The following is a 72,089-nucleotide window of genomic DNA, read 5'->3' as shown; positions in this document are numbered from 1 at the left end:
GGGACTAAAGTATCTATAACATACTATAGTCCTTCTGTAGGGTAAGACCTCTGGGATTAAAGTATCTACAACATACTATAGTCCTCTAGGTTAAGACCTCTGGGACTAAAGTATCTATAACATACTATAGTCCTCTAGGTTAAGACCTCTGAGAACTAAACATACTATAGTCCTTCCGTAGGTTAAGACTTCTGGGACTAAACATACTATAGTCCTGTATGTTAAGACCTCTGGGAACTAAAGTATCTATAACATACTATAGTCCTCTAGGTTAAGACCTCTGGGGACTAAAGTATCTATAACATACTATAGTCATTCTGTAGGTTAAGACCTCTGGGGACTAAAGTATCTATAACATACTATAGTCATTCTGTAGGTTAAGACCTCTGGGAACTAAATTATCTACAACATACTATAGTCCTCTAGGTTAAGACCTCTGGGGACTAAAGTATCTATAACATACTATAGTCCTTCTGTAGGTTAAGACCTCTGGGGACTAAAGTATCTATAACATACTATAGTCCTCTAGGTTAAGACCTCTGGGACTAAACATACTATAGTCCTCTAGGTTAAGACCTCTGGGAACTAAATTATCTACAACATACTATAGTCCTCTAGGTTAAGACCTCTGGGGACTAAAGTATCTATAACATACTGTAATCCTTCTGAAGGTTAAGACCTCTGGGACTAAAGTATCTATAACATACTATAGTCCTCTAGGTTAAGACCTCTGGGGACTAAAGTATCTATATCATAATATAGTCCTTCTGTATGTTAAGACTTCTGGGGACTAAAGTATTTAAAATATACTCAAATCAAATCAAATAATTAAAGAGCAGCAGTAAAATAACAATAGTGAGGCTATATACAGAGAGTAGCAGAAGCGTGGGGGGGGGGGGGGGGGGGGGCAATGCAAATAGTCTGGGTAGCCATTTGAATAGATGTTCAGGAGTCTTATGGTTTGGGAGTAGAAGCTGTTTAGAATCCTCTTGGACCTAGACTTGGCGCTCCGGTATCGCTTGCCGTGCGGTAGCAGAGAGAACAGTCTATGACTGGGTGGCTGGAGTCTGACCATTTTTATTGTCTTCCTCTGACACCGCCTGGTATAAAGGTCCTGGTTGACAGGAAGCTTGGCCCCGGTAATGTACTGGGTCGTACGCACTACCCTTCGTAGTACCTTGCGGTCAGAGGCCGAGCAGTTGCCATACAGTGATGCAACCCGTCAGGATGCTCTCGATGGTGCAGCTGTTGAACCTTTTGAATCTTTTCAGTTTCCTGAGGGGGAATAGATTTTGTCATGCCCTCTTAACGACTTGGACCTTGTGTGCTTGGACCATGTTAGTTTGTTGGTGATGTGGACGCCAAGGAACTTGAAGCTCTCAAACTGCTCCACTACAGCCCAGTCGATGAGAATGGGGGCGTGCTCGGTCCTCCTTTTCCTGTAGTCCATAGTCCTTCAGTAGGTTAAGGCCTCTAGGGACTAAAGTATCCCAAATAAAATGAGGAGGCATCTGCATAGCATTTTGGCAGATTAACTCATGCTTACTTCTGAATAATAACTCAGGTTTTCGCCCAGCGGCAAATGAGTTGGAGCTGTGGCAGGCGTTGGACCTGTGGCCGAAAAGTGTCCTGTTTGAATTCCGGGCTGGGCGCTGGAAAAAATGATCTGACGACAGGAGGGCTGCTGGGTTCACATCCTCAATACATTCCCCTTTTATTGGGCCTTAACCCCACAACATGCTCTCCATCCAGGGGAGCTGCACTGCAGCTTGAACCTGTTTTCGTCTCAACTGTATGTGTGAAGTCTGCTGTTTGGGGGCTTGAGAACGGAGCAGAACACACGTTGCTGTTTGCTGTAACTAATGGACAAAGTTGTATTGTATTTCATTGTAATGTACTCTATTGTATTGTACTGTATTGTATTGTATTGTATTGTATTGTATTGTACTGTATTGTATTGTACTGTACTGTATTGTAAAGAAGTCAGCCAGAGTTGATGTGTTCCATCGTTCAAACAAAGAGATGCCTCCCTGGACACCAGTGTGTTTGTATATAATGAAGATCAATTCTACCCCCGTCCATACAATACTTTTATACACAGTAATTAAACATGTTAAATATAACAATAATAATAATAAAAATAATAGTAATAATTTATTAATTAGTTACACACATTACATTGTGGATAGATAGTACTCTGACATCTGTAGTGTTTACAGTAATGACTATTACCCCCCCCCATTACATTGTGGATAGACAGTACTCTGACATCTATAGTGTTTACAGTAATGACTATTACCCCCCCCATTACATTGTGGATAGATAGCACTCTGACATCTATAGTGTTTACAGTAATGACTATTACCCCCCCCATTACATTGTGGATAGATAGCACTCTGACATCTATAGTGTTTACAGTAATGACATCTATAATGTTTACAGTAATGACATCTATAGTGTTTACAGTAATGACATCTATAATGTTTACAGTAATGACATCTATAGTGTTTACAGTAATGACATCTATAATGTTTACAGTAATGACATCTATAGTGTTTACAGTAATGACATCTATAGTGTTTACAGTAATGACATCTATAGTGTTTACAGTAATGACATCTATAATGTTTACAGTAATGACATCTATAGTGTTTACAGTAATGACATCTATAATGTTTACAGTAATGACATCTATAGTGTTTACAGTAATGACATCTATAGTGTTTACAGTAATGACATCTATAGTGTTTACAGTAATGACTATTACCCATCATGATATTTTTTAACCCCTCTGCTCCTCTCAGCCCAGCCCACCTATCTCTATAAAACATCCTCTTTTGATTTCCACCTGACATATATTTTTCAACTGTGTTGTGAGTCTTAATGGGCGGCAGGGTAGCCTAGTGGTTAGAGTGTTGGACTAGTAACCGAAAGGTTGCAAGTTCAAATCCCCGAGCTGACAAGGTACAAATCTGTCGTTCTGCCCCTGAACAAGGCAGTTCACCCACAGTTCCCAGGCCGTCATTGAAAATAAGAATTTGTTCTTAACTGACTTGCCTAGTTAAATAAAGGTAAAATAAAATGAATGTGTAAGCTTTCTAGTCTCATAGTATCCACAGACTGGAAGTTAAAGATACAGATTGTTCATTAGAGTATTATTCTATTGTTAATTGACTGACTATGGCTTTCCAAATCCCCCAGCACTGCTATTTCTAAACATCATTTAAATATAATATTGTGATTTTTTCCTCCATTCTTATTTTCCTATAAATTCATAAATGGCACCATGCAAGGTTCTATATAGAACCATTTTGGTTCAGTGAAGAAGAACCTACCCTATAAAGGGTTCTATATAGAACTTTTAGTGGTTCCATATGTTAAGCAAGATAGAACCCTTTTTGGTTTAAACAGGAGTGAAGAGTGTGTTGATATAACGGTTCTGCTTGTAACAACCATCAGAATTAGTAAAAACAATAAGGTTATGCATGCCAACATATTAGGAAATAATTAAGAGAAGGAAAAATTATTGGGTCATGCAAAAATTCTATAGATGTGAGTGTGTGTGTATGCTGGGAAAGATAAATATATACAGGACACAAACATTTAATTCCAGCGTTTTGCAGAACAAAAATTCATAAACAAACATCTATAAATTAAAATCTGAGAGCAACAATATTTTACAGACACATAAAGGTACCCATAAGCAATCATTTCTGAAGAAAAACAACACGTGAATTTTTGGGGGATTTAACGATTTAGAAATAAAGTTCTTAAACGACATTGTCATCTCACCTCTTAGCTTTGGTGTCATGTTCCCCAGAGAGACTCCTTGTAGAGGCAGGGCCCCCCTCCTCTCTCTTCCCAGAGAGACTCATTTTAGAGGCAGGGCCCCCCTCCTCTCTCTCCCCAGAGAGACTCATTTTAGAGGCAGGGCCCCCCTCCTCTCTCTCCCCAGAGAGACTCATTTTAGAGGCAGGGCCCCCCTCCTCTCTCTCCCCAGAGAGACTCATTTTAGAGGCAGGGCCCCCCTCCTCTCTCTTCCCAGAGAGACTCATTTTAGAGGCAGGGCCCCCCTCCTCTCTCTCCCCAGAGAGACTCAATTTAGAGGCAGGGCCCCCCTCCTCTCTCTCCCCAGAGAGACTCATCTTCGAGCACTGACCCCTAAACAGAGATCCAGCATGTTGGTTGTGGTTAACACAGTGACAACTAATTATGGAATTTCAATTGTTCTCTTTTATTCATTATCTCTTAGAAATAAAACATTTACTAACAGACACATCCAAACAGTCAGGTGATTTAATGCATCACATGAACATGTAGTCATGACTGACAGGTTTCACCTCTTCTCCATGTAGTGGAATTATTGATAATAATATCTCACTTTGTCTTTTAATCATTTCACTCATTCTAGTGTGTTGCTTTGTTCAACACGTATGCTATTATTATGCTATTATTGAATTTAATTCATAATAGCAATGTTAAGAAAAGTATTTTCAGTGGTTTCATACCAAATTACACAGGAAGCAGGAGCTCATTGGAATTTTGAAAACACATGTTCTGATATTCTGTCAGATGATTTAGAACTATGATACATCAACATTTTTACAAATTGTAAAATAACCACGATATACGAATCATATAATACGATATATAAACAATATGTTTTTGAATTTGAATTGCCTACGCCCAGTTAGCGCCATTTTGTATGATTGAACTGTCACGTACCTGTCCCAGGTGAAATGGACTGTTAGATCTGCCTGTTTTACTGTCATTCACTATACTAAAATAACACCATACATTTAATGTCCCTACACACTTCACAATAATCCCTGGGAAGAGTCTTACCTTGTAGCCTGAATTCACAACCAGAACATGTCAAGTCATTGAGATATTTTCCGTTCTGCTGAGGGAGCACCTTCCTGATGACAAGTGTCTCTGTATCTATGATACAGATACAGTTGATCTTTGGATGCAATAATATCTGGTCAAAGTTTAGTGACACAACACCATATTATATCATAAACATAACAGCAGTTTAACCTTCGGCCAGTAAAGGCCATGGCATACTATAACATGTAGAATCATTAGGATGGATCCAGTGTCAACATATCTCTAACTTTGAAGTATACAGTGGAGTTACATTTACATTTACATTTAAGTCATTTAGCAGACGCTCTTATCCAGAGCGACTTACAAGTTGGTGCATTCACCTTATGATGTCCAGTGGAGCAACCACTTTACAATAGTGCATCTAACTCTAAGGGGGGGGGGGGGGGGTTAGAAGGATTACTTTATCCTATCCTAGGTATTGCTTAAAGAGGTGGGGTTTCAGGTGTCTCCGGAAGGTGGTGATTGATTCCGCTGACCTGGCGTCGTGGGGGAGTTTGTTCCACCATTGGGGTGCCAGAGCAGCGAACAGTTTTGACTGGGCTGAGCGGGAGCTGTACTTCCTCAGAGGTAGGGAGGCGAGCAGGCCAGAGGTGGATGAACGCAGTGCCCTTGTTTGGGTGTAGGGCCTGATCAGAGCCTGAAGGTACGGAGGTGCCGTTCCCCTCACAGCTCCGTAGGCAAGCACCATGGTCTTGTAGCGGATGCGAGCTTCAACTGGAAGCCAGTGGAGAGAGCGGAGGAGCGGGGTGACGTGAGAGAACTTGGGAAGGTTGAACACCAGACGGGCTGCGGCGTTCTGGATGAGTTGTAGGGGTTTAATCGCACAGGCAGGGAGCCCAGCCAACAGCGAGTTGCAGTAATCCAGACGGGAGATGACAAGTGCCTGGATTAGGACCTGCGCCGCTTCCTGTGTGAGGCAGGGTCGTACTCTGTGAATGTTGTAGAGCATGAACCTACAGGAACGGGTCACCGCCTTGATGTTGGTTGAGAACGACAGGGTGTTGTCCAGTTACAAATTATTGACACTCTTGACAACCTCAAACCAACTCTTAGTGTCCTGATTCAGATCTGTTCAAACCAACTCTTAGTTTCCTGATTCAGATCTGTTCAAACCAACTCTTAGTTTCCTGATTCAGATCTGTTCAAACCAACTCTTAGTTTCCTGATTCAGATCTGTTCAAACCAACTCTTAGTGTCCTGATTCAGATCTGTTCAAACCAACTCTTAGTTTCCTGATTCAGATCTGTTCAAACCAACTCTTAGTTTCCTGATTCAGATCTGTTCAAACCAACTCTTAGTTTCCTGATTCAGATCTGTTCAAACCAACTCTTAGTGTCCTGATTCAGATCTGTTTAAACCAACTCTTAGTTTCCTGATTCAGATCTGTTCAAACCAACTCTTAGTTTCCTGATTCAGATCTGTTCAAACCAACTCTTAGTGTCCTGATTCAGATCTGTTTAAACCAACTCTTAGTGTCCTGATTCAGATCTGTTTAAACCAACTCTTAGTTTCCTGATTCAGATCTGTTTAAACCAACTCTTAGTTTCCTGATTCAGATCTGTTTTAACCAACTCTTAGTTTCCTGACTCAGATCTGTTTAAACCAACTCTTAGTTTCCTGATTCAGATCTGTTCAAACCAACTCTTAGTTTCCTGATTCAGATCTGTTCAAACCAACTCTTAGTTTCCTGATTCAGATCTGTTCAAACCAACTCTTAGTTTCCTGATTCAGATCTGTTCAAACCAACTCTTAGTTTCCTGATTCAGATCTGTTTAAACCAACTCTTAGTTTCCTGATTCAGATCTGTTTAAACCAACTCTTAGTTTCCTGATTCAGATCTGTTTAAACCAACTCTTAGTTTCCTGATTCAGATCTATCTAAACCAACTCTTAGTTTCCTGATTCAGATCTGTCTAAACCAACTCTTAGTTTCCTGATTCAGATCTGTCTAAACCAACTCTTAGTTTCCTGATTCAGATCTGTTTAAACCAACTCTTAGTTTCCTGATTCAGATCTGTCTAAACCAACTCTTAGTTTCCTGATTCAGATCTGTCTAAACCAACTCTTAGTTTCCTGATTCAGATCTGTTTAAACCAACTTGTCACGTTCTTTCAAAATCGAACCCAGAAGCAGACCAGGACAAGGAGCGTAGGAAGAAGGTGAGTATTTATTTACAAGTGAAAGTGAATGGGTAGATATATCCAGGTGGCGTAGCGGGCAGCGGTGGTGAGTTGATGGGAGTAAATAGGTGAGTCCACCTCAACAACAAACTGACGGGAATTGTCAGGTTGAGAGAGAATCGGGGCGTTGGTGAATCGGCTCTTCAAGTCCAGAAATGCTCGGTCTGCCTCAGGAGTCCAACAGAAATTTCTGGTGCAAGACGTCAGGGCAGTTAAAGGGGCGGCCACCCAACTGTAATCACGGATAAACCTCCGATAGAAGTTCGCAAACCCCAGGAATCTCTGGAGCTGCAATCTCGTACCGGGCTGGACCCAATCCCGAACCGCCCGAACCTTCTCTTGGTCCATCTTGATCTCTCCCCTGGAGATGATGTACCCGAGGAAGGACGTCGTGTGGGCGTGAAAATCACACTTCTCAGCCTTGACGAACAGACGGTTCTCCAATAACCGCTGCAGGACCTGCTTGACATGCTGAACGTGGCTAGAAAACTCCTTCGAGAAGATAAGGATATCATCCAGGTAAACGAACACAAAAATACCAATCATATCTCTCAGAACGTCATTCACCATACTTTGGAACACAGCAGGAGCGTTGGTCAGTCCAAACGGCATCACCTGGTACTCAAAATGTCCCATCGGAGTATTGAACCCAGTCAACCACTCGTCCCCCTCTTTGATCCGAACCAAATGATAAGCATTACGTAAATCAAGCTTCGTAAAAACCGTAGCACCCTGTAAGGAATCGAAAGCCGAGCTCATCAAGGGCAGGGGATACTTGTTCTTGACCGTAATATCATTCAAACCCCGATAATCAATACACGGTCGAAGAGAGCCATCCTTCTTGCTCACCAAAAAAAATCCTGCTCCCAGAGGTGATGACGAGGGCCGAATGAGACCTGCAGCTGGAGACTCCTTGATGTAGGTCTCCAAGGCCTCACGTTCAGGTCGAGAGATACTGTATAACCGTCCCTTGGGAAAGGCAGCTCCAGGAAACAGATTAATCGCACAGTCATAAGGTCGGTGGGGAGGAAGGGACAGAGCCTTCTGTTAACTGAATACTTCACCCAACTCGTGACAAATCAGGAGGAGCAGAGTCACTGACCTGACTGGAAACAGCAGGAGAACAGGCAGTCCTAAGGCAGTTAGCATGACACTCACTAGTTACCTTACCCGTCACCCAATCAAACGAGGGATTGTGTTCCTTCAGCCAGGGGTAACCAAGAACCAGAGGAACATGGGGCGAGGACAGAATGAAGAAGGAGATAAACTCTGAATGATTCCCCGACACCAACATCTTAACCGGTTCAGTCCTCATAGTGATCCGTGCCAGACTACTGCCGTTCAGAGTGGTTGCTTCAATGGCTTCCGGCAATTGCTCCTTGGAAAGCCCCAGCTGTTCCACCAAGTCGGCATCAATAAAGCTGCCATCGGCACCTGAATCGATAAAAGCGTTCATCTCTAAGCTCTGATCCTTATTCATAAGGGTCGCAGGAAAACGGGGTCTGACAGGATCTTTGAGAGGTTGAAACTGGCTCGCTAACATTCCTCCCGAAACTAGCGAGCCGGGCAGTTTAACGGGCGCTGTGGACAAGCGGAGATGTAATGTCCCGAGCTACCACAGTAGAAACAGCTGTTGGTCTCACGTCTACGTTGGCGCTCCTCCTTAGTTAGCCCGTGTCGCCCCACTTGCATTGGTTCAGAATCTGGTGGCAAGACCCCTCCACTAATCCCGTGTGGGGAATAACGATCAATACGTTCTGGTTCACTTCCTGAACCGAATGGTAACCGAGTTGCTGATTGATTGGATGGACGACCCCACTGCTTCTCCCTCCTTCTCTCTCGGACTCTATTATCTACCCGAATAGATAAAGTGACCAAGCTGTCTAGGTCACTAGGCTCTGGAATGGATATCAGCTCGTCCTTGAGTTGCTCCGACAACCCCTTGTAAAAAGCCGCTTGTAGTGACTCCTCATTCCAACCACTCTCCACAGCCAATGTCCTGAACTCAATCATAAAGTCTGCCACACTGCGAGCTCCTTGGCGAAGAGTGAACAAACGTTTAGCTGCGTCCTTACCTCGGACTGGATGGTCAAAAAGCTTTCTCATCTCTCCCGTGAACTCCTGATATGAAGCCATGCAGGTCCCCTGTCGTTCCCAAACGGCTGAAGCCCATTCCAGAGCTCTTCCACGCAGCAGTTCAATAACAAAGGCTATCCTAGCCTTGTCAGTGGCGTAAGAATGGGGCTGCAGATCAAACACTAACCCACACTGCATAAGAAACGAACGGCATCTTCCCAAATCCCCTTCATATTTATCAGGCGTCGGTACTTTGGGTTCACGGAAGGAAACCGCTCCAGACTCGACAGGTGAGATGGGTGAAACAGGTGGTGAATGAATCGCCGGCAAACTGAGCTGATCCTGGATTTGTGTCAAGCTAGCAGATAAGTTCTGGATTGAACCCGCTATCTCCTGTAGCGCCGTCTTGTGTTGTCCCAATGTCTTCCCCTGCTGGGTAATGGCATGGCAAACGGAGTCCAGGTCCGCTGGGTTCATCCTTGGCCGGATCGTTCTGTCACATTCTTTCAAAATCGAACCCAGAAGCAGACCAGGACAAGGAGCGTAGGAAGAAGGTGCGTATTTATTTACAAGTGAAAGTGAATGGGTAGATATATCCAGGTGGCGTAGCGGGCAGCGGTGGTGAGTTGATGGGAGTAAATAGGTGAATCCAATGGGGTAGCGGAATCCTCCGACGACCAGGCGGGAATGGGGTAAATGATCCGGGTGAGTAACTGAAGACAAAACAAACGGAGGTAAGTTTAAGGCAAGCAATACGTTAAAAAAAAAAAATAATAATTCTATCCAACTTGAGGCTGATACTATGGCACAACATACTGTTCATGGCTAACGATCCGGCAGGGAATGGATGTCAGGTCCGGGCTTATGAAGAGGAGAGATGATGATCAGGACCAGGTGTGCAGATAGCTGATGGGATACAGGTGCGGGTAATCAGAACTCCCAACTGGCTACATTGCCCGGCAACCAGACAGGGTGCGTTCCAGGACGCCGGAAAAACACTCCAGGACAGAACACAGGCAAAAAACCCGACTCAGGAAACGGGATTCGTGACACAACTACTAGTTTCCTGATTCAGATCTGTTTCAACCAACTTTTCTGATTGTCATTGTCATTCAATGTATATCTAAAGTTGGCTAAAGCACGTACAGATCTGGGACCAGACTAATGTATCTGTGATTTGCCAGTTAGACTGTTTGTCTGGTTTCTGGTCAGTGGTCAGCAGTGGTGGCTGGTGGCATGGAGGACAGGCTCATAATAATGGCTGGAATAAAGTGAATAGAATTGTATCAAACGCATCAAACACATACAGTATGTACAATTCCATTCACTTCATTCCAGACCTTATTTTGAGCCGTTCATCCTCCCCTTACCAGCCTCCTCTGGTGGTCAGTGGGCACAGCATGGTTGGGGTCAATTCCATTTCAATCAATTCACAAGGTTAACCTCATTAAGAAGCATTGAAGAGAACTGGAATGTTAGTGTATTTCCTGAATTGACTGGAATTCTAACAGAATTGACCCGAACCCTGGGGCACAGTGCTGTGTTCTGCTACTGGTGGTGGTGTGAGGTCTTAACATCAGCCTCCCTCCCTCTCTCATTCCCTCTTCCTCAGTACGATGTAGATGAGACCACTGACCAGACACAGAGGGAAGGACACCCAGGCCAGGACGTAGGCATAGCCGAACTCTGCATCCCCCACCCTATCCGGACTCATTACCGTGTAGATTATAGCTCCACACATCACAAACAGACCTAGAGAGGGGGAGGAAGAGGATGGCAGGTAAGAAGAGAGAGAGAAGAGAAAACTGCATGGTTAGTTTTAGACAGCTGTTGAGGATCATTCATTTTTCCCAAATTGACACACCTAAACTTTTTTGACAGACTTGGTTATGTTCTGTATATGGGGAGGGGCTGAATCTGCTAGTTTCCACAAGTTAACCCCCTTTATCCAGCCTCCAGGATCAAATTGAGTTAGCTAAGCATGAGATTTGGTTGGGTTCCAACTCAGAGATTATGACACACCTAACATTGAGACATTAAACCAAGCCTTGTATTAAGGGAGCTAACATTGAGACATTAAACCAAACCTTGTCTTAAGGGACCTACCATTGAGGCAGTGAACCAACTGTCGTAGTAAGTGACCCCGTGGCACGTGCCCTGATTGCCTGTTTGGTAAAATATACATAAACATTTCCGGACCCATTCTGAGAAATCATATGAAACTTCTCTGAATCATACTAGACACCTTCATAATGCAGAATATATTACTTACAGTTGAAGACGGAAGATTACATACACCTTAGCCAAATTTACATTTACATTTAAGTCATTTAGCAGACGCTCTTATCCAGAGCGACTTACAAATTGGTGCATTCACCTTATGAAATCCAGTGGAACAACCACTTTACAATAGTGCATCTAACTCTTTTAAGGGGGAGGGGTGGGGTTAGGAGGATTACTTTATCCTAGGTATTCCTTAAAGAGGTGGGGTTTCAGGTGTCTCCGGATTTGTGTCAAATACATTTAAACTCAGTTTTTCACAATTCCTGACATTTAATCCAAGTACAAATTCTCTGTCTTAGGTCAGTGAGGATCACCACTTTATTTTAAGAATGTGAAATATCAGAATAATAGTAGAGAATGATTTATTTTAGCTTTTATTTCTTTCATCACATTCCCAGTGGGTCAGAAGTTTACATACATTCAATTAGTATTTGGTAGCATTGACTTTAAATTGTAAAGTTTAGGTCATACGTTTCGGGTAGCCTTCCACAAGCTTCCCACAATAAGTTGGGTGAATTTTGGCCCATTCCTCCTGACAGAGCTGGTGTAACTGAGTCAGGTTTGTAGGCCTCCTTGCTCGCACACGCTTTTTCAGTTCTGCCCACAAATCTTCTATGGGACTGAGTTCAGGGCTTTGTGATGGCCACTCCAATACCTTGACTTTGTTGTCCTTAAGCCATTTTTCCACAACTTTGGAAGTATGCTTGGGGTCATTGTCCATTTGGAAGACCCATTTGCGACCAAGCTTTAACGTCCTGACTGATGTCTTGAGATGTTGCTTCAATATATCCACATAATTTCCCTCCCTCATGATGCCATCTATTTTGTGAAGTGCACCAGTCCCTCCTGCAGCAAAGCACCCCCACAACATGATGCTGCCACCCACGTCTTCACGGTTGGGATGGTGTTCTTCGGCTTGCAAGCGGTTTTGGAGCAGTGGCTTCTTCCTTGCTGAGCGGCCTTTCAGGTTATGTGGATATAGATACTTTTGTATCTGTTTCCTCCAGCATCTTCACAAGGTCCTTTGCTGTTGTTCTGGGATTAATTTGCACTTTTCGCACAAAAGTACGTTCATCTCTAGGAAACAGAGCGCGTCGCCTGCCTGAGGGGTATGACGTGGTCCCATGGTGTCTATACTTGCGTATTATTGTTTGTGCAGATGAACGTGGTACCTTCAGGCTTTTGCAAATTGCTCCCAAGGATGAACCAGACTTGTGGAGATCTACAATTTTTTTTCTGAGGTCTTGGCTGATTTCTTTTGATTTTCCTATGATGTTAAGCAAAGAGGCACTGAGTTTGAAGGTAGGCCTTGAAATACATCCACAGGTACACCTCCAATTGACTCAAATGATGTCAATTAGCCTATCAGAAGCTTCTAAAGCCATGACATAATTTTCTAGAATTTTCCAAGCTGTTTAAAGGCACAGTCAACTTAGTGTATGTAAACTTCTGACCCACTGGAATTGTGATACAGTGAATTATAAGTGAAATAATCTGTCCGTAAACAATTGTTGGAAAAATGACTTGTGTCATGAACAAAGTAGATGTCCTGACCGACTTGCCAAAACTATAGTTTGTTAACAAGAAATTTGTGGAGTGGTTGAAAAAACTAGTTTTAATGACTCCAACCTAAGTGCATATAAACTTCCGACTTGAAATGTATAGCTGTTACATTGAACACATTGAACACATTGAACGGAATATGAATGACAGTCATCCAATATGCTGTAATAGAAATAAGGCCAAGCTCATGAAACAAAAATGTGTCCTCCCAAATCTTAAATGGCACTGACCACCACTGATTGAAATACATGGAGTAACCCACACCACTTTGGGCCAGTCTATTCCTGTAAATAGCTACCATGTTAAAATATATACACTGAGTGTTCAAAACATTAAGAACACCTTCCTAATATTGAGTAGCGCCCTTTGCCCTCAGAACAGCCTCAATTCATCAGGCCATGGACTCTACATGGTGTTGAAAGCGTTCCACAGGGATGCTAACTCATGTTGACTCCAATGCTTCCTATAGTTGTGTCAAGTTGGCTGGATGTCCTTTGGGTGGGGGACCATACCTGTTACACACAGGAAACTGTTGATTGTGGAAAAACCCAGCAGCGTTGCAGTTCTTCACACACTCAAACTGGTGCGCCTGGCACCTACTACATATCCCCTGCAAAGGCACTTCAATATGTTGTCTTGCCAATGTGTCACTTATCTCAAGGCTTAAAAATCCTTCTTTAACCAGGGCTCCTCCCCTTCATCTACACTGATTGAAGTGGATTTAACAGGTCACATCAATAAGGGATCATAGCATATGTTACATGTGTACACTACTCAACCATTTAAACATGTTTAGTGATGGAGTGACAGTTTAAACTGGACCACATGACTACAATGATGTCACCTGTAGTTGTTGTTGGACCACATGACTACAATGATGTCACCTGTAGTTGTTGTTGGACCACATGACCCCTTACTTAAAACGTTCATCATGACATCACATTAATTGAGAAATAGCAGTGAAGGATCACAATGTCTTTATGTTTTAATAATGTTCTTTCAGCTCTCTGCCAGAGGATCAGTCCAGGTGTGCAGTGTGTCACCAGGTGCTGAGGGATCCAGTCTCTATCACCTGTGGACACAGGTTCTGCAGACAGTGCATCACCAGATACTGGGAGAAACCTGCTCCTTCAGGAGACTATGACTGTCCTCAGCGTAGAAAGAGATCCAGAACATGTCCTGTACTACAGCACCTGAGTGAACCTAATGATGCCAGATCTAAACCCTAAACCATATGTGTTGATATGACATGGCAGGTGGGCAGGGAATCCCCTATAGAACTCTGTGAGGATACCACTAGGTGGACCCCTATAGAACTCTGTGAGGATACCACTAGGTGGACCCCTATAGAACTCTGTGAGGATACCACTAGGTGGACCCCTATAGAACTCTGTGTGGATACCACTAGGTGGACCCCTATAGAACTCTGTGAGGATACCACTAGGTGGACCCCTATAGAACTCTGTGAGGATACCACTAGGTGGACCCCTATAGAACTCTGTGAGGATACCACTAGGTGGACCCCTATAGAACTCTGTGTGGATACCACTAGGTGGACCCCTATAGAACTCTGTGAGGATACCACTAGGTGGACCCCTATAGAACTCTGTGAGGATACCACTAGGTGGACCCCTATAGAACTCTGTGTGGATACCACTAGGTGGACCCCTATAGAACTCTGTGAGGATACCACTAGGTGGACCCCTATAGAACTCTGTGAGGATACCACTAGGTGGACCCCTATAGAACTCTGTGTGGATACCACTAGGTGGACCCCTATAGAACTCTGTGAGGATACCACTAGGTGGACCCCTATAGAACTCTGTGAGGATACCACTAGGTGGACCCCTATAGAACTCTGTGAGGATACCACTAGGTGGACCCCTATAGAACTCTGTGAGGATACCACTAGGTGGACCCCTATAGAACTCTGTGAGGATACCACTAGGTGGACCCCTATAGAACTCTGTGAGGATACCACTAGGTGGACCCCTATAGAACTCTGTGAGGATACCACTAGGTGGACCCCTATAGAACTCTGTGAGGATACCACTAGGTGGACCCCTATAGAACTCTGTGAGGATACCACTAGGTGGACCCCTATAGAACTCTGTGAGGATACCACTAGGTGGAGGCAGAGTGTCACTGTCACACCAAGATGTATTACCACAACTTCAAGTTGTTGTTGACATGGAATGGAATAGTCCCAAAGGTTTAATGATCAGTGGAAATAAAGTTCACCTCAAATAAATGACGAGACCTTCAAGTCTGGTATGAGGCTATGATTTCAGGGCATTCAGAACATTCAATTAGATTTTCAGAGAGTAAGGTAGAGCTAACCTGAAACAGGATACTGTTATCCTCATTGAAATGGGCATTGTGTTTTTCCCCTTTTGTGTAAAATGTTAAATCCCTACTGTAACTATGGCAACTAGGACCAGGCATAATTAATTACTGTGTTGTTGTGTCTCTACAGCTGAACAACATGATGGAGGACCAGACATACTGAATTACTGTGTTGTGTCTCTATAGCTGAACAACACGATGGAGGACCAGACATACTGAATTACTGTGTTGTTGTGTCTCTACAGCTGAACAACATGATGGAGGACCAGACATACTGAATTACTGTGTTGTTGTGTCTCTACAGCTGAACAATATGATGGAGGACCAGACATACTGAATTACTGTGTTGTTGTGTCTCTACAGCTGAACAACATGATGGAGGACCAGACATACTGAATTACTGTGTTGTTGTGTCTCTACAGCTGAACAACATGATGGAGGACCAGACATACTGAATTACTGTGTTGTTGTGTCTCTACAGCTGAACAACACGATGGAGGACCAGACATACTGAATTACTGTGTTGTTGTGTCTCTACAGCTGAACAACACGATGGAGGACCAGACATACTGAATTACTGTGTTGTGTCTCTACAGCTGAACAACATGATGGAGGACCAGACATACTGAATTACTGTGTTGTCTCTACAGCTGAACAACATAATGGAGGACCAGACATACTGAATTACTGTGTTGTCTCTACAGCTGAACAACACAATGGAGGACCAGACATACTGAATTACTGTGTTGTGTCTCTACAGCTGAACATCATGATGGAGGACCAGACGTACTGAATTACTGTGTTGTGTCTCTACAGCTGAACAACACGATGGAGGACCAGACATACTGAATTACTGTGTTGTGTCTCTACAGCTGAACAACACGATGGAGGACCAGACATACTGAATTACTGTGTTGTGTCTCTACAGCTGAACAACATGATGGAGGACCAGACATACTGAATTACTGTGTTGTTGTGTCTCTACAGCTGAACAACATGATGGAGGACCAGACATACTGAATTACTGTGTTGTTGTGTGTCTCTACAGCTGAACAACATGATGGAGGACCAGACATACTGAATTACTGTGTTGTTGTGTCTCTACAGCTGAACAACATGATGGAGGACCAGACATACTGAATTACTGTGTTGTTGTGTGTCTCTACAGCTGAACAACATGATGGAGGACCAGACATACTGAATTACTGTGTTGTTGTGTCTCTACAGCTGAACATCATGATGGAGGACCAGACATACTGAATTACTGTGTTGTTGTGTCTCTACAGCTGAACAACATGATGGAGGACCAGACATACTGAATTACTGTGTTGTGTCTCTACAGCTGAACATCATGATGGAGGACCAGACATACTGAATTACTGTGTTGTTGTGTCTCTACAGCTGAACAACATGATGGAGGACCAGACATACTGAATTACTGTGTTGTCTCTACAGCTGAACAACATGATGGAGGACCAGACATACTGAATTACTGTGTTGTGTCTCTACAGCTGAACAACATGATGGAGGACCAGACATACTGAATTACTGTGTTGTGTCTCTACAGCTGAACAACATGATGGAGGACCAGACATACTGAATTACTGTGTTGTGTCTCTATAGCTGAACAACACGATGGAGGACCAGACATACTGAATTACTGTGTTGTTGTGTCTCTACAGCTGAACAACATGATGGAGGACCAGACATACTGAATTACTGTGTTGTTGTGTCTCTACAGCTGAACAACATGATGGAGGACCAGACATACTGAATTACTGTGTTGTTGTGTCTCTACAGCTGAACAACATGATGGAGGACCAGACATACTGAATTACTGTGTTGTTGTGTCTCTACAGCTGAACAACATGATGGAGGACCAGACATACTGAATTACTGTGTTGTTGTGTCTCTACAGCTGAACAACATGATGGAGGACCAGACATACTGAATTACTGTGTTGTTGTGTCTCTACAGCTGAACAACACGATGGAGGACCAGACATACTGAATTACTGTGTTGTTGTGTCTCTACAGCTGAACAACACGATGGAGGACCAGACATACTGAATTACTGTGTTGTGTCTCTACAGCTGAACAACATGATGGAGGACCAGACATACTGAATTACTGTGTTGTCTCTACAGCTGAACAACATAATGGAGGACCAGACATACTGAATTACTGTGTTGTCTCTACAGCTGAACAACACAATGGAGGACCAGACATACTGAATTACTGTGTTGTGTCTCTACAGCTGAACATCATGATGGAGGACCAGACGTACTGAATTACTGTGTTGTGTCTCTACAGCTGAACAACACGATGGAGGACCAGACATACTGAATTACTGTGTTGTGTCTCTACAGCTGAACAACACGATGGAGGACCAGACATACTGAATTACTGTGTTGTGTCTCTACAGCTGAACAACATGATGGAGGACCAGACATACTGAATTACTGTGTTGTTGTGTCTCTACAGCTGAACAACATGATGGAGGACCAGACATACTGAATTACTGTGTTGTTGTGTGTCTCTACAGCTGAACAACATGATGGAGGACCAGACATACTGAATTACTGTGTTGTTGTGTCTCTACAGCTGAACAACATGATGGAGGACCAGACATACTGAATTACTGTGTTGTTGTGTCTCTACAGCTGAACAACATGATGGAGGACCAGACATACTGAATTACTGTGTTGTTGTGTCTCTACAGCTGAACATCATGATGGAGGACCAGACATACTGAATTACTGTGTTGTTGTGTCTCTACAGCTGAACAACATGATGGAGGACCAGACATACTGAATTACTGTGTTGTGTCTCTACAGCTGAACATCATGATGGAGGACCAGACATACTGAATTACTGTGTTGTTGTGTCTCTACAGCTGAACAACATGATGGAGGACCAGACATACTGAATTACTGTGTTGTCTCTACAGCTGAACAACATGATGGAGGACCAGACATACTGAATTACTGTGTTGTTGTGTCTCTACAGCTGAACAACATGATGGAGGACCAGACATACTGAATTACTGTGTTGTCTCTACAGCTGAACAACATGATGGAGGACCAGACATACTGAATTACTGTGTTGTCTCTACAGCTGAACAACACAATGGAGGACCAGACATACTGAATTACTGTGTTGTGTCTCTACAGCTGAACATCATGATGGAGGACCAGACGTACTGAATTACTGTGTTGTGTCTCTACAGCTGAACAACACGATGGAGGACCAGACATACTGAATTACTGTGTTGTGTCTCTACAGCTGAACAACACGATGGAGGACCAGACATACTGAATTACTGTGTTGTGTCTCTACAGCTGAACAACATGATGGAGGACCAGACATACTGAATTACTGTGTTGTTGTGTCTCTACAGCTGAACAACATGATGGAGGACCAGACATACTGAATTACTGTGTTGTTGTGTCTCTACAGCTGAACAACATGATGGAGGACCAGACATACTGAATTACTGTGTTGTGTCTCTACAGCTGAACATCATGATGGAGGACCAGACATACTGAATTACTGTGTTGTGTCTCTACAGCTGAACATCATGATGGAGGACCAGACATACTGAATTACTGTGTTGTTGTGTCTCTACAGCTGAACAACACGATGGAGGACCAGACATACTGAATTACTGTGTTGTGTCTCTACAGCTGAACAACATGATGGAGGACCAGACATACTGAATTACTGTGTTGTTGTGTCTCTACAGCTGAACAACATGATGGAGGACCAGACATACTGAATTACTGTGTTGTCTCTACAGCTGAACAACATGATGGAGGACCAGACATACTGAATTACTGTGTTGTTGTGTCTCTACAGCTGAACAACATGATGGAGGACCAGACATACTGAATTACTGTGTTGTCTCTACAGCTGAACAACATGATGGAGGACCAGACATACTGAATTACTGTGTTGTCTCTACAGCTGAACAACACAATGGAGGACCAGACATACTGAATTACTGTGTTGTTGTGTCTCTACAGCTGAACAACATGATGGAGGACCAGACATACTGAATTACTGTGTTGTTGTGTCTCTACAGCTGAATAACATGATGGAGGACCAGACATACTGAATTACTGTGTTGTTGTGTCTCTACAGCTGAACAACATGATGGAGGACCAGACATACTGAATTACTGTGTTGTGTCTCTACAGCTGAACAACATGATGGAGGACCAGACATACTGAATTACTGTGTTGTTGTGTCTCTACAGCTGAATAACATGATGGAGGACCAGACATACTGAATTACTGTGTTGTTGTGTCTCTACAGCTGAACAACATGATGGAGGACCAGACATACTGAATTACTGTGTTGTTGTGTCTCTACAGCTGAATAACATGATGGAGGACCAGACATACTGAATTACTGTGTTGTTGTGTCTCTACAGCTGAACAACATGATGGAGGACCAGACATACTGAATTACTGTGTTGTTGTGTCTCTACAGCTGAACAACATGATGGAGGACCAGACATACTGAATTACTGTGTTGTGTCTCTACAGCTAAACAACACGATGGAGGACCAGACATACTGAATTACTGTGTTGTTGTGTCTCTACAGCTGAACAACATGATGGAGGACCAGACATACTGAATTACTGTGTTGTTGTGTCTCTACAGCTGAACAACATGATGGAGGACCAGACATACTGAATTACTGTGTTGTGTCTCTACAGCTGAACAACATAATGGAGGACCAGACATACTGAATTACTGTGTTGTTGTGTCTCTACAGCTGAACAACATGATGGAGGACCAGACATACTGAATTACTGTGTTGTGTCTCTACAGCTGAACAACATGATGGAGGACCAGACATACTGAATTACTGTGTTGTTGTGTCTCTACAGCTAAACAACATAATGGAGGACCAGACATACTGAATTACTGTGTTGTTGTGTCTCTACAGCTGAACAACATGATGGAGGACCAGACATACTGAATTACTGTGTTGTTGTGTCTCTACAGCTGAACAACATGATGGAGGACCAGACATACTGAATTACTGTGTTGTGTCTCTACAGCTGAACAACATGATGGAGGACCAGACATACTGAATTACTGTGTTGTTGTGTCTCTATAGCTGAACAACATGATGGAGGACCAGACATACTGAATTACTGTGTTGTTGTGTCTCTACAGCTGAACAACATGATGGAGGACCAGACATACTGAATTACTGTGTTGTGTCTCTACAGCTGAACAACATGATGGAGGACCAGACATACTGAATTACTGTGTTGTTGTGTCTCTACAGCTGAACAACATGATGGAGGACCAGACATACTGAATTACTGTGTTGTCTCTACAGCTGAACAACATGATGGAGGACCAGACATACTGAATTACTGTGTTGTCTCTACAGCTGAACAACATGATGGAGGACCAGACATACTGAATTACTGTGTTGTGTCTCTACAGCTGAACATCATGATGGAGGACCAGACATACTGAATTACTGTGTTGTGTCTCTACAGCTGAACATCATGATGGAGGACCAGACATACTGAATTACTGTGTTGTTGTGTCTCTACAGCTGAACAACATGATGGAGGACCAGACATACTGAATTACTGTGTTGTTGTGTCTCTACAGCTGAACAACACGATGGAGGACCAGACATACTGAATTACTGTGTTGTGTCTCTACAGCTGAACAACATGATGGAGGACCAGACATACTGAATTACTGTGTTGTTGTGTCTCTACAGCTGAACAACATGATGGAGGACCAGACATACTGAATTACTGTGTTGTCTCTACAGCTGAACAACATGATGGAGGACCAGACATACTGAATTACTGTGTTGTGTCTCTACAGCTGAATAACATGATGGAGGACCAGACATACTGAATTACTGTGTTGTTGTGTCTCTACAGCTGAACAACATGATGGAGGACCAGACATACTGAATTACTGTGTTGTGTCTCTACAGCTGAACAACATAATGGAGGACCAGACATACTGAATTACTGTGTTGTTGTGTCTCTACAGCTGAACAACATGATGGAGGACCAGACATACTGAATTACTGTGTTGTGTCTCTACAGCTGAACAACATGATGGAGGACCAGACATACTGAATTACTGTGTTGTTGTGTCTCTACAGCTAAACAACATAATGGAGGACCAGACATACTGAATTACTGTGTTGTGTCTCTACAGCTGAACAACATGATGGAGGACCAGACATACTGAATTACTGTGTTGTTGTGTCTCTATAGCTGAACAACATGATGGAGGACCAGACATACTGAATTACTGTGTTGTTGTGTCTCTACAGCTGAACAACATGATGGAGGACCAGACATACTGAATTACTGTGTTGTGTCTCTACAGCTGAACAACATGATGGAGGACCAGACATACTGAATTACTGTGTTGTTGTGTCTCTACAGCTGAACAACATGATGGAGGACCAGACATACTGAATTACTGTGTTGTCTCTACAGCTGAACAACATGATGGAGGACCAGACATACTGAATTACTGTGTTGTCTCTACAGCTGAACAACATGATGGAGGACCAGACATACTGAATTACTGTGTTGTGTCTCTACAGCTGAACATCATGATGGAGGACCAGACATACTGAATTACTGTGTTGTGTCTCTACAGCTGAACATCATGATGGAGGACCAGACATACTGAATTACTGTGTTGTTGTGTCTCTACAGCTGAACAACATGATGGAGGACCAGACATACTGAATTACTGTGTTGTGTCTCTACAGCTGAACAACATGATGGAGGACCAGACATACTGAATTACTGTGTTGTTGTGTCTCTACAGCTGAACAACATGGAGGAGGACCAGACATACTGAATTACTGTGTTGTTGTGTCTCTACAGCTGAACAACATGATGGAGGACCAGGCATACTGAATTACTGTGTTGTCTCTACAGCTGAACAACATGATGGAGGACCAGACATACTGAATTACTGTGTTGTTGTGTCTCTACAGCTGAACAACATGATGGAGGACCAGACATACTGAATTACTGTGTTGTTGTGTCTCTACAGCTGAACAACATGATGGAGGACCAGACATACTGAATTACTGTGTTGTGTCTCTACAACTAAACAACATGATGGAGGACCAGACATACTGAATTACTGTGTTGTTGTGTCTCTACAGCTGAACAACATGATGGAGGACCAGACATACTGAATTACTGTGTTGTGTCTCTACAGCTGAACAACATGATGGAGGACCAGACATACTGAATTACTGTGTTGTTGTGTCTCTACAGCTGAACAACATGATGGAGGACCAGACATACTGAATTACTGTGTTGTTGTGTCTCTACAGCTGAACAACATGATGGAGGACCAGACATACTGAATTACTGTGTTGTTGTGTCTCTACAGCTGAACAACATGATGGAGGACCAGACATACTGAATTACTGTGTTGTGTCTCTACAGCTGAACAACTCTTTCCATGATGGTCTTGTCATCGAACCATCCCAGAAGGCCAAGGCCTCTTCTGCACACAACAGGATGCACAATAGCGTCAATAAAACCCTGCAATAAAACCCACTAAATATAATTCTAGTGAATCCCTTGTCCTTCCAGGTGTTAGACTATTAACAGTGAGTCATAGGTGTTCGCTGAAACTGGTCCTGGAGAGCTACTGTGCTGTGCCTTCTGGTGCATGCTAACATGTGCCCTTTGTCCTGATCTTGTCCACATTCTGATTGTGCCCACATTTCTAGACCGGTGTAGACGATTAAAAAACACATTGTGATCTGATTGTGATCAGATCTGCGTGACCACATGTAGGTAGCCAGGCACGCTTTATGTCTGGATATTAATCAAGTGTAAACACATCTGGATGGTAATTTAAATCTTCATTATACTGGCCTCGAAAATCATTGACAGATAGCACCATTGCCTTATATAGCATCAGTAACGACTTTCGCCATCCGCTGGAAGACGGTGTCCCCTTTTCTCAGCAGAGGATGGGAGAGCGGAGGGACAATGGACATGTCTGAGTATCCTTAGCGTGTTACATACTTAAACTGCCTACTCATTTCGGCGTTTGATCTAGTAGAATTCACTTTTCTTTTCTGACTCACGTGTTTGACAACAGCTGATAATCAGGTAATTTAAGGCGTTGTACCAGCCAGCGCGAATGGTGGTAGTCAACGCAATCACGTATTTGATGATGCATTTCGGAGGACTATTATAAAAATTTCATATACTATAAAACATATTTTTCGCATACTATTTATGGTGCTTTCAAGACAACTGGGAACTCTATAAAAAAAAAGTAAAATGATGACGTCAGTGATCTTCAGGTAGTAAAATCTGAGTTCTAGAAAGACGCCGGAGTATCCGACATGGAATTCTGAGTTGGATGACTGTTCAAAACGATTTTCACAGTCGGAGCTTGTTTTTTTCCCCCAGAGTTTCCAGTTGTCTTGAACGCACTGAAGTCGGAAGTCGGACATTTCCCAGTTCCCAGTTGTTTTGAAAGTGGCATTAGTAGACTTTTATGGGTATTCGGACAGTACGGGAGGGTTGGTTAGTCTGGTGAGAGGCAGCGTCACCGCTGCTCCCTACATCCCCTCTGACTGACAATCAGATGCAGGCCATCAGTCCAGTAAAATAAAAATAATACATTATTATGCTCATTCAGCTGTGCCTCACAATACAACAAACAATTTAGCACCAGTGTGATCATATACTTAAAATGTTGAAATGTAATTTCAAAATGGTCTGAGAAGAGCAACATTGACAGGGCAATTCAAGCATAGCCAATATGCAGTGATAATGTATTGGGCCTAAAGCCTACTGCAAACCTCATTGCTACCAGAACTGTTTTTAATAGGTTAATGTTGCATTAACTTAGTTTTTTTTTTTTTAAGTCGTGTGTGTTAGACCTCGGCTTGCATTTTGACTCAAAGTGATCTTGATTCCAGAAAAGGTTGGTGACCCCTGATCTAAATGATCTGAGGGTTGTGATTCTCTTGATTCCTGTGTTTGTTTCAAATCTAAACAAGTATTTATGGGGAAGACAATAAGAAGAGGCCACACCCAGAAGAGTCAAAAGGTGATGTTCAACTATAGTAAATGTTTTCCTTCGCTACTGCCAGTAATGTTGAGGCCAGGGTGGGACCCCACAGACTGTATCCTGAATCCTGAACAGATCAGCCAAGACAATAAGTGGTAGCTGAGTAGCTCAAGGTCTGCCAAAGGTAGACTAGACAAAACACCCCCCTCAGAGTCCACATGGGCCTGATGGGATGTGGTCAACGGGTTTGGGCTGATTACTTCAGATTTGTAATCAGATTAAATGACAAAAGTAATTCGTAACTCAGTCATTAGTAAGTTAGTAACGTAAACAGATTACTTGGGTTACTTCCTTGGTTAGCCAGCATCTGCTTCCTCAGTTTACACAGACCTGTCTGCGAAGACAAAACATCTACCTGACAGACAGGTAGACTTTAATGTAGGCCTACTCATTTCCACGGAAACTAGACATTTAGCTGAGTAGCTGATGTCATCCCTGTGCTTGATGGGAAGTGAACAGGGTGGAGCTGTGTTGACTAATAATTTAAAAAAGTCCTCTTGACAAAAATATCCTGGTGAAATGTTTGATTATCTGGTCCTCAGTACGTGGGGTTAGCCTATGAAGAGGTTTTACAATAACATGGCAGGCCTACATCACTGGCCTAGAAAGAAAAAACAAGGATTTCATCATCTCTTGAAATGAACTACCGCTCCTTTATATTATAGGTCTATACATAGACTACTGGATTACACATGACGTTGTGTGAGTGGTAGCCATGACACTACAGTCACCTGAGTGTAGACTTCTCTCAGCAACAAGTGAGTTAACCTTTTACTGCAGGGGCTAAATCAGGGTCACACAGTGGGTTTTCTTGGTATTCTTAAACAAATCTACTTTGACACAAAAGTATACACCTCGAACACATGGTTATGGGCTTAACAAAGAAGAAGACACCTCTACCATGTCAGATATACGGTAGAGTTTAAATGTATTCAAGTTTGAGTTTGCATCCCAATATTAAACTTTGTATACATCACAGAATACAGTAATTTAACAAAACCGTTTGACATAGAAACACCAGATATTTTTTTTTTTTTAATAAAAAAAAGTGTATTCATGATTAAATTATGAAAAACAAAATTCCACCCATGAGGCCACTAGAGGGCGATTTGGTCATTTGACTGCAGGAAAGGGGTATCTCAAGGCGTCCACATTGTTTCAGAGTGGAACACTGCAGAACACTCAGGTATACTGTCTGCTTCCTGACCACTTGAGCCCCCAAGGTCACTCAGGTATACTGTCTGCTTCCTGACCACTTGAGCCCCCAAGGTCACAAGGACATATTTTAAAGGCATCAGAACAATGGGAGATGATACTTACTGTCAACTAAAGCTGTGAATTCCTCTGAGATGTGTCACAACACTGAGTCTGACTGAAAGTTCAGGATGTCTTTTCTTTCTGGCAGCAGCTCAGAAAAAGTCAGCTGGTCGGTGTTTTATTCCACACTGAACTAAAATATAAACGTAACATGTAAAGTGTTGGTTCCCATGTTTCAAGAGTTGAAATAAAATATCCCAGAATTGTTCCATAAACTCAAAAAGCTTATTTCTCTAAAATGTTGTGCACAGATTTATTTTCAAATCCCTGTTAGTGAGAATTTGTCCTTTGCCAAGATAATTCCATTCACCTGACAGGTGTGGCATATCAAGAAGCTGATTAAACAGCGTGATCATTACACAGGTGCTGGAGACAATAAAAGGCCACTCTAAGAGGAATCAGGTCTCTGCATATAAATACTTAGGGATATGGTTGGATGATAAACTGTCTTTTAAAATGCATATTGATGAACTTTGTAAACGGCTAAAAATCAAGCTAGGCTTCCTCTATAGAAACAGGACTTGTTTGTCCTCTACACATAGAAGACACATTGTGCAAGCTACTTTTATGTCCGTTATAGATTATGGGGATATTATTTACATGCATGCTACGGCATCAACACTTAAATCGCTGGATGCTACTTATCATTGCGCACTTAGGTTTATTACGAGTGCTAGCTACAGAACTCACCATTGTGTTTTGTATCAAAATGTGGGTTGGACTTCGCTGTCCGTGAGACCAGAACAACATGCTCTCGTGTTTTGTCTATAAAGCACTTCTGAATAAACTACCTTCTTATTTATCATCACTCATCAATATTATAATTATAATTCATAAAACCAGGTCTCAACATGGATTACACTTGAGGCTCATGCGATTTCCTCAGAGTTGGGTATGGCTGCCTTTTCCTGTTACGCTCCTTGCCTATGGAATAGCCTGCAGACTAAACTTAAACTTGAGACTCTTGTCCCTCTGTTGCCCATTTTAAATATTTATTGGAGCATTTTTATTTTTGTATTGCTTGTGACTGTTTCGGGTAATGCAGGTTCTTGTGCTGTTTGTAGAATAACCTGTTTAAATGTAATCTGTTGTATTTATTTTATTTTTTTGTATTATCTGTGATCGTTATGTTTGTCTTGTTTAGTTTTTTTAATCATTGTACCTAAACTGTATGTGTAAACATGTATACGCAGGGCCAAGCTGTAAAAGAGACCTCGGTCTCAGTCTGTGTTCCTTGTTGAAATAAAGGTAGAATAATAATAAAATGTGCAGTTTTGCCACACAACACAATGCCACAGAGTTTTGAGGGAGAGTGCAATTGGCATGTTGACTTCAGGAATGTCCACCAGAGCTGTTGTTAATTACTCTACCATAAGCTGCATTCAACGTAGTTTTAGAGAATTTGGCAGTGCGTCCAACCAGCCTCACAACTGCAGACCACTTGAATGGCATCATGTGGGCGAGTGGTTTGCTGATGTCAACATTGTGAACAGAGTGCCCCATGGTGGCGGTGGGGTTATGGTATGGGCAGGCATAAGCTACAGACAATGAACACGATTGCATTTTATCGATGACACGTTGAATGCACAGAGAAACCGTGACCACATCCTGAGGCCCATTGTCGTGCCAGTCAGCCACCGCCATCACCTCATGTTTTAGCATGATAATGCACGGCCCCATGCCGCAAGGATCTGCACACAATTCCTGGAAGCGTAAACTGTCCCAGTTCTTCCATTGCCTGCATACTCACCAGGGTGACATACCCATTGAGCATGTTTGGGATGCTCTGGATTGATGTGGGTTCAATTCTTGGACCGACTCTCTTCTCTGTATACATCAATGATGTCGCTCTTGCTGCTGGTGATTCTCTGATCCACCTCTACGCAGACGACACTATTCTGTATACTTCTGGCCCTTCTTTTGACACTGTGTTAACAACCCTCCAGGCGAGCTTCAATGCCATACAACTCTCCTTCCGTGGCCTCCAATTGCTCTTAAATACAAGTAAAACTAAATGCATGCTCTTCAACCGATCGCTGCCTGCACCTGCCCGCCTGTCCAACATCACTACTCTGGACGGCTCTGACTTAGAATATGTGGACAACTACAAATACCTAGGTGTCTGGTTAGACTGTAAACTCTCCTTCCAGACTCACATCAAACATCTCCAATCCAAAGTTAAATCTAGAATTGGCTTCCTATTCCGCAACAAAGCATCCTTCACTCATGCTGCCAAACATACCCTTGTAAAACTGACCATCCTACCAATCCTCGACTTCGGTGATGTCATTTACAAAATAGCCTCCAAAACCCTACTCAATAAATTGGATGCAGTCTATCACAGTGCCATCCGTTTTGTCACCAAAGCCCCATATACTACCCACCACTGCGACCTGTACACTCTCGTTGGCTGGCCCTCGCTTCATACTCGTCGCCAAACCCACTGGTTCCAGGTTATCTACAAGTCTCTGCTAGGTAAAGTCCCCCCTTATCTCAGCTCGCTGGTCACCATAGCAACACCTACCTGTAGCACGCGCTCCAGCAGGTATATCTCTCTGGTCACCCCCAAAACCAATTCTTCCTTTGGCCGCCTCTCCTTCCAGTTCTCTGCTGCCAATGACTGGAACGAACTACAAAAATCTCTGAAACTGGAAACACTTATCTCCCTCACTAGCTTTAAGCACCAGCTGTCAGAGCAGCTCATAGATTACTGCACCTGTACATAGCCCATCTATAATTTAGCCCAAACAACTACCTCTTTACCTACTGTATTTATTTATTTATTTTGCTCCTTTGCACCCCATTATTTCTGTCTCTACTTTGCGCTTTCTTCCACTGCAAACCAACCATTCCAGTGTTTTTAGTTTTTATTTTACTTGCTGTGTTGTATTTACTTCGCCACCATGGCCTTTTTATATTTTTATTTATTTATACATATATTTGTTTGCCTTCACCTCCCTTATCTCACCTCACTTGCTCACATTGTATATAGACTTATTTTTTTTCACTGTATCATTGACTATATGTTTGTTTTACTCCATGTGTAACTATGTGTTGTTGTATGTGTCGAACTGCTTTGCTTTATCTTGGCCAGGTCGCAATTGTAAATGAGAACGTGTTCTCAATTTGCCTACCTGGTTAAATAAAGGTTAAATAAATAAAAAATAAAAAAAATGTGTAGGACAGGATGTTTCAGTTCAACCAATATCCAACATATTCGCACAGCCATCGAAGAGGAGTGGGACAACATTCCACAGGCCACAATCAACAGCCTGTTCAACTCTATTCAAATGAGATGTGTTGCGCTGCATGAGGCCAATGGTGGTCACATCAGATACTGACTGGTTTTCTGATCCATGCCCCTACTCTTTTTTTCTGTGACCAACAGATGCGTATCTGTCTGTATTCCCAGTCATGTAAGATCCATAGATTAAAGCCTAATTCATTTCTTTCAATTGACTGATTTCCTTATATGAACAGTAACTCAGTAAAATCTTTGAAATTGTTGCGTTTTGCATCACTAGGTTAATATATTTTTTGGTATGGCTTATTTATTTATTTAGGCCTAATTATTGCAAACAGTAGCGGATTTCGGTATGGGTGACATGGGCAGCCGCCCAGGAAAAGGTCTAAGCCATCAGTTTAGGAAAAAGAGGAAAGAAGAAGAGAAACGGCAAAAGATAAAGGTATGCAGCTACTTAAAAAACGTATATAGTATGCTGATATTTTGTATATTTTGTAATATATTCAGTCTTTTGGGGTGTCTTACGCCTAGGGCGGCAGGTAGGCTAGTGGTTGGGCCAGTAGCCGAAAAGTTGCTGGATCGAATCCCCGAGCAGACAAGGTAATAAATGAATAGTGTAATAATTTGATTATATTTTGTATTTATATACTAACATTTGTTTCTATTTGACTTTGTTACTTATTTTTTATATTTATGAGGCGTATTTTTGTATATATTTTGTATATTTATATAGTTTTAAATGTTATGATTATTTATTTGTGCTGTTCCAAATGTCGGGGGTTCGCCCAGGGAGCCATACAAGCTGGAACCGCCACTGATTGTAAATTGCATTATCGGGGACAGGCTATGACAAATGTCATCTGACAATGTTAATATCATTATTTAGCCTAGGTTATGTTAGGTTAATAGGTTATGTTAGTTTCCAAAATGGCCAATGATTGTTACAATTATTCTAGATTTATTGCGGTCAGATATCCTGTAGAGCTGCAGGTGCAAACCAGAAACCCGGGCTGTTCTGTTCCCATGGAGACAAATTCGCAAGGGACCTCTGACGAGAAACTATACGATAAACAGCCAACCGGGCTTTATATGGTAAACCTAATCTTGATAATTCTGTATTTATTATGAAGTAGTTTAGATTAAGTGAACACGAGTCCTGGGGATTACAATAATGACAAAGGGGGATTTTTGTTGACGGCTTGTCTGTAGGCAAGCTGGTTGGATAATATTGGTTCCGGGGAGATTTGTCCTATCCAGTGCTGTGACTGAGTTTGATGGCTTTCTGCCAGGCAGACCGGCAAATTAAAGTTGAGAACGAGAGAGGCGATTGAATCCTCGGGTGTTCTCCAGGATTTGATTTGACAGCGTTTTTGAAAGAACTGCGAGTTTACGCAACGCCACCTGATTGAGAGGCATACGTTTTCTGTCTGCACACACATCCTATGGTACCGCGGGCGACTTAAAGCGTTCTGTGCTGACGCCCAGACATGGACATCGGGGAAACATTGGTGATGCTGCGCGACTAAGGGTAATTGTGAAAAGTGATATAATCGTATTCATGGTAAATGAATTATGCTAACACCCACTGACTTCATCGACGTGATAATGGTAAAGTATCTCGCCGTGTTTTGACGGGCTGACCAGGGACACTCCAGGTAGGAAAACCAACGGGATTTGTGTAGGATAGGTTACAGCCATATGCATTTATTATTTTAATCAATGGGAGTGCCACATTACTTGTATTTAGATTGCTTATCTGTTCAAATCTATTTAAATGTACAATTGCATATGACTTTATTACAGCTATAGCAATAGACTATGCATCCATGTTATTAGCCTATTTACCATGTATATGGTAGGTAGTCGTTGAGGCTAATTGGTGATTTAAAAAAAAATGTATTTATATATATTTTTATTTCACCTTTATTTAACCAGGTAGGCCAGTTGAGAACAAGTTCTCATTTACAACTGCGACCTGGCCAAGATAAAGCAAAGCAGTGCGACACAAACAACAAAACAGAGTTACACAAAAACAAACGTACACAATAGAAAAAGTCTACATACAGTGTGTGCAAATGGAGTAAGGAGGTAAGGCAATAAATAGGCCATAGTAGTGAAGAAATTACAATTTAGCAAATTAACACTGGAGTGATAGATGTGCAGATGATGATGTGCAGTAGAAATAGTGGTGTGCAACAGTGAGTGAGTTGAGACAGATGGATCTCTTATACACACTTTAAGCATTGGTAGAAAGGATCTGTCTAATAGCCTATTTTTGGGGGTATTCATGGAAAACATTTACTCAAGTTAATCAATTTACAATATATCTTCAGCCAGTGAGGCTGTCATGCTTTGCTTTGTTCCTCTGCATCCATTATCAGTGGCTGTTTAGACACGGGGCCAATACCACAGCCAGCCAGGGCAGCTGCTGCCTCTGAGTAACTAACAACATCAGACACCTCTCTCTCTCTCTCTCTCTCTCTCTCTCTTTCTCTCTCATGCTCTCTTTTTCTACCTCCTTCCCACCCTTTTTCTTATCCCTCTCTCCTTCCCTCCATCTCATCTATCCCTCCTTCCCTCCCTGTTATCCTCCACTCAGGAAGCTGATCAGCAGAAGGCCCAGTCCACAGCCAGCTAGGCAGGATGACAGAAGGGGTGGAGTTGGAGGCCAGACAGAACCAGACCCACAGGACCCAGAGGACCAGACAAAACCAGACCCAGGGCGACACAGTCCTGCTGAGGAGGGGTAGTGGAGGAGAGGGCCCCCAGGGGCCTAAGGGACCCGAGGTTAGGGCAGAGGGGTCCAGGGGATCTGAGGATGTGGTAGAGACACAGCCGTCTCAGGACTGGACCGGGGTGAACCACAGTACTGTGAGGAGGAGCACAGACAGTAACTCGGAGGAGCAGGAGGAGGAGCAGGAGGAGGAGGAGGAGGAGGAGGAGGGTTCCCTCCAACACCACCACCTTACTGGGTTACCACCCCACAATGGCCCAACTGGAGAACCAGGGGCTGGGCTGTCTGGGAACGGGTATGCCCAACAGGTGGCCCCGGATGGGGGCTGGGGCTGGGTAGTGCTGGTGGCTACTATCCTGGTCCTGGCTCTAACGCTGGCCTTCCCTTCCTGTATTGGTATCTTTTACACAGAGCTACAGGCTGAGTTCAGCTCCAGCAACACAGAGACGTCCTGGGTGCCTGCTATCATGACTGCTGTGCTGCACGCTGGTGGTGAGGATGCTTCTGTCATTGTACATTGAGGCATCGTTGCATGATTGAACACACACCCTCTCTCTCTCTCTCTCTCTCACCCTCTATCACCCTCCCTCTCTCTCTCACCCTCTCTCTCTCACCCTCTATCACCCTCTCTCTCTCTCTCACACACACTGGTGGTAGCGATCTAACTGTCGTTGTCATTGTAGGATTGTACACATTTATTGTAGTGTCTTTATTTGGCTGATTGAAGTAGGTCTACTTCCAATACATAACAGTATGTTGCAATGAAACAGTACTACAGGTTAATGATTCATTTTATGTTATCTTTCACCTCAATGTATGTTGACACAGAAATACACACACACACACACACACTCGACACAAACCCACAGGACACACACCGATGAAGTGTTAGTCAGTTTTTCTGGCAGGCTGTAGATTTACAGTAAAGTTGAGGGGTTAGGGTGAAGATTTCTGGAAACTCTGTGTCTCTTTCCGTGACCCTGCGCCTGTGGGAACGGCCCAGGTTCAGATGTACCACACACACACTGGACACACACACACTGGACACACAGAGGGAGTAGAGAGTGTTTCCTTGCAGGCTGTGTGTTTAGAGTAAGGGTGAGAGGTTAGGTGAAGAGTTCTGGTAACACTGCGGATGCTGTCTGTTCGGGCCCGTGTGTGTGAGAACGGACGGCCCAGGTTCAGACGTGCCGTGGTGTGTTTGTGTGTTGGGTTGTGTGACTCAGCCTCTGTTTGTTATTACAGGGCGGTAGCTCAGGGCCAAACGGGACAGACAGGACCAGTAGTCCATTGTTCTGGTGGCCCAATGTTTATTTATCTATCACCCTCCCTCGCACTCCTCCTCTTTCTATCATCCTGACTCTCATTCCTCCTCTTTCTATCACCCTGACCCTCCCTCCCTCTCATTCCTCCTCTTTCTATCATCCTGACCCTCCCTCCATCTCATTCCTCCTCTTTCTATCATCCTGACCCTCCCTCCCTCTCATTCCTCCTCTTTCTATCATCCTGACCCTCCCTCCTGTTCCTCCTCTTTCTCTTCCTGCTGAGGAGGACTAAGGCCAAGAGGAACGTTATTTGGTGATTCACTGAAGTAATCTGATATGTTGAAAAGGAACGTAATTTGGTGATTCACTGAAGTAATCTGATATGTTGAAAAGGAACGTTATTTGGTGATTCACTGAAGTAATATGATATGTTGAAAAGGAACGTTATTTGGTGATTCACTTGAGTGATTGGATAGTGTGAACCACAGTGTCCTTACTTATTTACAGTAAGCCTTTTACTCCTTCTGGACCGTAGACCATCGATATTAAACCTCCAGCTGATCCATCGATATTAAACCTCCTGTTGATCCATCGATATTAAACCTCCTGTTGATCCATCGATATTAGACCTCCTGTTGATCCATCGATATTAGACCTCCTGTTGATCCATCGATATTAGACCTGTTGATCCATCGATATTAGACCTGTTGATCCATCGATATTAGACCTCCTGTTGATCCATCGATATTAGACCTCCTGTTGATCCATCGATATTAGACCTCCTGTTGATCCATCGATATTAGACCTCCTGTTGATCCATCGATATTAGACCTCCTGTTGATCCATCGATATTAGACCTCCTGTTGATCCATCGATATTAGACCTCCTGTTGATCCATCGATATTAGACCTCCTGTTGATCCATCGATGTTAGACCTCCTGTTGATCCATTGATATTAGACCTCCTGTTGATCCATCGATATTAGACCTCCTGTTGATCCATCGATATTAAACCTCCAGTTGATCCATCGATATTAGACCTCCTGTTGATCCATCGATATTAAACCTCCAGTTGATCCATCGATATTAGACCTCCTGTTGATCCATCGATATTAGACCTCCTGTTGATCCATCGATATTAAACCTCCTGTTGATCCATCGATATTAAACCTCCTGTTGATCCATCGATATTAGACCTCCTGTTGATCCATCGATATTAAACCTCCTGTTGATCCATCGATATTAAATCTCCAGCTGATCCATCGATATTAAACCTCCTGTTGATCCATCGATATTAAACCTCCTGTTGATCCATCGATATTAGACCTCCTGTTGATCCATCGATATTAAACCTCCTGTTGATCCATCGATATTAGACCTCCTGTTGATCCATCGATATTAGACCTCCTGTTGATCCATCGATATTAGACCTCCTGTTGATCCATCGATATTAAACCTCCTGTTGATCCATCGATATTAGACCTCCAGCTGATCCATCGATATTAGACCTCCTGTTGATCCATCGATATTAAACCTCCTGTTGATCCATCGATATTAAACCTCCTGTTGATCCATCGATATTAAACCTCCTGTTGATCCATCGATATTAAACCTCCTGTTGATCCATCGATATTAGACCTCCAGCTGATCCATCGATTTAGGCCTCCTGTTGATCCATCGATATTAAACCTCCTGTTGATCCATCGATATTAAACCTCCTGTTGATCCATCGATATTAAACCTCCTGTTGATCCATCGATATTAAACATCCTGTTGATCCATCGATATTAAACCTCCTGTTGATCCATCGATATTAAACCTCCTGTTGATCCATCGATATTAAACCTCCTGTTGATCCATCGATATTAGACCTCCTGTTGATCCATTGATATTAAACCTCCTGTTGATCCATCGATATTAAACCTCCTGTTGATCCATCGATATTAAACATCCTGTTGATCCATCGATATTAAACCTCCTGTTGATCCATCGATATTAAACCTCCTGTTGATCCATCGATATTAAACCTCCTGTTGATCCATCGATATTAGACCTCCTGTTGATCCATTGATATTAAACCTCCTGTTGATCCATCGATATTAAACCTCCAGCTGATCCATTGATATTAAACCTCCTGTTGATCCGATGTCATGACTGTAAATTCTGAATTCATGTAATTATTGTTGTGTTTTCTTCATTTCTAGTTGTCAAAGGTTAAATATGTGTGTGGTCTGGTGTGTCTCAGTTGGTAGAGCATGGTGCTTGCAACTCCAGGGTTGTAGGTTTGATTCCCACGGGGGACCAGTATGAAAATATATGCTCTCACCACTGTAAGTTGCTCTGGATAAGAGTATCTGCTAAATGACTAAAATGTAAATATGTGTTCTCGGCTAGCAGTCATCAACTGGTGAGAACCAGCATCATGTGTCATATTGGGGAAATGACTGTAGTTCCTGTGTGTCAAACTGGGGATTTTTTTTCAGTTGGACCAAGATATTATGATTTTCAAGGCTGCAATGATTTTCCAGTGGACAGGGTTGGTTTTAAACCGAATTAATCTGGAGGAGACGGAGGGAGAGATGAAAGGGAGGGATGGTTGTAGGGACAGAGGGAGAGATAGGGTGGATGGAAGGAGAGACGGAGGGGGGATGGAGGGAGAAATAGATGGAGGGATAGTTTCAGAAATAGTCTCGGAAGTCCCAGACCTAGGGCCAAAGCGTATGTCAGAACACTGTTCATGTGGGAGGCAACCCATCTGCCTAGGGAGACTAAGAAAGAGCTGGAGGGAGGGAGGGATAGGGTTCACCCAGGACTAAGGAACATTCTCAGAGACCAGACTAGACCACATGACTGGAGCAGACATTATCATGACAGAGACCAGACTAGACCACAAGACTGGAGCAGACATTATCATGACAGAGACCAGACTAGACCACATGACTGGAGCAGACATTATCATGACAGAGACCAGACTAGACCACATGACTGGAGCAGACATTATCATGACAGAGACCAGACTGGACCACAAGACTGGAGCAGACATTATCATGACAGAGACCAGACTGGACCACAAGACTGGAGCAGACATTATCATGACAGAGACCAGACTGGACCACATGACTAGAGCAGACATTATCATGACAGAGACCAGACTGGACCACAAGACTGGAGCAGACATTATCATGACAGAGACCAGACTGGACCACAAGACTGGAGCAGACATTATCATGACAGAGACCAGACTAGACCACAAGACTGGAGCAGACATTATCATGACAGAGACCAGACTAGACCACATGACTGGAGCAGACATTATCATGACAGAGACTAGACTAGACCACATGACTGGAGCAGACATTATCATGACAGAGACCAGACTAGACCACATGACTGGAGCAGACATTATCATGACAGAGACCAGACTAGACCACATGACTGGAGCAGACATTATCATGACAGAGACCAGACTAGACCACATGACTGGAGCAGACATTATCATGACAGAGACCAGACTGGACCACATGACTGGAGCAGACATTATCATGACAGAGACCAGACTGGACCACATGACTGGAGCAGACATTATCATGACAGAGACCAGACTGGACCACATGACTGGAGCAGACATTATCATGACAGAGACCAGACTAGACCACATGACTGGAGCAGACATTATCATGACAGAGACCAGACTAGACCACAAGACTGGAGCAGACATTATCATGACAGAGACCAGACTAGACCACATGACTGGAGCATACATTATCATGACAGAGACCAGACTAGACCACATGACTGGAGCATACATTATCATGACAGAGACCAGACTAGACCACATGACTGGAGCAGACATTATCATGACAGAGACCAGACTAGACCACATGACTGGAGCAGACATTATCATGACAGAGACCAGACTAGACCACATGACTGGAGCATACATTATCATGACAGAGACCAGACTAGACCACATGACTGGAGCAGACATTATCATGACAGAGACCAGACTAGACCACAAGACTGGAGCAGACATTATCATGACAGAGACCAGACTAGACCACATGACTGGAGCAGACATTATCATGACAGAGACTAGACTAGACCACATGACTGGAGCAGACATTATCATGACAGAGACCAGACTAGACCACATGACTGGAGCAGACATTATCATGACAGAGACCAGACTAGACCACATGACTGGAGCAGACATTATCATGACAGAGACCAGACTAGACCACATGACTGGAGCAGACATTATCATGACAGAGACCAGACTGGACCACATGACTGGAGCAGACATTATCATGACAGAGACCAGACTGGACCACATGACTGGAGCAGACATTATCATGACAGAGACCAGACTGGACCACAAGACTGGAGCAGACATTATCATGACAGAGACCAGACTGGACCACATGACTGGAGCAGACATTATCATGACAGAGACCAGACTAGACCACATGACTGGAGCAGACATTATCATGACACAAGAGCACAGATGAGACGGCACAAAGAATGGACTCATTATTCCCACATCAAAGACAGTACCAAGAGTTCAGAGTTCTCAGTAGTCTGAATCTCATGTTGGTCTGAATCAGTTAGCCTGATAGGTACTGCTGTAAGCTCCGGTCTGTCTCGGAGAGCTGGATTAAAGAGCTGGAAGATGATCGTTCAGATCACGTGTTTCTGACCACATTATTGTAAGATCCTGCACACACAGCCACCTGTCACAGTGTGGGTAACCTCGTGACCTTTTCCCAGGCTAACTGTGGTTAGCACATATACATAAGCCTGTAACGCCAACTAAACAAGTCTGGCCGACGGGGGAGTGAACTGCTTTGTGGTGTTTTAGTTTGAAGCGTTGGTCCACCAGACGATCCCAGCGATGGGAGGAAGTGTCTGCTGAACGACGTAACAGAGTGGGTTTCAGCAGCTGGGTTTTAGTTTGAAGCGTTGGTCCACCAGACGATCCCAGCGATGGGAGGAAGTGTCTGCTGAACGACGTAACAGAGTGGGTTTCAGCAGCTGGGTTTTAGTGGGAATAAACAGCGTCCTCTTTCTGCAGACTATTGTTCCATGTTCAGTGATAATGCATTGATGATGCTAATTATTGTGATCTGATATGCTAATCAGTCCATTGTATGCTTTTGGGGAGTGTGTGGTGTGTGTGCGTGTGTATTGTGATTGAACAGTGTTTTCCTGTCTCTCCAGGTGTGTATTGTGATTGAATGTTGTTTTCCTGTCTCTCCAGGTCCACTATGCAGCGTGCTCGTGGAGCGCTTTGGTTGCCGGGTAACGGTGATGGTGGGAGGGGTTCTGAGTGGACTAGGCATGGTGGTCAGTGCCCTGGCCAGAACCATCACAGAACTCTACATCACCAGCATCATCGCAGGTCAGAGGGCGCGCAAACACACACACACACACACACACACACACACACTATAAACCCCCTAATATAAGACGTCTCTCCTTCTTTCTATGGGGCATTATGAGTCATCCTCATCAGGTCCTCTGTCCTCCTCATACAGGGTTGGGGTTCTGCCTGTCCTTCCAGCCCTCTGTGACCATGATGGGCCACTACTTTTTGAGGCGGCGGGCGTTTGCCAACGCCCTGTCATCCACCGGCACGGCCCTGGGCCTCAGCACCTTACCCCTGCTGGCCAACTTCCTGCTGGGCCAGTTTGGCTGGAGAGGCAGCTTCCTGGTCCTGGGAGGGCTGCTGTTGAACTGCTGTGTGTGTGGGGCTGTCATGAGGCCCCTGGGGGCCAAACACAGTGGAGCCCAGAGGATACTCACTAACAAAGCTGCCCAGGGGCTCGGCAAGCAACCAATCAAAGGTCCTCTCCAACAGGAGGAGGGACTTAAGGCAAGACTTAGGACAGCGCTCAGTGACCTTGTCGTGTTCCTACGGAGACACATGGCCTTTGACCTGTTGGTCAGTAACCCTCGTTACCGTGCCTACGCCCTGGGAGTGACGTGGATGATGTTGGGGTTTGTAGTTCCCCTGGTCTACCTGGTGCCCTATGCTACAGCCAATGGTATGGAACAGGACCGAGCCGCGCTACTGATGGCCATACTGGGCCTGGTCAACATTGCTGTGAGACCCGTGGCAGCTGTCTTCTTCGGCCTGCCGCGCTTCAGGTACTGTAGCCTGGATGTTAGAGGTTAGGAGTGGGTCCGCAACTGGACCGGAGGGTTGCTGGTTCGAATCCCAAGCAAGAAAACATTTAATAAAAAATGATGTGATGTGATCTGAAAATGAAAATGGATAATAAATTGGTCTCCTCCTCTTCTTCCTCCTCCTCTTCCTCCTCCTCTCAGGGGCAGTGGCTGTTTTGTGTATGTGTTTGCGGTAGCCCTCCTGGTCAACGGGCTGAGTAACAGTATCTGTGGTGCTGCCGCCACCTTCCCCGTGCTCCTGGTCTACGTGGTCATCTTTGGTCTGTCCATGTCTGTGATTGGCTCTCTGCTGTTCACGGTGCTGATGGAGACGGTGGAGATGAGCCGGTTCCCCTCTGCCCTGGGTCTCATCAGTATGTTAGAGAGTGGAACACTGCTGATTGGACCGCCGCTCGCAGGTACTGTGTGTATTGCGCCTGTCAGGATTGTACTACTACACATTTTGCCATTGGACAAAGATAAACATTTTCAGTTTTACAGCTAATTTTCTTTAATTATGTATATATTTTTTACATAGCATATGAACATGTCATAAGCAATCTGGGGAGTGGGGGAGGGTTGCGGGGGCAATAGGGGTGTGTGGTACACCACTGTGGGGGCTATAGGTGGGTTTGGTACACCACTGTGGGGGCTATAGTGGGGTGTGGTACACCACTGTGGGGGCTATAGGTGGGTTTGGTACACCACTGTGGGGGCTATAGTGGGGTGTGGTACACCACTGTGGGGGCTATAGGTGGGTTTGGTACACCACTGTGGGGCCTATAGGGGGGTGTGGTACACCACTGTGGGGGCTATAGGTGGGTTTGGTACACCACTGTGGGGGCTATAGGGGGGTGTGGTACACCACTGTGGGGGCTATAGGGGGGGTGTGGTACACCACTGTGGGGCCTATAGGGGGGTGTGGTACACCACTGTGGGGGCTATAGGGGGGTGTGGTACACCACTGTGGGGGCTATAGGGGGGTGTGGTACACCACTGTGGGGGCTATAGGGGGGTGTGGTACACCACTGTGGGGGCTATAGGAGGGTGTGGTACACCACTGTGGGGGCTATAGGGGGATGTGGTACACCACTGTGGGGGCTATAGGGGGGTGTGGTACACCACTGTGGGGGCTATAGGGGGGTGTGGTACACCACTGTGGGGGCTATAGGGGGGTGTGGTACACCACTGTGGGGGCTATAGGGGGATGTGGTACACCACAATTTCCCCATTTACAATATGTATCAAATCGTATTTATCTAAATGTGCCAAATACAACAGGTGTAGGTAGACCTTACAGTGAAATGCTTACTTACAAGCCCTTAACCAACAATGCAGTTTTTAAGTTAAGTGTTAAGTAAAAACTAGACAAGTAAAAAATCTAAGTAATAAAGTGTTTGGTACAGTATGGTCTTCTAGTCTATGGCATCTGTTCAAGTCCTATGTGTGGATTCTTTGTCTGTGGTACAGAATCAATGACTTCCCCTACTGCATGTTATCTACAGTCTAGTTGTATCATTGTTGGTCAGTAGGTGGTTAGCATAACAACAGGTGGTGGTGGACACAGTGACTCATATAGACATACATGTTAAGGTTCTTGTCAAGTTATGCCCAGTATACACCTGTTATGTTATGAGGACTGGGGAGGGTCTGAGTTATGCCCAGTATAAACCTGTTATGTTATGAGGACTGGGGAGGGTCTGAGTTATGCCCAGTATAAACCTGTTATGTTATGAGGACTGGGGAGGGTCTGAGTTATGCCCAGTATAAACCTGTTATGTTATGAGGACTGGGGAGGGTCTGAGTTATGCCCAGTATAAACCTGTTATGTTATGAGGACTGGGGAGGGTCTGAGTTATGCCCAGTATACACCTGTTATGAGGACTGGGGAGGGTCTGAGTTATGCCCAGTATAAACCTGTTATGTTATATGAGGACTGGGGAGGGTCTGAGTTATGCCCAGTATAAACCTGTTATATGAGGACTGGGGAGGGTCTGAGTTATGCCCAGTATAAACCTGTTATGTTATATGAGGACTGGGGAGGGTCTGAGTTATGCCCAGTATAAACCTGTTATGTTATATGAGGACTGGGGAGGGTCTGAGTTATGCCCAGTATAAACCTGTTATGTTATATGAGGACTGGGGAGGGTATGAGTTATGCCCAGTATACACCTGTTATGAGGACTGGGGAGGGTCTGAGTTATGCCCAGTATAAACCTGTTATGTTATATGAGGACTGGGGAGGGTCTGAGTTATGCCCAGTATAAACCTGTTATGTTATATGAGGACTGGGGAGGGTCTGAGTTATGCCCAGTATAAACCTGTTATGTTATATGAGGACTGGGGAGGGTCTGAGTTATGCCCAGTATAAACCTGTTATGTTATATGAGGACTGGGGAGGGTCTGAGTTATGCCCAGTATAAACCTGTTATGTTATGAGGACTGGGGAGGCTATGAGTTGTGCCCAGTATAAACCTGTTATGTTATATGAGGACTGGGGAGGGTATGAGTTATGCCCAGTATAAACCTGTTATGTTATGTGAGGACCGGGGAGGGTATGAGTTATGCCCAGTATAAACCTGTTATATGAGGACTGGGGAGGGTCTGAGTTATATCCAGTATAAACCTGTTATGTTATATGAGGACTGGGGAGGGTCTGAGTTATGCCCAGTATAAACCTGTTATGTTATATGAGGACTGGGGAGGGTATGAGTTATGCCCAGTATAAACCTGTTATGTTATATGAGGACTGGGGAGGGTCTGAGTTATGCCCAGTATAAACCTGTTATGTTATATGAGGACTGGGGAGGGTCTGAGTTATGCCCAGTATAAACCTGTTATGTTATATGAGGACTGGGGAGGGTATGAGTTATGCCCAGTATAAACCTGTTATGTTATATGAGGACTGGGGAGGGTCTGAGTTGTGCCCAGTATAAACCTGTTATGTTATATGAGGACTGGGGAGGGTCTGAGTTATGCCCAGTATAAACCTGTTATGTTATGAGGACTGGGGAGGGTCTGAGTTATGCCCAGTATAAACCTGTTATGTTATATGAGGACTGGGGAGGGTCTGAGTTATGCCCAGTATAAACCTGTTATGTTATGAGGACTGGGGAGGGTCTGAGTTATGCCCAGTATAAACCTGTTATGTTATATGAGGACTGGGGAGGGTCTGAGTTATGCCCAGTATAAACCTGTTATGTTATGAGGACTGGGGAGGGTCTGAGTTATGCCCAGTATAAACCTGTTATGTTATATGAGGACTGGGGAGGGTCTGAGTTATGCCCAGTATAAACCTGTTATGTTATATGAGGACTGGGGAGGGTCTGAGTTATGCCCATTATAAACCTGTTATGTTATATGAGGACTGGGGAGGCTATGAGTTATGCCCAGTATAAACCTGTTATGTTATATGAGGACTGGGGAGGGTATGAGTTATGCCCAGTATAAACCTGTTATGTTATATGAGGACTGGGGAGGGTCTGAGTTATGCCCAGTATGAACCTGTTATGTTATGAGGACTGGGGAGGGTCTGAGTTATGCCCAGTATAAACCTGTTATGTTATATGAGGACTGGGGAGGGTCTGAGTTATGCCCATTATAAACCTGTTATGTTATATGAGGACTGGGGAGGCTATGAGTTATGCCCAGTATAAACCTGTTATGTTATGAGGACTGAGGAGGGTATGAGTTTTGCCCAGTTTAAACCTGTTATGTTATATGAGGACTGGGGAGGGTCTGAGTTATGCCCAGTATAAACCTGTTATATGAGGACTGGGGAGGGTCTGAGTTATGCCCAGTATAAACCTGTTATGTTATATGAGGACTGGGGAGGGTATGAGTTATGCGCAGTATAAACCTGTTATGTTATATGAGGACTGGGGAGGGTCTGAGTTATGCCCAGTATAAACCTGTTATATGAGGACTGGGGAGGGTCTGAGTTATGCCCAGTATAAACCTGTTATGTTATATGAGGACTGGGGAGGGTCTGAGTTATGCCCAGTATAAACCTGTTATATGAGGACTGGGGAGGGTCTGAGTTATGCCCAGTATAAACCTGTTATGTTATATGAGGACTGGGGAGGGTATGAGTTATGCCCATTATAAACCTATTATGTTATATGAGGACTGGGGAGGGTATGAGTTATGCCCATTATAAACCTATTATGTTATATGAGGACTGGGGAGGGTCTGAGTTATGCCCATTATAAACCTGTTATGTTATATGAGGACTGGGGAGGGTCTGAGTTATGCCCATTATAAACCTGTTATGTTATATGAGGACTGGGGAGGGTCTGAGTTATGCCCAGTATAAACCTGTTATGTTATATGAGGACTGGGGAGGGTATGAGTTATGCCCATTATAAACCTGTTATGTTATATGAGGACTGAGGAGGGTCTGAGTTATGCCCAGTATAAACCTGTTATGTTATATGAGGACTGGGGAGGTTATGAGTTATGCCCAGTATAAACCTGTTATGTTATATGAGGACTGGGGAGGGTCTGAGTTATGCCCAGTTTAAACCTGTTATGTTATATGAGGACTGGGGAGGGTCTGAGTTATGCCCAGTATAAACCTGTTATGTTATATGAGGACTGGGGAGGGTCTGAGTTATGCCCAGTATAAACCTGTTATGTTATATGAGGACTGGGGAGGGTCTGAGTTATGCCCAGTATAAACCTGTTATGTTATATGAGGACTGGGGAGGGTCTGAGTTATGCCCATTATAAACATGTTATGTTATATGAGGACTGGGGAGGGTCTGAGTTATGCCCAGTATAAACCTGTTATGTTATATGAGGACTGGGGAGGGTCTGAGTTATGCCCAGTATAAACCTGTTATGTTATATGAGGACTGGGGAGGGTCTGATTTATGCCCATTATAAACCTGTTATGTTATATGAGGACTGGGGAGGGTATGAGTTATGCCCAGTATAAACCTGTTATGTTATATGAGGACTGGGGAGGGTATGAGTTATGCCCATTATAAACCTGTTATGTTATATGAGGACTGGGGAGGGTCTGAGTTATAAACCTGTTATGTTATATGAGGACTGGGGAGGGTATGAGTTATAAACCTGTTATGTTATATGAGGACTGGGGAGGGTCTGAGTTATAAACCTGTTATGTTATATGAGGACTGGGGAGGGTCTGAGTTATAAACCTGTTATGTTATATGAGGACTGGGGAGGGTCTGAGTTATAAACCTGTTATGTTATATGAGGACTGGGGAGGGTATGAGTTATAAACCTGTTATGTTATATGAGGACTGGGGAGGGTCTGAGTTATAAACCTGTTATGTTATATGAGGACTGGGGAGGGTCTGAGTTATAAACCTGTTATGTTATATGAGGACTGGGGAGGGTATGAGTTATAAACCTGTTATGTTATTTGAGGACTGGGGAGGTTATGAGTTATAAACCTGTTATGTTATTTGAGGACTGGGGAGGGTCTGAGTTATAAACCTGTTATGTTATATGAGGACTGGGGAGGGTCTGAGTTATAAACATGTTATGTTATATGAGGACTGGTGAGGGTCTGAGTTATAAACATGAGAGAGGGGGGTCTCAGAGGGTCTGAGTTATAAACATGAGAGAGGGGGGTCTCAGAGGGTCTGAGTTATGTCACACAGAGAAATGGAATGTTCTTTCCACTGGATTCCCATGTCTAGCTGGGGATGTGAATGGGTCATGTGCTCTGGTTTCCACAGTGTGTGTGTGTGTGTGTGTGTGTGTGTGTGTGTGTGTGTGTGTGTGTGTGTGTGTGTGTGTGTGTGTGTGTGTGTGTGTGTGTGTGTGTGTGTGTGTGTGTGTGTGTGTGTGTGTGTGTGTGTGTGTGTGTGTGTGTGTGTGTGTGTGTGTGTGTGTGTGTGTGTGTGTGTGTGTGTGTCAGGCGGGTAGGAGGGTCGACAGGGAACGGCTCTGGGGCAGGCTGACTGGAGGAGGGCGTGGCCTAGTGTACCCCTGCTGAACTCCTAAGGTGGTCTCTGGTTTCCAGCGCCATGGCAACTCTAATGTCAACGCCTGGTAGTAAGGTGGTCTCTGGTTTCCGGCGCCATGACAACTCTAATGTCAACGCCTGGTAGTAGCCCACTAGCCCTGTGCTCAGCGGGTCCTGGCAGAGCTGTACTGAACTAGCATCCAGTTCAGAGGAATGTGTTATGAGGACACACACTGCCACGCTTAAATATAGCTGTTCTTTCACTGTTATAGCACCACGTGTGGTTGTTTATACAAGCCTTCTAGGAAATGCTTATGTACAGCTTATGAACTGTTTTGTGTGGTTATGAACGTGTTATGACATGGTAATGTAGGTACCCTTCAAATGAAGTGTTACCCAAGTCTTTCCTAACACTGTGCCTGTTGCCATGTCCCTCTCTTCCAGGCATGTTGGTGGACAGTACAGGACACTACTCTTATGTGTTCTATGCCTGCAGTGTGATTGTCTCCTCCTCTGGCCTCTTCCTGATCGGAGCGTTCTACTATCTGGACAGACAGAAGAAGAGGGAAGAGAAGAAGAGAGCAGGTACTCCTGCTGCATACCAACAGAAGCCTGCTATCATCCTAGTCCCTGACTGCCAGTACAGCCATGTTCCTTCTACACAGGGAGGGAAGCCTGCTATCAGCCTAGTCCCTGACTGCCAGTACAGCCATGTTCCTTCTACACAAGGAGGGAAGCCTGCTATCAGCCTAGTCCCTGACTGCCAGTACAGCCATGTTCCTTCTACACAGGGAGGGAGAGCAGCGGACACTGTACGTGTCACCAACGTGTGACGTACTAATATGCACGTGTGTAACCCAGTAAGACAAACTGTCTAGCTGCCTGCCATAGAATTACATCTAGAATCAGAATGAAGTAAGGAGGTAGCCTTCCACGAGCCTTGGCTTGTAGGAGCTGCAGCATATCACAGGAACTGCTCACTGTGTAACGCCCCCACTATGATGAATCAATGAAGGATAGGATCTCTGTGGTGCCTGCTGTCTGCTGCCTTCAGAGGGAAGAACAGGGAGGTTACACATACACGACTGTTATTATCACTGTGATTCCTATGTATGTACGTACGTATCCAGGCATTCACAACACAAGAGTTTGCACACAGATCTAGTCTGGATTTGGAAGTCACACTCTGTCTCTCCCTCTCTCTATATATACAGTATACACCACCATCTTTTTTCCAATAAATATCTTCTGTTTTCATCAACAAACACGAGGCTGAATGACACACCATCCCTATTTCATTCAGACCCTGAATGACAGTGCTGTAAAAGCTGACCAAGCAGTCTAGTAGACTCTACAGTAGGACTGTCTAACATACGGCCCACTAGTAGACTCTACAGTAGAACTGTCTAACATACGGCCCACTAGTAGACTCTACAGTAGGACTGTCTAACATACGGCCCACTAGTAGTCGCTACAGTAGAACTGTCTAACATACGGCCCACTAGTAGACTCTACAGTAGAACTGTCTAACATACGGCCCACTAGTAGACGCTACAGTAGAACTGTCTAACATACGGCCCACTAGTAGACTCTACAGTAGGACTGTCTAACATACGGCCCACTAGTAGACTCTACAGTAGAACTGTCTAACATACGGCCCACTAGTAGACTCTACAGTAGAACTGTCTAACATACGGCCCACTAGTAGACTCTACAGTAGAACTGTATAACATACGGCCCACTAGTAGACTCTACAGTAGAACTGTCTAACATACGGCCCACTAGTAGACGCTACAGTAGAACTGTCTAACATACGGCCCACTAGTAGACTCTACAGTAGAACTGTCTAACATACGGCCCACTAGTAGACTCTACAGTAGAACTGTCTAACATACGGCCCACTAGTAGACTCTACAGTAGAACTGTCTAACATACGGCCCACTAGTAGACTCTACAGTAGTACTGTCTAACATACGGCCCACTAGTGGACTCTACAGTAGAACTGTATAACATACGGCCCACTAGTAGACTCTACAGTAGAACTGTCTAACATACGGCCCACTAGTAGACTCTACAGTAGAACTGTCTAACATACGGCCCACTAGTAGACTCTACAGTAGGACTGTCTAACATACGGCCCACTAGTAGACTCTACAGTAGGACTGTCTAACATACGGCCCACTAGTAGACTCTACAGTAGAACTGTCTAACATACGGCCCACTAGTAGACTCTACAGTAGAACTGTCTAACATACGGCCCACTAGTAAACTCTACAGTAGAACTGTCTAACATACGGCCCACTAGTAGACGCTACAGTAGGACTGTCTAACATACGGCCCACTAGTAGACTTTACAGTAGAACTGTCTAACATACGGCCCACTAGTAGACTCTACAGTAGAACTGTCTAACATACGGCCCACTAGTAGACTCTACAGTAGAACTGTCTAACATACGGCCCACTAGTAGACTCTACAGTAGAACTGTCTAACATACGGCCCACTAGTAGACTCTACAGTAGAACTGTCTAACATACGGCCCACTAGTAAACTCTACAGTAGAACTGTCTAACATACGGCCCACTAGTAGACGCTACAGTAGGACTGTCTAACATACGGCCCACTAGTAGACTTTACAGTAGAACTGTCTAACATACGGCCCACTAGTAGACTCTACAGTAGAACTGTCTAACATACGGCCCACTAGTAGACTCTACAGTAGAACTGTCTAACATACGGCCCACTAGTAGACGCTACAGTAGAACTGTCTAACATACGGCCCACTAGTAGACTCTACAGTAGGACTGTCTAACATACGGCCCACTAGTAGACTCTACAGTAGAACTGTCTAACATACGGCCCACTAGTAAACTCTACAGTAGAACTGTCTAACATACGGCCCACTAGTAGACGCTACAGTAGGACTGTCTAACATACGGCCCACTAGTAGACTTTACAGTAGAACTGTCTAACATACGGCCCACTAGTAGACTCTACAGTAGAACTGTCTAACATACGGCCCACTAGTAGACTCTACAGTAGAACTGTCTAACATACGGCCCACTAGTAGACGCTACAGTAGAACTGTCTAACATACGGCCCACTAGTAGACTCTACAGTAGAACTGTCTAACATACGGCCCACTAGTAGACTCTACAGTAGAACTGTCTAACATACGGCCCACTAGTAGACTCTACAGTAGAACTGTCTAACATACGGCCCACTAGTAGACTCTACAGTAGAACTGTCTAACATACGGCCCACTAGTAGACTCTACAGTAGAACTGTCTAACATACGGCCCACTAGTAGACGCTACAGTAGGACTGTCTAACATACGGCCCACTAGTAGACTCTACAGTAGAACTGTCTAACATACGGCCCACTAGTAGACTCTACAGTAGAACTGTCTAACATACGGCCCACTAGTAGACTCTACAGTAGAACTGTCCAACATACGGCCCACTAGTAGACTCTAGAGTAGAACTGTCTAACATACGGCCCACTAGTAGACTCTACAGTAGGACTGTCTAACATACATCCCACTAGTAGACTCTACAGTAGAACTGTCTAACATACGGCCCACTAGTAGACTCTACAGTAGAACTGTCTAACATACGGCCCACTAGTAGACTCTACAGTAGGACTGTCTAACATACGGCCCACTAGTAGACTCTACAGTAGGACTGTCTAACATACGGCCCACTAGTAGACTCTACAGTAGAACTGTCTAACATACGGCTCGTAGTAGACACAAATAAATATTGAATTTGTTACAAATTTTTTGACTAACAACGATCTCAATCGACATTTAAATGATTAAAACCAAACCATAAATATTTAGAAATGATAATGGACCTAAATATAGTATCTTCACGCTGTCCAGCTAGCTAACAGTCATCCAAATGAAAGCTACATTTATAGTCTCTTCTCACTGTCCAGCTAGCGAACAGTCATCCAAATGAAAGCTACATTTATAGTCTCTTCACTCTGTCCAGCTAGCGAACAGTCATCCAAATGAAAGCTACATTTATAGTCTCTTCACTCTGTCCAGCTAGCGAACAGTCATCCAAATGAAAGCTACATTTATAGTCTCTTCACTCTGTCCAGCTAGCGAACAGTCATCATAATGAAAGCTACATTTATAGTCTCTTCACTCTGTCCAGCTAGCGAACAGTCATCCAAATGAAAGCTACATTTATAGTCTCTTCACACTGTCCTACTAGCGAACAGTCATCCAAATGAAAGCTACATTTATAGTCTCTTCACTCTGTTCAGCTAGCTAACAGTCATCCAAATGAAAGCTACATTTATAGTCTCTTCACTCTGTCCAGCTAGCGAACAGTCATCCAAATGAAAGCTACATTTATAGTCTCTTCACTCTGTCCAGCTAGCTAACAGTCATCCAAATGAAAGCTACATTTATAGTCTCTTCACTCTGTTCAGCTAGCTAACAGTCATCATCATGAAAGCTTCATTTATAGTCTTTTCACTCTGTTCAGCTAGCTAACAGTCATCATAATGAAAGCTTCATTTATAGTCTTTTCACTCTGTTCAGCTAGCTAACAGTCATCATAATGAAAGCTACATTTATAGTCTCTTCACTCTGTTCAGCTAGCTAACAATCATCATAATGAAAGCTACATTTATAGTCTCTTCACTCTGTTCAGCTAGCTAACAGTCATCATGAAAGCTTCATTTATAGTCTTTTCACTCTGTCCAGCTAGCTAACAGTCATCCAAATGAAGGCTACATTTATAGTCTCTTTACTCTGTCGAGCAATAACAGTCAACAAAATGAAAGCTAGACAGTCAGGGAGCATCAACAATTCAAAAACCGATGGATAGAGGACATTTTGCACATTTTGACGCCAAGACAATATATACACATTTTAAGTGCGGCACTCCAGACCTTGGTGAAGACTGAATACGGCCCGCAGGGCAAAATGAGTTTGACAACCCTGTGCTAGAGCACTGTTACTCACGAATTGCGGCAATTGTACTGCCAATAACATGGGCGACCTAACTATTTAGTGCTTTAATTAACTGTTTGGCTTTAGGAGGAAATTATGGTTGTTTGTACACTGTCACCGTGACAACACTGAGTATGGCTATGAATGTATTCCTGCACCTTTTTGAATATCCTCTGTGACTTCTTAGATGGCTTAATATAACTGAAAATGAAACAATAGCCTTATGTATGAAAGGATATACAACTATTTTGTATTTTAGTCAACTTATTTCTGAAGATTTAATATTGAATGTTTACAGAATATTAAACATTTTCTATAAAAGTAAGTTGATTTGTGTTCACGTGTCAGTCTTGTTTTATCACTGTATAATAATAATCTGAATTTGAGGACGGATCAGATTGAATAGGTCTTCAACTTTAATACAACAATTCTTGTTAATACAGCTCTGATGTCATTCACTTCCTTCTACTGTCTCATTTCCTTCCACTCAACTTTATCGCCACCTTGTGGAATGTGTTATGTACAGTTGTTTTAATAATCATCATGACAGCCAAATGACAGTTTTGAAAAATTACCAATGAAGCCTATTTGTCAAATTTTGTGTACTTTTTAAGATATTGTTCAGACTCTGCCACATACTGTATAAGACGTGCCTCCATTAGCGTGTCCTGTCACTCACAACCCAGATTCTTGTCATGTCTTATCTATATAGCCTACAGCCCAGGTCATTACCTGTAACCTGTAAATACCCAATCAGCTATAACCGTTGCCTCTACATGACTGTGGGCTATATAGCCTACAGCCCAGGTCATTACCTGTAACCTGTAAATACCCAATCAGCTATAACCGTTGCCTCTACATGACTGTGGGCTATATAGCCTACAGCCCAGGTCATTACCTGTAACCTGTAAATACCCAATCAGCTATAACTGTTGCCTCTACATGACTGTGGGCTATATAGCCTACAGCCCAGGTCATTACCTGTAACCTGTAAATACCCAATCAGACCAGTTTAGATAAGAGTTAAACATATCACTACACACATTGGGATTCTCTCTCCTGAAGCCTTCGGTCAAAGGTCCCTCCAGTCTCCTCCTCTGTCCTGTCCTTCTGGTACCTCAGACTATGTCTACTCACCACCTCAGACAGCTCAGTGTGTTCTCTAGAAGGGCTGTGTTACAACCTCTACAGGTGGTCTCCTCACTACAGAAGACACCTGGGAACCCAACCTGGCTCTGGTGCTGTTGGTAGGTTAACTCTCTTGACATTGTCATACACAATAGTCTCTTATCACAGCCTAGCTAATTTGGTGTTGGGTGCAGAGATTATCCACAGAGTTAGACTAGTTGGATTATTTCTCTTTATTCACCCTTATTTGGCAAACCACATGTTTTTTCTTTGAATTACCAACTGTAGAGTACAAACTAAAGGACCTGTATGTGACTGGACTTATTTAGACTGAGGGTATGTTTTTCACTGCTTCCTTTTGAGATGTCCTTTTCAGAAACATGTTTTTTTTTACAAATCAAATATGTTTTTACTTGGATTGTCTAGCTCAGTTTCTGCTTTGTCTTGGCTGTAAGGAACAGGGTTCAGCGTGGTTGTCTTGGCACTGAACATGTTTGTTTTTTCACATATCCATTAAGTCCAGTTTCCCCTGTGAAAGACTTCACATGTCCTGTGACCTGATGGGAATAATATTGAGTGAGTGAGGTGGGCCATATTTGTTTTAATAGCGGCCTGCTGTTTGTCGGCTCCCAACAGAACAGCCGAGAGAGGTCGACTATGAAACCACAGCCCACAGAACTCCACAGGAGGTCTGGTTAGGGTCCACAGGAGGTCTGGTTAGGGTCCACAGGAGGTCAGGTTAGGGTCCACAGGAGGTCAGGTTAGGGTCCACAGGAGGTCTGGTTAGGGTCCACAGGAGGTCTGGTTAGGGTCCACAGGAGGTCAGGTTAGGGTCCACAGGAGGTCTGGTTAGGGTCCACAGGAGGTCTGGTTAGGGTCCACAGGAGGTCAGGTTAGGGTCCACAGGAGGTCAGGTTAGGGTCCACAGGAGGTCTGGTTAGGGTCCACAGGAGGTCAGGTTAGGGTCCACAGGAGGTCTGGTTAGGGTCCACAGGAGGTCAGGTTAGGGTCCACAGGAGGTCTGGTTAGGGTCCACAGGAGGTCAGGTTAGGGTCCACAGGAGGTCTGGTTAGGGTCCACAGGAGGTCTGGTTAGGGTCCACAGGAGGTCAGGTTAGGGTCAGGGATGCAGGGGTTTCCTTTCTGATGTTTGACTAACTCTAGTATTGTAGTGTCATGTCATGGATAATGTCCACCAACCCATCCCTGTCTGTTTCCACCCCCCTGTGTACCTCTCTCTGTATACACTGTCTTGTCATGGATAATGTCCACCAACCCATCCCTGTCTGTTTCCACCCCCCTGTGTACCTCTCTCTGTATACACTGTCTTGTAATGGATAATGTCCACCAACCCACCCCTGTCTGTTTCCACCCCCCTGTGTACCTCTCTCTGTATACACTGTCTTGTAATGGATAATGTCCACCAACCCACCCCTGTCTGTTTCCACCCCCCTGTGTACCTCTCTCTGTATACACTGTCTTGTCATGGATAATGTCCACCAACCCACCGCTGTCTGTTTCCACCCCCCTGTGTACCTCTCTCTGTATACACTGTCTTGCTAAAGTCTTCATACCCCTTGGATTTCTTCACATTTGATTGTGTTACAAAGTGGAATTCAAATTGATATAACTGTATTATTTTTGTCAACAATCTACTCAAAATACTCTAATGTTAAAGTGGAGGAAAACATGTTTTATCTTTTTAAGAGTAATACAAATTACATGACTAATATATAGTCATTGCAGAAGTATTCAGCCCCTTTGTCAAGGCAGGCATAAATTAGTTCGGGAGTAAAATGTGGCTTAACAAATCACATAAATTACATGGACTCTGTGTGAAATAATAGGGCTTGACATGATTTATGAGTGACTAACCCTTCCTCTGTCCCCCTTACACACATCTGGAAGGTCCCTCAGTCAAGTATTACATTTCAAGCACAGATTCAACTACAAAGACCAGGGAGCTTTTAAAAAGCATTATAAAGAAGAGCAGGGATTAGTAGATGGTCAACAATAACAAATCAGACTTGGATATCTCTTTAAGCATGGTCAAGTTAATCATTATGCTGTGGATCATGTATTAAACACCCCAGACACATCAAAGCTATTGAACTGAGCTGCAGGACAGGAATGAAATCCAACGGGTATGAATACTATTTTGCAAGGCGTAGTATCTTTCCACGTTCATAATACATTTATAACCACGTCATATCACCTTTATAAGCAGTACACTTATGTGAGCTGTAGCTACAGCCATAGGACCTCAGTGATGCTGCTGGGCCTTTATAATGTCTTATAAAGGCTTATAATACGTTACGTCTGTCCCTCAACAGATCCCTCCATGTGGACAGTCCCCCCCTGGTCCCAGGTCTACTCTGTATACTGTTTACGTCTGTCCCTCAACAGATCCCTCCATCTGGACAGTCCCCCCCATGGTCCCAGGTCTACTCTGTGTACTGTTTACGTCTCTCCCTCAACAGATCCCTCCATGTGGACAGTCCCCCCCCTGGTCCCAGGTCTACTCTGTATACTGTTTACGTCTGTCCCTCAACAGATCCCTCCATGTGGACAGTCCCCCCCATGGTCCCAGGTCTACTCTGTGTACTGTTTACGTCTGTCCCTCAACAGATCCCTCCATGTGGACAGTCCCCCCCCTGGTCCCAGGTCTACTCTGTATACTGTTTACGTCTGTCCCTCAACAGATCCCTCCATCTGGACAGTCCCCCCCATGGTCCCAGGTCTACTCTGTGTACTTTTTACGTCTGTCCCTCAACAGATCCCTCCATCTGGACAGTCCCCCCCATGGTCCCAGGTCTACTCTGTGTACTGTTTACGTCTGTCCCTCAACAGGTCCCTCCATGTGGACAGTCCCCCCCTGGTCCCAGGTCTACTCTGTATACTGTTTGTCTGTCCCTCAACAGATCCCTCCATGTGGACAGTCCCCCCCTGGTCCCAGGTCTACTCTGTATACTGTTTACGTCTGTCCCTCAACAGATCCCTCCATGTGGACAGTCCCCCCCTGGTCCCAGGTCTACTCTGTATACTGTTTACGTCTGTCCCTCAACAGGTCCCTCCATGTGGACAGTCCCCCCCTGGTCCCAGGTCTACTCTGTATACTGTTTACGTCTCTCCCTCAACAGGTCCCTCCATGTGGACAGTCCCCCCCTGGTCCCAGGTCTACTCTGTATACTGTTTACGTCTGTCCCTCAACAGATCCCTCCATGTGGACAGTCCCCCCCCCCTGGTCCCAGGTCTACTCTGTATACTGTTTACGTCTGTCCCTCAACAGGTCCCTCCATGTGGACAGTCCCCCCCTGGTCCCAGGTCTACTCTGTGTACTGTTTACGTCTGTCCCTCAACAGGTCCCTCCATGTGGACAGTCCCCCCCCTGGTCCCAGGTCTACTCTGTATACTGTTTACGTCTGTCCCTCAACAGGTCCCTCCATGTGGACAGTCCCCCCCTGGTCCCAGGGCAGAGCGTCAGCTACGTCCATGGGGCCTCCTCAGTGTCCCTGCTGGGCCAGACGGTGGGTCAGAGTCTTCAGGCTGCAGCCGACCGCTGGCCCCACAGAGAGGCCCTGGTCTTCCTGCAGGATGGAGTCCGTAAGACCTTCTCTCAGTTTCAGTAGGACGTAGGTCTTTCATCCACCCTCTCTTCTAATCTATTTCATCATATCTAGAGACCATTACTGTCAGGCCATTAACTCTGTTCAAAGCACATTCCGCAGGCCTATCTGTCAGTGCATTTGATTGGTGGTTTACCAAATAGTAACATAACTATTATCTGTCAGTGCATTTGATTGGTGGTTTACCAAATAGTAACATAACTATTATGTGTCAGTGCATTTGATTGGTGGTTTACCAAATAGTAACATAACTATTATGTGTCAGTGCATTTGATTGGTGGTTTACCAAATAGTAACATAACTATTATCTGTCAGTGCATTTGATTGGTGATTTACCAAATAGTAATAGAAACACCCTGAGGCCTGCTAACTAGGTCATCCATGGTGAAACACCCCGAGGCCTGCTAACTAGGTCATCCATGGTGAAACACCCTGAGGCCTGCTAACTAGGTCATCCATGGTGAAACACCCTGAGGCCTGCTAACTAGGTCATCCATGGTGAAACACCCTGAGGCCTGCTAACTAGGTCATCCATGGTGAAACAACAGAAACATAAACAGCTTTGTAATAATATATTCCATTACATTTCGACACATACTCATAAACACAAAGTGTAGAATGCCTTTACATATAGGGATATCATCCTGTATATTACTACCTGGGTCATGGTCTCCCTCCTCCCCAGGTTGACCAGGCTGCTGCAGGTCTCCTGGCCCTGGGTCTGAAGAGAGGGGACAGACTAGGAGTCTGGGGGCCCAACACATACCACTGGATCCTGTTTCAGTTCGCCACAGCCAAGGCTGGCATCATACTGGTGAAGATGAGCTGTGATATTAGATTCTAAAATGAATATGTATTATCTGCTAGGATCTATTGTTCCTAATATTAAAGTATTGTTCTAATCTCTACAGGTGTCAATAAACCCAGCCTATCAGCTGAAGGAGCTGGAGTACACCCTGGGGAAGGTTTGTTCTGGTCCAGAACCGTGTTGTTTTACACTTCCTGGATTGACTGAATGAATAGCTGATCCTGACCCTGGTGCTGTCTGTGTCCCACCCAGTTTAAGACCCAGAGGTTCTGTCTGTCTCTGTCTGTCTCTGTAGGTGCAGTGTAAAGCAGTGGTGTGTCCCACCCAGTTTAAGACCCAGAGGTTCTGTCTGTCTCTGTAGGTGCAGTGTAAAGCTGTGGTGTGTCCCACCCAGTTTAAGACCCAGTGGTTCTGTCTGTCTCTGTAGGTGCAGTGTAAAGCAGTGGTGTGTCCCACCCAGTTTAAGACCGAGGTTCTGTGACATGCTGAGACAGATCTGCCCAGAGATGGACACAGCGGAGTCAGGGGTCTTTAGGAGCTCCTGGTATGTTAATACTGTACTACTGCATCATGACTGAGTCAGCAGACAGGTATGTTAATAATATTGTACTACTGCACCATGACTGAGTCAGCAGACAGGTATGTTAATACTGTACTACTGCATCATGACTGAGTCAGCAGACAGGTATGTTAATAATATTGTACTACTGCACCATGACTGAGTCAGCAGACAGGTATGTTAATACTGTACTACTGCATCATGACTGAGTCAGCAGACAGGTATGTTAATAATATTGTACTACTGCACCATGACTGAGTCAGCAGACAGGTATGTTAATACTGTACTACTGCATCATGACTGAGTCAGCAGACAGGTATGTTAATAATATTGTACTACTGCACCATGACTGAGTCAGCAGACAGGTATGTTAATAATATTTTACTACTGCACCATGACTGAGTCAACATACAGGTATGTTAATATTTTACTACTGCACCATGACTGAATCAACAGACATATTGTATTACTGCACCATGAAGTAAACAAGTACCTAGCAGGATAGCTAACGTCATAGATATAGAACCCTGAACATATATGTGGTCTGTGACTAACATATTTATAGCCATAGTAGAGATCCGATTAAATTAGTAGAAGGGCTATGTCATAAACCCTCAAAGTTCCTGAATGGAATAATAATGGCAGCCATTTTGGTCAGCGACAAATCCAAACCAGCCTAATTGGAAGGAATGGAAGTAGAGGCATAGGTGTTGCACTTCCTGCTTTTACTGATGCAGGAACATAAGGCATGTGATACTGTATATCAGAATTATTGGCTAATGTGAAACACAGTAAAAGGGCTACACAGGAACTATGCTGGATTGACTCTGAATAAGAAATATTACCACCGGAGGATGTCTATTTACCTGTAACTGTAAATGGAACCTCATTATCTGTGTATGGTGGTGGTGACAGACAGGGACAGTAGAGGACCCAATGAAGGCTGTTACTGTAATGTACCTTTTGTTGTGTTACTGTAATAACTGTCATTGTGTTACTGTAATATTAACCGACTGTGTTCCTCCTGCCAGACTACCAGACCTGTGTATGGTGATTGTAACAGACAGCAGACAGACAGGGACTGTACATGTAGAGGATGTGATGCAGGCTGGAAGCAGACAGCACCACCAGGAGCTGCAGGACCTGCAGACCAAACTGTCCTTTGACGACCCCATCAACATAGTTCACATCCGTGGGTATCCTGTTGAAAAGAAGTAGACGAATACTTTACGCCTGATTTCCTGGACACAGATTAAGCCAAGTCTTGGACAAAGAAGCACTTTTCATAGTGATCTCCATTGGACTAGGCTTAATCTGTGTCTGGGAAATCAGCCCTTACACATCCCCACACACACACACACAAGGTAATGGAAGAACAGGATCAGCTGCAGTGCAGCGCCCCCTGGAGCAGTAATACTGTACTGCACAGCTCACATATCAATACATTATTATCAACACAGTGTGTCATTACCCTCACCTACACACAAAACAGAGATTTGAAGATGAAACAATGTTAATGTTTGTTTAAAATGTTGTTGGTTGTGAATTGGAATACTGAGTTTAAGCCAGTAGGGGCTGTAACTAGAAATGCAACCATTTCAACCATTTTACTGAGTTACAGTTCATAGAAGGAAATCAGTCAATTTAAATGTGCAGGGGCACAGCCATGGGTGGGCCTGGAGGGCATAGGCCCAACCAATCAGAGTTTGGAGGACGTTCCGTTTTGAACTCACACATGGATAATACACCATCTGTAATGTCCTTCTGGAGGAGAAAGCCACGGTATCCTGACATTCAACGCTTGACCGAGGCTTAATCTGTGTCCAGGAAACTGGCCTTAAACTGTCCCACCTCTTCCAGAATTCTACAACTATCATTTGGAGCGCTTGCTTATCCCATGGTCTATGATGTGTCACGAACCGGCTCGAAGTTCGTAACAAAAGGGAGACAACGAATAACAAAATATATTTATTAAATAAAGTAAACTGAATACAATTTTCAGTAGTGTGAGTGTTTTGCATGCATAAATGTGGGGTGTTGAAAGGTGCCAAAGCAAACAACCAAAAGGCCACAACAAAATCTATAAAGGTGTCTGCATGGAGTCTCCTCCATGAATGGGGAAGTGGTGTATTTATCCTGGGACACACCCGGGCCCAGGTGTGTCCCATGTCGCTGACGACTCTCCCGGCTCCGCCCACCGGCATCCTAATAAGGAAAACGAGAGCAAAGAGAAGGAATACGGCAGACGGAGTGGGGGGGTCATCACAGATGTCACCCACCTTTACCACGTCAGCCTGTTGCTGTGTCCCCATATATACAGGTTTGGAACTAAGCATTGGAACTCTGCCTAACAACACATTTGTACATACCAACGTTTGTCATTATTACAGTTCTATTTATTTCAGATGTCTTTATGGCATGTTTAAAATGAAGAACCTGAGTTTTACTATTGTACATCAGTCCAAGATCACATATCATGATGTACAATTGGTTGTCCAGTCTGTTCGATAAAACAAAAATAAAGATATTGAAAAATAAGTACTGAAAGAGTTTGGTGCACATCACTCATGAACTGTAACATAAGAGCTTAGACTTTATTTTTGTTCTTGGTTTTATTGAAATACAGCAATATATTGCTGTAACAGACACAGACCCTTTGCAACCAATCTCTCTCCAGCTGGAACCAACACAGTCTTTCTAGGACCCTCTGTCCATCACAGACCGTTTGTAACCTCTCTCTCTCCAGCTGGGACCAACACAGTCTGTCTAGGACCCTGTGTCCATCACAGACCGTTTGTAACCAATCTCTCTCCAGCTGGGACCAACACAGTCTGTCTAGGACCCTCTGTCCATCACAGACCGTTTGTAACCAATCTCTCTCCAGCTGGAACCAACACAGTCTGTCTAGGACCCTGTGTCCATCACAGACCCAGTTTCTTCTCCATCTCCTCCCTCAGTTTGATCTTCTGGATCTAGGAAAGGAGAAGCACAGAGGTGATCACCACATTAGTCTATGCTGGTATTAATATCATTAACCTGATTTGTTTAATGCTGTCATGAAGCCATCCTACCTTTCCAGAGGCAGTCAGTGGATAGCTGTCCACAAACACCACATAGTGGGGGATCTTGAAGTGAGAAATCTGGAACAAGTTCAAAGAGTTACTCTTCTCGTTCACATAAGACTAGTTAAAACGACTTCAACTCAGTGGGATGACCTACAGACTAGTTAAAACGACTTCAACTCAGTGTGATAACCACCTAGTTAAAACGACCTCAACTAAGTGTGATAACCACCTAGTTAAAACGACCTCAACTAAGTGTGATAACCACCTAGTTAAAACGACCTCAACTCAGTGTGATAACCACCTAGTTAAAACGACCTCAACTCAGTGGGATAACCATCTGGTTAAAACGACCTCAACTCAGTGTGATAACCACCTAGTTAAAACGACCTCAACTCAGTGGGATAACCACCTAGTTAAAACGACCTCAACTCAGTGGGATAACCACCTAGTTAAAACGACCTCAACTCAGTGGGATAACCACCTAGTTAAAACGACCTCAACTAAGTGGGATAACCATCTGGTTAAAACGACCTCAACTCAGTGGGATAACCACCTAGTTAAAACGACCTCAACTAAGTGGGATAACCATCTGGTTAAAACGACCTCAACTCAGTGGGATAACCACCTAGTTAAAACGACCTCAACTAAGTGGGATAACCATCTAGTTAAAACGACTTCAACTCAGTGTGATAACCACCTAGTTAAAACGACCTCAACTAAGTGGGATAACCATCTGGTTAAAACGACCTCAACTCAGTGGGATATCCATCTGGTTAAAACGACCTCAACTCAGTGGGATAACCACCTAGTTAAAACGACCTCAACTAAGTGGGATAACCATCTGGTTAAAACGACCTCAACTCAGTGGGATAACCACCTAGTTAAAACGACCTCAACTAAGTGGGATAACCATCTGGTTAAAACGACCTCAACTCAGTGGGATAACCACCTGGTTAAAACGACCTCAACTCAGTGGGATAACCACCTAGTTAAAACGACCTCAACTCAGTGGGATAACCACCTAGTTAAAACGACCTCAACTCAGTGGGATAACCATCTGGTTAAAACGACCTCAACTCAGTGGGATAACCACCTAGTTAAAACGACCTCAACTCAGTGGGATATCCATCTGGTTAAAACGACCTCAACTCAGTGGGATAACCACCTAGTTAAAACGACCTCAACTCAGTGGGATAACCATCTGGTTAAAACGACCTCAACTCAGTGGGATAACCATCTGGTTAAAACGACCTCAACTCAGTGGGATAACCATCTGGTTAAAACGACCTCAACTCAGTGGGATAACCATCTGGTTAAAACGACCTCAACTCAGTGGGATAACCATCTGGTTAAAACGACCTCAACTCAGTGGGATAACCATCTGGTTAAAACGACCTCAACTCAGTGGGATAACCATCTGGTTAAAACGACCTCAACTCAGTGGGATAACCATCTGGTTAAAACGACCTCAACTCAGTGGGATAACCATCTGGTTAAAACGACCTCAACTCAGTGGGATAACCATCTGGTTAAAACGACCTCAACTCAGTGGGATAACCATCTGGTTAAAACAACCTCAACTAAGTGGGATAACCACCTAGTTAAAACGACCTCAACTCAGTGGGATAACCACCTAGTTAAAACGACCTCAACTCAGTGGGATAACCATCTGGTTAAAACGACCTCAACTCAGTGGGATAACCATCTGGTTAAAACGACCTCAACTAAGTGGGATAACCACCTAGTTAAAACGACCTCAACTCAGTGGGATAACCATCTGGTTAAAACGACCTCAACTCAGTGGGATAACCATCTGGTTAAAACGACCTCAACTCAGTGGGATAACCACCTAGTTAAAACGACCTCAACTCAGTGGGATATCCATCTGGTTAAAACGACCTCAACTCAGTGGGATAAATATCTGGTTAAAACGACCTCAACTCAGTGGGACAACCATCTGGTTAAAACGACCTCAACTCAGTGTGATAACCATCTGGTTAAAACGACCTCAACTCAGTGGGATAAATATCTGGTTAAAACGACCTCAACTCAGTGGGATAAATATCTGGTTAAAACGACCTCAACTCAGTGTGATAACTATCTTGTGTCTTGCAGGAGCCCCGTGTTCAAACCCCAGGTGACCTGTTCCTTTCTGTCTCACCTGTCCCTTGCAGAAGTCTCTGATCTCCTCTCTGCTACAGTCCTGTCCCTCCTTCAGTCTGATACAGGCACACAGCTGTTCCCCCAACCTCTCATCTCTCACGCCTATCACCTGGGGAGAAAGAGAGGTGGACAGGACAGGTAGAGATAATAAACACCTGGGGAGAAAGAGAGGACAGGTAGAGATAATAAACACCTGGGGAGAAAGAGAGGACAGGTAGAGATAATAAACACCTGGGGAGAAAGAGAGGACAGGTAGAGATAATAAACACCTGGGGAGAAAGAGAGGACAGGTAGAGATAATAAACACCTGGGCCTCCTGTACGTTGGGATGGGTGTGGTTCTCACCTGGGCCTCCTGTACGTTGGGATGGGTGTGGTTCTCACCTGGGCCTCCTGTACTTTTGGATGGGTGTGGTTCTCACCTGGGCCTCCTGTACTTTTGGATGGGTGTGGTTCTCACCTGGGCCTCCTGTACTTTTGGATGGGTGTGGTTCTCACCTGGGCCTCCTGTACTTTTGGATGGGTGTGGTTCTCACCTGGGCCTCCTGTACTTTTGGATGGGTGTGGTTCTCACCTGGGCCTCCTGTACTTTTGGATGGGTGTGGTTCTCACCTGGGCCTCCTGTACTTTTGGATGGGTGTGGTTCTCACCTGGGCCTCCTGTACTTTTGGATGGGTGTGGTTCTCACCTGGGCCTCCTGTACTTTTGGATGGGTGTGGTTCTCACCTGGGCCTCCTGTACTTTGGGATGGGTGTGGTTCTCACCTGGGCCTCCTGTACTTTTGGATGGGTGTGGTTCTCACCTGGGCCTCCTGTACTAGTGGGATGGGTGTGGTTCTCACCTGGGCCTCCTGTACTAGTGGGATGGGTGTGGTTCTCACCTGGGCCTCCTGTACTAGTGGGATGGGTGTGGTTCTCACCTGGGCCTCCTGTACTAGTGGGATGGGTGTGGTTCTCACCTGGGCCTCCTGTACTAGTGGGATGGGTGTGGTTCTCACCTGGGCCTCCTGTACTAGTGGGATGGGTGTGGTTCTCACCTGGGCCTCCTGTACTAGTGGGATGGGTGTGGTTCTCACCTGGGCCTCCTGTACTAGTGGGATGGGTGTGGTTCTCACCTGGGCCTCCTGTACTAGTGGGATGGGTGTGGTTCTCACCTGGGCCTCCTGTACTAGTGGGATGGGTGTGGTTCTCACCTGGGCCTCCTGTACTAGTGGGATGGGTGTGGTTCTCACCTGGGCCTCCTGTACTAGTGGGATGGGTGTGGTTCTCACCTGGGCCTCCTGTACTAGTGGGATGGGTGTGGTTCTCACCTGGGCCTCCTGTACTAGTGGGATGGGTGTGGTTCTCACCTGGGCCTCCTGTACTTTGGGATGGGTGTGGTTCTCACCTGGGCCTCCTGTACTAGTGGGATGGGTGTGGTTCTCACCTGGGCCTCCTGTACTAGTGGGATGGGTGTGGTTCTCACCTGGGCCTCCTGTACTAGTGGGATGGGTGTGGTTCTCACCTGGGCCTCCTGTACTTTTGGATGGGTGTGGTTCTCACCTGGGCCTCCTGTACTAGTGGGATGGGTGTGGTTCTCACCTGGGCCTCCTGTACTTTGGGATGGGTGTGGTTCTCACCTGGGCCTCCTGTACTTTGGGATGGTTGTGAAGGAACTGCTCTATCTCAGCAGGGTAGATGTTCTCTCCTCCACGTATGATCATGTCCTTTATACGTCCCACTATACGGCAGTACCCAAACCTGTCCAGACTGGCTATGTCACTGCGGAGAGACATTCACAGTTGATGTTCACTCTAACTTTTCATCTGTTGTCATCCCTGTCTGGGGTCTCTGTCTGGGGTCCCTGTCTGGGGCCCGGTCTGGGGTCTGGGGTCCCTGTCTGAGGTCTGGGGTCCCCGCCTGGGGTCTCTGAATCTCTAATTTCTTACCCGGTCCTGTACCAGCGGTCTTTGGTGATAGCCTCACTGGTCTTGTCTGGGTCATCCCAGTACCCCAGCATAACAGAGTAAGCTCTGATCAGCAGCTCTCCTGGATCCCCCAGAGGAACCACCTCTCCAGAGGACACATCCACCACCTTCGCCTGGCCAAAATAACACAGGTATGGTTTCATATGTGTTTTAAAGAAGGAGAAATATAAACATACAGCATGTTGATGAATTAGGACCCTGACATTAGACACATGACCATCTCTTCTCTGTCTCTCTCCTCTCACACACGTCTGGTATCAGTTAAGGATTGATACCTCAGTGTGGTTCAGGATACATCCTACTGTCTCTGTCTTCAGTTCCTCGTTGTCTCGCGGGAAACCAAGGAATGTTACAGGGCTGTTCTCTGTGGTCCCATAGCCTATCTGATGTTAACAAGGGAACATTATGTTATCCCATACAGATTATAAAGTGTATTATACACTCAGAGAGAAATAGATGGGAAGAACTTACTATCATATCATTGACATTCATATCAGTTTTGAGTTTCCTCATGACTTCAGAAGGACAAAGGACACTCATAAACCCTGGAACACAACAGCAGAAATCACAACCACCACCATTCCTAGGCACAAATACTATTACTGTATTACTAATACACTACATTATTATTAAAGGGGCAATCTGCAGTTGAAAAATAAAACAAATTGACACCTCGCCACTCTTTTGGTAAAAAAGAGAGAAAAATGCTTTCTTTCAAAATGCAGTTGCAGGAAAATCATTGTTTTGAAAACATGATGTTAGTTGAAGAGGGGAAGGGTCTCAACTTTCTGGGGGTATGATCACTATTTCTCAACTCTCAATATTGAGCGATAGGCACTGTTTTAAAAAACTACATTTCTGCGGAGAGCGTGAGGTACACGTTGGTGCGAGTCCCAGGAGACTAACACTGGAATGTTTTTAGGGCATTCAATTTACTGCCATGAATCAATTACACGGCTAAACATCAGCAATATTCACAGTTAGCGATCTAGCTAATGTGTTTTGAGATTTCATTTAGTGGTGAATTAGTCCCAAATGAATTAGCCTATTAGCTAGTGCACACAAACATGTAGGCCAATGGATCTCTACTGAGCAAAACATCTGACATTTCCAGAGCCCTAGTTTGACAATAAAATAAAAATATAGCAACAATAAGCTAATTGACGCTTCGCTAAGCCTCACCCCAGAATTTTGGGCAACCAATCGCAGCGTTCCAATGCTTGCTACTGTGATTCCTGAAATGCAGAGCTTTTGAGGATTTTTCTAAATTATTATTTTGTTACATTGTTTGCTAACTCAGCTGGTTAGCTAGCTAGTCTCATTGACCACCAAACATTGCTAGTTAGCTAGCTGAGCTAGTTAGCTAGCCACTTAATATAACTTGTTTTCTCTAAATGTATGTAAGCTAGCTAAGTTAGCCATATTATGAAGACAACTCATATCTGCTGTCGACATCAGGATATGATTTGAGAACACTAGTTATCTCCAAAAGTGGTTGGTAGCTTTGACTGCATGCTGACAGTGAATTCAGAGTCATTCAGTGACTAGCCACACGACAAACATAATTTGACCAGGTTCCTGTGAAGCATTTATAATGACAGTCCATCACAACATATCAGAGAGCTTCCTAATTAGTAAGGGTCATCTGTGTTTAATTTAATTGTGTATTATTTTGAAATCATTGTCAGAGGATTTTGCCAGTGGTTGAATTGGGAATTGGGATTCTCTGGAAAATGTTGTCCGAGGTTGCAACAGTACTTAGTAAATGGTTTAAGTTGTAGATGAAAATGACCTGAATCATGCAGTACTGCTTGGACATGTTTGATGATAAAATGTTATTCTTTAATCATACCATCTCCGTAAACCACAGTGAATGACTTTATAACACGATTATAAAATGTTATTCTTTAATCATACCATCTCCGTAAACCACAGTGAATGACTTTATAACATGATTTTAAAATGTCTCTATTGAGTGACAAGCTATTGGTGCAACCAAATCATGAACTGGTGCCACCAATTGAAAACCACAGCGCCACCAGAGACCCCGACTGAAAACCACAGCGCCACCAGAGACCCCGACTGAAAACCACAGCGCCACCAGAGACACCGACTGAAAACCAAGGCGCCACCAGCGACCGACTGAAAACCACAGCGCCACCAGAGACACCGACTGAAAACCACAGCGCCACCAGAGACACCGACTGAAAACCACAGCGCCACCAGAGACACCGACTGAAAATGATAGCGGCACCAGAGACCACGACTGAAAACCACAGCGGCACCAGAGACCACGACTGAAAACCACAGCGCCACCAGAGACCACGACTGAAAACCACAGCGCCACCAGAGACCACGACTGAAAACCACAGCGCCACCAGCGACCCCGACTGAAAACCACAGCGCCACCAGCGACCCCGACTGAAAACCACAGCGCCACCAGAGACCACGACTGAAAACCACAGCGCCACCAGAGACACCGACTGAAAACCACAGCGCCACCAGAGACACCGACTGAAAACCACAGCGGCACCAGAGACACCGACTGAAAACCACAGCGCCACCAGAGACACCGACTGAAAACGATAGCGGCACCAGAGACACCGACTGAAAACCACAGTGCCACCAGAGACACCGACTGAAAACCACAGCGCCACCAGAGACCCCGACTGAAAACCACAGCGCCACCAGAGACACCGACTGAAAACCAAGGCGCCACCAGCGACCGACTGAAAACCACAGCGCCACCAGAGACACCGACTGAAAACCACAGCGCCACCAGAGACACCGACTGAAAACCACAGCGCCACCAGAGACACCGACTGAAAATGATAGCGGCACCAGAGACCACGACTGAAAACCACAGCGGCACCAGAGACCACGACTGAAAACCACAGCGCCACCAGAGACCACGACTGAAAACCACAGCGCCACCAGAGACCACGACTGAAAACCACAGCGCCACCAGCGACCCCGACTGAAAACCACAGCGCCACCAGCGACCCCGACTGAAAACCACAGCGCCACCAGAGACCACGACTGAAAACCACAGCGCCACCAGAGACACCGACTGAAAACCACAGCGCCACCAGAGACACCGACTGAAAACCACAGCGGCACCAGAGACACCGACTGAAAACCACAGCGCCACCAGAGACACCGACTGAAAACGATAGCGGCACCAGAGACACCGACTGAAAACCACAGTGCCACCAGAGACACCGACTGAAAACCACAGCGCCACCAGAGACCCCGACTGAAAACCACAGCGCCACCAGAGACACCGACTGAAAACCAAGGCGCCACCAGCGACCGACTGAAAACCACAGCGCCACCAGAGACACCGACTGAAAACCACAGCGCCACCAGAGACACCGACTGAAAACCACAGCGCCACCAGAGACACCGACTGAAAATGATAGCGGCACCAGAGACCACGACTGAAAACCACAGCGGCACCAGAGACCACGACTGAAAACCACAGCGCCACCAGAGACCACGACTGAAAACCACAGCGCCACCAGAGACCACGACTGAAAACCACAGCGCCACCAGCGACCCCGACTGAAAACCACAGCGCCACCAGCGACCCCGACTGAAAACCACAGCGCCACCAGAGACCACGACTGAAAACCACAGCGCCACCAGAGACACCGACTGAAGACCACAGCGCCACCAGAGACACCGACTGAAAACCACAGCGGCACCAGAGACACCGACTGAAAACCACAGCGCCACCAGAGACACCGACTGAAAACGATAGCGGCACCAGAGACACCGACTGAAAACCACAGTGCCACCAGAGACACCGACTGAAAACCACAGCGCCACCAGAGACACCGACTGAAAACGATAGCGGCACCAGAGACACCTACTGATAATGATAGTCAAGAGCCTCAAAACATGGTTAAAACAGGGCTCCAGACTAACGGTTACAGTAAAACAGACTTTTCATCTGTTGTCATCCCTGTCTGGGGTCTCAGACTTGTATTTTTGGTTATGGTGGGGTACGACAGCTGAACTAAGCTGGCATTTGTATGTTACAGTATATTCTTCAAGAATCAATGGGTACATGAATTTAATATATAAGTCGAAAAAATGGATGTATCAGATTGCCCCTTTAAGCTTAAACTTTACCATAACAATTAAGTTTATTTGTATTTATTTCCAGCCAGCCAACAAACAACATTCTACACAAACATAAACTTCAAATCTCTCACCAGATTCAACTGATGACAGGTCATACTTGTGTAGGTCAGGCTGTCCAAGCATGTCAATGTACATGGTAGGAGTTCCGTAGAGGAAATTACACCTGAACCAGAGAACATATGAAGAGGTATTTAGTGTTCTACAGAGGTTCATTCTGAATGTGCTCAGTGGCAGCCATTTATATTATTCTTATTACAACAGACTGACATGAAATATCACTATTGTAAGACTCCAGGATGTGGAAGTCACTTAAGGAAGAGGTTCCTAAACTTTTTTACTACCCCCCCACCTTTCATTCTGGATGGCCTCCAGGTTGGCACGACTGTTGTACCCAGCAGAGGGGAAGACCAGGGTGATGCCATGCAGTGCCAAACACATCGCTCCTAACACTGAGCCCATGCAGTGGTACAGGGGTACAGGAACACACGCTCGTATAGGCTGAGGGGGAAGCAAAAAGAGCAGAGGTTACATGAGAAAGAGAAAAGTAGAGAGAAAGAGAGAGAGAGCCACAGAGAGAGAGCCACAGAGACAGAGAGAGAGCCCCAGAGAGAGAGAGAGAGAGAGAGAGCCCCAGAGAGAGAGAGAGAGCCCCAGAGAGAGAGAGAGAGCCCCAGAGAGAGAGAGAGAGCCCCAGAGAGAGAGAGAGAGCCCCAGAGAGAGAGAGAGAGAGCCCCAGAGAGAGAGAGAGAGCCCCAGAGAGAGAGAGAGAGCCCCAGAGAGAGAGAGAGAGCCACAGAGAGAGAGAGAGAGCCACAAAGAGAGAGAGAGAGCCACAGAGAGAGAGAGAGAGACACAGAGAGAGAGAGAGAGAGACACAGAGAGAGAGAGAGAGAGCCACAGAGAGAGAGAGAGAGAGCCACAGAGAGAGAGAGAGAGAGCCACAGAGAGAGAGAGAGAGAGCCACAGAGAGAGAGAGCCACAGAGAGAGAGAGCCACAGAGAGAGAGAGAGACACAGCGAGAGCAACAGAGAGAGATAGAGCCACAGAGAGAGAGAGAGACACACAGAGACAGAAGCACAGACACAGAGACAGACAGATAATAATAGTCGTATGTCTCCACTGACCCTCCAGTTGAATCCCAGACGTAGACCCACCAAATAGGCGTTGTTGACGATGTTGTGGTGGGAGAGGGTGGCACCTTTAGGGCTTCCTGTTGTTCCCTACAGACCAGTATACATCAGACTAATACTGTTGTTCCCTACAGACCAGTAGACATCAGAGAGACTAATACTGTTGTTCCCTACAGACCAGTAGACATCAGACTAATACTGTTGTTCCCTACAGAACAGTAGACATCAGACTAATACTGTTGTTCCCTACAGACCAGTAGACATCAGAGAGACTAATACTGTTGTTCCCTACAGACCAGTAGACATCAGACAGACTAATACTGTTGTTCCCTACAGACCAGTATACATCAGACTAATACTGTTGTTCCCTACAGACCAGTAGACATCAGACTAATACTGTTGTTCCCTACAGACCAGTAGACATCAGACTAATACTGTTGTTCTCTACAGACCAGTAGACATCAGACTAATACTGTTGTTCCCTACAGACCAGTAGACATCAGACTAATACTGTTGTTCCCTACAGACCAGTAGACATCAGACTAATACTGTTGTTCTCTACAGACCAGTAGACATCAGACTAATACTGTTGTTCCCTACAGACCAGTATACATCAGACTAATACTGTTGTTCCCTACAGACCAGTAGACATCAGACAGACTAATACTGTTGTTCCCTACAGACCAGTATACATCAGACTAATACTGTTGTTCCCTACAGACCAGTAGACATCAGAGAGACTAATACTGTTGTTCCCTACAGACCAGTAGACATCAGACTAATACTGTTGTTCCCTACAGAACAGTAGACATCAGACTAATACTGTTGTTCCCTACAGACCAGTAGACATCAGAGAGACTAATACTGTTGTTCCCTACAGACCAGTAGACATCAGACAGACTAATACTGTTGTTCCCTACAGACCAGTATACATCAGACTAATACTGTTGTTCCCTACAGACCAGTAGACATCAGACTAATACTGTTGTTCCCTACAGACCAGTAGACATCAGACTAATACTGTTGTTCTCTACAGACCAGTAGACATCAGACTAATACTGTTGTTCCCTACAGACCAGTAGACATCAGACTAATACTGTTGTTCCCTACAGACCAGTAGACATCAGACTAATACTGTTGTTCTCTACAGACCAGTAGACATCAGACTAATACTGTTGTTCCCTACAGACCAGTATACATCAGACTAATACTGTTGTTCCCTACAGACCAGTAGACATCAGACAGACTAATACTGTTGTTCCCTACAGACCAGTATACATCAGACTAATACTGTTGTTCCCTACAGACCAGTAGACATCAGAGAGACTAATACTGTTGTTCCCTACAGACCAGTAGACATCAGACTAATACTGTTGTTCTCTACAGACCAGTAGACATCAGACTAATACTGTTGTTCCCTACAGACCAGTAGACATCAGAGAGACTAATACTGTTGTTCCCTACAGACCAGTAGACATCAGACAGACTAATACTGTTGTTCCCTACAGACCAGTATACATCAGACTAATACTGTTGTTCCCTACAGACCAGTAGACATCAGAGAGACTAATACTGTTGTTCCCTACAGACCAGTAGACATCAGACAGACTAATACTGTTGTTCTCTACAGACCAGTAGACATCAGACAGACTAATACTGTTGTTCCCTACAGACCAGTAGACATCAGACTAATACTGTTGTTCCCTACAGACCAGTAGACATCAGACAGACTAATACTGTTGTTCTCTACAGACCAGTAGACATCAGACAGACTAATACTGTTGTTCCCTACAGACCAGTAGACATCAGACTAATACTGTTGTTCCCTACAGACATCAGACTAATACTGTTGTTCCCTACAGACCAGTAGACATCAGAGAGACTAATACTGTTGTTCCCTACAGACCAGTAGACATCAGACAGACTAATACTGTTGTTCTCTACAGACCAGTAGACATCAGACAGACTAATACTGTTGTTCCCTACAGACCAGTAGACATCAGACAGACTAATACTGTTGTTCTCTACAGACCAGTAGACATCAGAGTAATACTGTTGTTCCCTACAGACCAGTAGACATCAGACTAATACTGTTGTTCCCTACAGACCAGTAGACATCAGAGAGACTAATACTGTTGTTCCCTACAGACCAGTAGACATCAGACTAATACTGTTGTTCCCTACAGACCAGTAGACATCAGACTAATACTGTTGTTCCCTACAGACCAGTAGACATCAGAGAGACTAATACTGTTGTTCCCTACAGACCAGTAGACATCAGACTAATACTGTTGTTCTCTACAGACCAGTAGACAGACTAATACTGTTGTTCCCTACAGACCAGTAGACATCAGACTAATACTGTTGTTCTCTACAGACCAGTAGACATCAGACTAATACTGTTGTTCCCTACAGACCAGTAGACATCAGACAGACTAATACTGTTGTTCCCTACAGACCAGTAGACATCAGACTAATACTGTTGTTCCCTACAGACCAGTAGACATCAGACTAATACTGTTGTTCTCTACAGACCAGTAGACATCAGACTAATACTGTTGTTCCCTACAGACCAGTAGACATCAGAGAGACTAATACTGTTGTTCCCTACAGACCAGTAGACATCAGACAGACTAATACTGTTGTTCCCTACGGACCAGTAGACATCAGACTAATACTGTTGTTCCCTACAGACCAGTAGACATCAGACTAATACTGTTGTTCCCTACAGACCAGTAGACATCAGAGAGACTAATACTGTTGTTCCCTACAGACCAGTAGACATCAGACTAATACTGTTGTTCTCTACAGACCAGTAGACATCAGACAGACTAATACTGTTGTTCCCTACAGACCAGTAGACATCAGACTAATACTGTTGTTCCCTACAGAACAGTAGACATCAGACTAATACTGTTGTTCCCTACAGACCAGTAGACATCAGAGAGACTAATACTGTTGTTCCCTACAGACCAGTAGACATCAGACTAATACTGTTGTTCTCTACAGACCAGTAGACATCAGACTAATACTGTTGTTCCCTACAGACCAGTAGACATCAGACTAATACTGTTGTTCCCTACAGACCAGTAGACATCAGACTAATACTGTTGTTCCCTACAGACCAGTAGACATCAGACTAATACTGTTGTTCCCTGCAGACCAGTAGACATCAGACTAATACTGTTGTTCCCTACAGACCAGTAGACATCAGAGAGACTAATACTGTTGTTCCCTACAGACCAGTAGACATCAGACTAATACTGTTGTTCCCTACAGACCAGTAGACATCAGACTAATACTGTTGTTCCCTACAGACCAGTAGACATCAGACTAATACTGTTGTTCCCTGCAGACCAGTAGACATCAGACTAATACTGTTGTTCCCTACAGACCAGTAGA

General features: G+C 44.5%; 3 protein-coding genes and 1 long non-coding RNA gene across 4 annotated transcripts in view; 2 read left to right on the top strand and 2 right to left on the bottom strand.

Moving 5' to 3' along the window:
• The window catches only part of LOC129833188 (NLR family CARD domain-containing protein 3-like), a 13,158-nt gene extending 9,065 nt beyond the window's left edge, over positions 1-4,093 (bottom strand). The window contains exon 1 of the mRNA XM_055897585.1: positions 3,793-4,093. Coding sequence (XP_055753560.1) covers positions 3,793-4,055 — 263 coding nt within the window. The 5' untranslated portion in view covers positions 4,056-4,093. The remainder of the gene's footprint in view (positions 1-3,792) is intronic.
• A 27,475-nt stretch (positions 4,094-31,568) lies between these two features.
• Positions 31,569-54,851, top strand: LOC129867946 (monocarboxylate transporter 6-like). The gene is made up of 6 exons (XM_055941449.1): positions 31,569-32,249; positions 38,279-38,419; positions 38,556-39,168; positions 39,349-39,605; positions 45,572-45,830; positions 54,659-54,851. Exons 1-6 carry the CDS (start codon positions 31,667-31,669, stop codon positions 54,849-54,851), a joined length of 2,046 nt encoding a protein of 681 aa, XP_055797424.1. The 5' UTR covers positions 31,569-31,666.
• Positions 54,852-55,477: 626 nt separating this feature from the next.
• Positions 55,478-57,380, top strand: LOC129869493 (uncharacterized). The gene is made up of 4 exons (XR_008761947.1): positions 55,478-55,662; positions 55,760-55,813; positions 56,018-56,200; positions 57,247-57,380. It is a non-coding gene; the product is annotated as an uncharacterized LOC129869493 (long non-coding RNA).
• Positions 57,381-58,797: 1,417 nt separating this feature from the next.
• LOC129833178 (medium-chain acyl-CoA ligase ACSF2, mitochondrial-like) overlaps positions 58,798-72,089 on the bottom strand; it is a 21,633-nt gene continuing 8,341 nt past the window's right edge. Inside the window, exons 7-16 of the mRNA XM_055897548.1 lie at positions 68,682-68,777; positions 67,907-68,055; positions 67,629-67,720; positions 63,880-63,953; positions 63,684-63,791; positions 63,370-63,521; positions 63,061-63,202; positions 61,442-61,552; positions 59,287-59,355; positions 58,798-59,187 (exon numbers count right to left, since the gene is read on the bottom strand). Of these exons, the coding sequence (XP_055753523.1) occupies positions 59,137-59,187; positions 59,287-59,355; positions 61,442-61,552; positions 63,061-63,202; positions 63,370-63,521; positions 63,684-63,791; positions 63,880-63,953; positions 67,629-67,720; positions 67,907-68,055; positions 68,682-68,777 (1,044 nt within the window). The 3' untranslated portion in view covers positions 58,798-59,136. The remainder of the gene's footprint in view (positions 59,188-59,286; positions 59,356-61,441; positions 61,553-63,060; positions 63,203-63,369; positions 63,522-63,683; positions 63,792-63,879; positions 63,954-67,628; positions 67,721-67,906; positions 68,056-68,681; positions 68,778-72,089) is intronic.

The sequence above is a fragment of the Salvelinus fontinalis genome, chromosome 2 (genome assembly GCF_029448725.1).
Source record: "Salvelinus fontinalis isolate EN_2023a chromosome 2, ASM2944872v1, whole genome shotgun sequence".
Taxonomy (NCBI): Eukaryota; Metazoa; Chordata; class Actinopteri; order Salmoniformes; family Salmonidae; genus Salvelinus; species Salvelinus fontinalis.
This window is presented reverse-complemented; position numbering and strand designations above follow the sequence as displayed.

What these genes read in the sequence shown, in the direction of transcription:
- LOC129867946 (XM_055941449.1), top strand. Translation starts at nt 31,667, where the DNA reads ATGACAGAAGGGGTGGAGTTGGAGGCCAGACAGAACCAGACCCACAGG. An exon ending in GATTGGACCGCCGCTCGCAG is followed by an intron (nt 39,606 to 45,571) that starts GTACTGTGTGTA and finishes CCTCTCTTCCAG; the next exon opens with GCATGTTGGTGGACAGTACA. An exon ending in AGCCTAGTCCCTGACTGCCA is followed by an intron (nt 45,831 to 54,658) that starts GTACAGCCATGT and finishes GTCCCTCAACAG; the next exon opens with GTCCCTCCATGTGGACAGTC.